Here is a 67891-nt window from a genome sequence, read left to right on the forward strand (position 1 = left end):
GAGAGCTGGCCACACAGCTGTGTGTGTGTGGGAGCCAGCCGCCGGAGGAAGCAGCAGACAGTTTGAGAGTAAGATGCTGATCATGAGAGACCTGCTGAATAAAACCATGTCTTATTTACCTGCTGTCTCTTGAGCGCTCTTCTCGCTCCGTGCCTCACGTCCACCCATTCCTCTCGCACCTCAGCTGGGGCTGGACCCCAACCTTGAGAATGACAGGCCTCCTGCCAACAACCAGCATTAACCTGCTGAGCATACAAGGGAGTTACCTTGGAATCAGATTCTGTAAAACAGTCACGCCTTCAGATAACAGTAGCATTGGCCAACTTTTTTTTTTTTTTTTTTGAGACGAAGTCTCGCTCTGTTGCCCAGGCTGGAGTGCAGTGGCACAATCTTGGCTCACTGCAAGCTCCACCTCCCAGGTTCAAGCAATTGTCCTGCCGCAGCCTCCCGAGTAGCTGGGACTACAGGCGTGTACCACCATGCCTGGCTAATATTTTGTATTTTTAGCAGAGATGGGGTTTCACCGTATTAGCCAGGAATAGTCTTGATCTCCTGACCTTGTGATCCGCCTGCCTCGGCCTCCCAAAGTGCTGGCATTACAGGCGTGAGCCACCGCACCTGGCATGGCCAACATTTTGACTGCACTTCATGAGTGACCCTGAGCCAGAACCCCGTGGCTAAGCTGCTCCCAGATTCCTGACCCAAGGAAACTGTGTGTGAGAATAAGTTTTTTTTTTTTTTTTTTGAGGCAGAGTCTTGCTCTGTCGCCCAGGCTGGAGTGCAGTGGCCGGATCTCAGCTCACTGCAAGCTCTGCCTCCCGGGTTTACGCCATTCTCCTGCCTCAGCCTCCCGAGTAGCTGAGACTACAGGCGCCCGCCACCTCGCCCAGCTAGTTTTTGTATTTTTAGTAGAGACGGGGTTTCACCGTGTTAGCCAGGATGGTCTTGATCTCCTGACCTCGTGATCCGCCCATCTCGGCCTCCCAAAGTGCTGGGATTACAGGTTTGAGCCACCGCGCCCGGCCGAGAATAAGTTTTATTGTTTTTTGTTTGTTTGTTTGTTTTGAGGTCTCACTCTATTGCCCAGGCTGGAGCACAGTGGCACGATCTCGGCTCACCGCAAACTCCACCTCCCGGGGTCATGCCATTCTCCTGCTTCAGCCTCCTGAGTAGCTGGGACTACAGGCGCCCACCACCACGCCCAGCTAAGTTTTTTGTATTTTCAGTAGAGACGGCGTTTCACCGTGTTAGCCAGGATAGTCTCGATCTCCTGACCTCATGATCTGCCCACCTTGGCCTCCCAAAATGCTGGGATTACAAGTGTGAGCCACCACGCCTGGCCAGTGTTTATTGTTTTAAGATATTGGTGGGGCACAGTGGCTCACACCTGTAATCCCAGCACTTTGGAAGGCCGAGGTGGGAGGATCACTTGAGCTCAGGAGTCCAAGTTCAAGAACAGCCTGGGCAACATAGTGAGACCTTGTCTCTATTTAAAAAAAATTTTTTTAAAGATGTTATGTTTGAGCAGAGTATGGTGGCTCATGCCTGTAATCCCAGCACTTTGGGAGGCTGAGGTGGGTGGATCACCTGAGGTCAGGAGATGGAGACCAGCCTGGCCAACATAGTGAAACCCTGTCTCTACTAAAAATACAAAAAATTAGCTGGGCATGGTGGTGGGCACCTGTAATCCCAGCTACTAGGGAGGCTGAGGCAGGAGAATCGCTTGAACCCAGGAGGCAGAAGTTGCAGTGAGCTGAGATCGTGCCATTGCACTCCAGCATGGTGCTATGTTTTGGGGGTAATTTGTTACACAGCAATAAATAATTCATACAGGGCACCAGCCTGGCCAACATGGAGAAACCCTTCTCTACTAAAAATTATCCAGGTGTGGTGGTGCATGCCTGTAATCCCAGCTACTTGGGAGGCTGAAGCAGGAGAATCCTTTGAACCCAGGAGGTGAAGGCTGCAATGAGCCAAGATCGCGCCACTGCACTCCAGCCTTGGTCACAGCACAAGACTCTGTCTCAATTTAAAAATAAAATAATAATAATATAGGGCAGTCAGACTGCCTACCTGGCAGCTCAGGACCGTAGCACATGTGCTCCAGAAAGCCAGGTGGAAGTTACATATTTTTTTTTTATCTAAACTGAGAAATCACATAACATCCCTTCCACTGTAATCACAAGCTTTCCCAGTTCCAAAGGGAAGGAACATAGACTCCCTCACCTCTTGATATAAGAAGTGACAAAGTTATATGGTAAGAAGTTGGCCAGGCCCTGCTTGGCTCCGTTGCTCATGCCTGTAATCCCAGCACTTTGGGAAGACGAGGCGGATAGATACCCTGAGGTCAGGAATCTGAGGCCAGGCTGGCCAACATGGTGAAACCCTATCTCTACAAAAATTAGTCAGGCATGGTGGTATGCACCTGTAATTCCAGCTACTTGGGAGGCTGAGGCACCAGAATTGCTTGAAGCTGGGAGGCAGAGGTTGCAGTGAACCGAGATTGTGCCACTACACTCCAGCCTGGGTTACAGTGCAAGACTCTGTCTCAAAAAAAAAAAAAGAAGTGCCGGGCGCGGTGGCTCACGCCTGTAATCCCAGCACTTTGGGAGGCCGAGGTGGGCGGATCACGAGGTCAGGAGATGGAGACCAACCTGGCTAACACGGTGAAATTCCATCTCTACTAAAAATAGAAAAAATTAGCTGGGCGTGGTGGCAGGTACCTGTAGTCCCAGCTACTTGGGAGGCTGAGGCAGGGGAATGGCGTGTGAACCCTGGAGGCGGAGCTTGCAGTGAGCCCAGATCGCGCCACTGCTCTTCAGCCTGGGCTACGGAGCGAGACTGTGTCAAGAAGAAGAAGAAGAAGAAGGAGGAGGAGGAGGAGGAGGAGGAGGAGGAGGGGGAGGAGGGGGGGGAGGGGGAGGGGGAGGGGGAGGGGGAGGAGGAGAAGAAGAAGGAGAAGAAGAAGGAGAAGAAGAAAGAAAGAAGAAGAAGAAAGAAGAGAAGGTAGTTGTGGCTCACGCCTGTAATCCCAACACTTTGGGAAGCTGAGATGGGAGTATCGCTTGAGGCCAGAAAGTCCATCAATACCAGCCTGAGCAACGTAAGGAGATCCCGTCCCTACAAAAAATTTTTAAAAATCAGCTGGGTGTGGTGGCAGGCACCTGTGGTCACAGCCACTCAGGAGGCTGAGGTAGGAGGATCGCTTGAGTCAGGGATGTTTTGGCTGCCCTAAGCCATGAACATGCCATTGCATTCTACCCTGGGTAACAGAGTGAGACACTGTTTCAGAAAAAAATAAAATAAAATAAAATAATGTTTTAGGCCAGGCGTGGGGCTCATGCCTGTAATTCTAGTGCTTTGGGAGACTGAGGCAGGAGGATTGCTTGAGAACAGGAGTTCGAGGCTGTAGTGAGCTGTGATCGCACCACTGCACTCCAGCCTTGGCGACATGCGCGATATCTTGTCTCGATAAATAAATACATACAGTTCTCTTTTACATCGAGTATATGTATATTTTTAGAAACACATCGAAAGCGCTTAGAAAGCTGCCTGACCTGGATACAGTATTCTGAAAAGGGAGTCGCGGGGTGCATGACCAACCTCCGCCGCCGGGGGCAGCAGCGACTCCGGGCCGAGCAGTGGCCGAGCACGCCGGGTCAAATGGGGTGAAGCCTGTGCCAGACGCCTCCGCCTCGGTGGCAGCCGCAGCCTCCTCCGCCTGCGGCTCCTGTCCACGCCGCGGCCACGTGAGCGCCGGATTCTGGCGCACAGAGCACTGCCAGTCCTTTGCTGCTTTCCGCAGCCCGTCCTCCCCGCCAGGGGCACCATTACTGCTCCCTTCTCCCACGGGCTCCAGCCGTGCCTGCCTCCGGGCTGCCGCCGCCTGGCTGTACTCCAGGACGTTGGGAAATAACGGGTGGGAACGGTGTGGGTGGGGGGCAAAGAGGAAACCCAGAGACACAGGACGCTCCTTTCCTGTGGTCGGCCCCCAGTTGCTCAGGCAGGCCAGCCACGGTGAGGAGTCTTCCCTCCAAGTTTATATTATTATATTATTATTTATTTTTCACCTCCAAGTTTATTATTATTTATTATTATTATCATTATTATTATTATTTTGAGACGGAGTCTCGCTCTGTCGCCCAGGCTGGAGTGCAGTGGCGCCATCTCGGCTCACTGCAAGCTCCGCCTCCCGGGTTCACGCCATTCTCCTGCCTCAGCCTCCCGAGTAGCTGGGACTACAGGCGCCCACCACCACCCCCGGCTAATTTTTTCTATTTTTCAGTGGAGACGGGATTTCACCGTGTTAGCCAGGATGGTCTCGATCTCCTGACCTCGTGATCCACCCGCCTCCGCCTCCCAAAGTGCTGGGATCACAGGCGTGAGCCACCGCGCCCGGCCTATTCATTTATTTTTGAGACAGAGTCTGGCTCTGTCGCCCAGGCTGGAGTGCAGTGGCGCGATCTTGGCTCACTGCAACCTCCGCCTCCCGGGTTCAAGCAATTCTTCTGCCTCAGCCTCCAGAGTAGCAGGGATTACAGGTGCGTGCCACTGCATCTGGCTAATTTTTGTAGTTGTAAAGACAGGGTTTCACCATGTTGGCCAGGCTGGTCTCGAACTCCTGACCTCAGGTGATCCGCCCGCCTCAGCCTCTCAAAGTGCTAGGACTACAAGCGTGAGCCACCGCACCTGTCCGACCTCCAAGTTTAAAGACAGCCTCCAGGCCCAGTGGCTCACTCCTGTAACCCCAACAACTCAGAGGGCTGAGGCCAGGAATTTGAGACCAGCCTGGGCAACATGGTGAGACCCCAGCTCTAACAAAAATAGGCCAGGCACAGTGGGTTACATCTGTAATCCCAGCGCTTTGGAAGGTCGTGGCAAAAGGATTGCTTGAGGGGGGAAAAAATTACCCAGGGGTAGTGTGCACACTTACAGTCTCAGCTACTTGAGGCTGAGGTGGGAGGATCACTTAAGTTGGAGGCTGCAGTGAGCTAGGATGGAGCCACTGTATTCCAGCTTGAGCAACAGAGCAAGACCCCATCTCCAAATAAATAAATTTAAAAAGACAGCCTCCAAAAATGTCACTTGCTTCACTTAGCACTTTTAATTGAACATGTTTAGGAAATATATAGCCATGGTAAAGAAAATTCCAGTTAGTACAGATACACACTACACACCTATGCACGTGCACACACTGAAACGTGTCCCCTCCAGCACCTCCTCCCTGGATAATTTTGTTTTCTTTTTTTTTTTGCGACGGAGTTTTGCTCTTGTTGCCAGGCTGGAGAGCAGTGGTGAGATACCAGCTCACTGCAACCTCCACCTCTGGGGTTTGAGCCACTCTCCTGTCTCAGCCTCCCGAGTAGCTGGGATTACAGGCACCCCCCCCCAAAAAAAACATCCGACTGATTTTTGTATCTTTAGTAGAGATGGGGTTTGTGCCATGTTGGCTAGGCTGAGTCTCGAACATCCTGAGATCCGCCCACCTTGTCTTCCCAACGTGCTGGGATTACAGACCTGAGCCACCGCGCCCAACCTAAAGTAATTGCCTTCTTTCTGGTTTCTCTGCCTTTGTTCTCACCAAATGCCCCACTCTAAATCACTGCAGACAGGGGGCTCTGTCTAAGGAGAGCTCACCAGTTAAAACCCTTCAATGGTTCCTAACTACCTTAGGACAACTGCAGACTTGTCCTTCGTTCTCTGCCGCTGCCCTTCTCCTTCCCAGATCCCATATGGCTCCAGCCATATCCTCAAACCATCTGGGCTGTTGTCTATCCTGCCACACACCCTTCCCACCCTGCTCCCTTGCAAGTCCTACTCAGGCTGCACCTACACAGCTGTCTCAGTTCCTATCTGAGGCTCCCGCAGCCTCCTCTGAGAGTGCTCATCACAGCCAATGATAACTGAAACTGTTTTCTTGTGCAGGGCACGGAAAGATCTATTCAACTCACTGCCCAATCTCCTCTCCTGGTGCAGAAAAGACACCCAGTCAGCGACTTGCATTCTCTGCAGACATGAGTGAATAATAATAATGCCTAACCCTTATATAGTGCTAATTCCACGCCTGGCACTGTTTTAGGCAGTCATATAAATTCATGTAATCCACACAACCTCAAGACTGATGATACTTCTTCATCTTACCAAGCAAGTTAAATAACTTGCTCCAGATATTAAGGAGCTGGGGTTTGAACCAGCCAGCCTGGTTTCCCATAAATGAACCAAGAACTGGAAGGAAGACAACACCTCCGAGAAAGAGTCAGGTAGGACGTGATTTGTGCGCTTACATCTAAGATCTTCCAGCTCCCAGGGAGCCCGTTTCATAGAGCGGAAGATAGAGGCCGGGAGGGACACGGAGAGCCTCGGAAGCCGTGTGGAGGAAGCGGTGCTGTTTGGGGTCAGGGAGCAGGGGCGTGGCCTGGATGCGGGGGCGCCCGGGGCTGCACGTCCTCAGACCAAACTACAACTCCCAGGACGCACCAGGCGCTGCCGCCCACGCGACGTCACGGCGGCAGAGGCGCAGGCGGCTGGGCGCCGGGCGAGTGGACTGTTCAAGCCCTTCCGCTGGGACCCGGGCCCTGGCTCCGGCCCCGCGGTAAGTGGGGCGACTCCGGCTTACCAAGTTCGCGGAGGCCCCGCGGCGTACGTCCGCAGTCTCCATCACAGCGCGGGCGCGCAGACGGGGTGGCATCTACCATATGGGGGGCATCCGGGCCGAACCAAGTGACCCGCGTGGGGGGCCCCGCTGGGGACTCCGGGCCGCACCCTCCCAAGCTGGCCCCGGAGGCCCAGCGCTGGTGTCGCATGTCTGCCGGCCGCGCTCCCGGCGCCCGAGTTTGAAGGCGCTGGGCAGGCAGGGGCAGTCCCGCCCCCTGAGGAGGGTGCCCGGGACCCCGGGGCGCCGCGGCGAGGTTTTCGGCCTGGAAGGGTCTGAGGGGCTCCTCCCCCGTTAGCCCTCCCACCACCAGTAGAGCCTCGGGTTGGGGAATAGAAGCCCCAGGAGGCTAGGTCCTTTGGGCGCAGCCTGTGTGCGTCTGGGGAACCGGTGGGAGGGGTGGGGAGAGGTCACCCGGGTCTGGGTAGACTGATGCACAGGTGGAGATACGGTGCAGGCTGTGTAGATTCAGATCCTTACAACTTCCTCTTCCCTGCCCCGGTAGATGGGAGCGCCCTCCGAGGGCTGAGCCTGTCAGCATCCTCTATGCACCCTGGTCCCTGAAGTCGGAGAAGAGCCCCTACCCACCCACACTCCCTTGCGCCATTTCGGGTCACCTGGGTCCTCAGCCCTAGCGGGTCCTCAGCCCTAGCGGCCACCAGATCTGAAAGGAGCAGGACGATGATCCTGGCGTCGGTACTGGGGAGCGGCCCCCGAGGCAGGCCTCCGCTCCGGCCCCTCCTGGGGCCCGCACTGGCGCTCCGTGCCCGCTCGACGTCAGCCACCGACACACACCACGTGGAGATGGCTCGGGAGCGCTCCAAGACCGTAACCTCCTTTTACAACCAGTCTGCCATCGACGCGGCAGCTGAGAAGGTGCGCAAGGGGGCGGCCAGCCCGGGGTCCGGGATGTGGCTGCGAGGGAGAGTGTTGGGGGTTCTCTGCTCAAGGCCCCTCTCCCTCCCTAGCCCTCAGTCCGCCTCACGCCCACCATGATGCTCTACTCCGGCCGCTCTCAGGACGGCAGCCACCTTCTGGTAAGATTCACGCCCTCTATTTTCCTCGTGGATCCTGGAGCTCTCCGGGACCCTCAGGCTCCAGCCCCGCCTTCCCTTCTCTTTTTCTCCTAGAAAAGTGCTCGGTACCTGCAACAAGAACTTCCAGTGAGGATTGCTCACCGCATCAAGGGCTTCCGCTGCCTTCCTTTCATCATTGGCTGCAACCCCACCATACTGCACGTGGTAAGGTAGAGAGGACCTTCAGTCAGGGGGCCACCCTGCCCAGGGGGCAAGTGGGGAGTCTGGGGCCCAGAGTGGCAGACGATTGCTTGCCTAAAGGTGTCAGGGCCACACAGTATTCAACCCCAGGCCCTCAGAAGTCAAAGGTGTGTATTCATGGAGCCTGGAAGGGTGGCAGTAGGGGTTTGATCACGTGGTCGACCAGTTGGGTGGTGATCCCCATGGGTAGGTGGGGGTGGCCGTTCTCTGCTCAGTGCCCATGCAGCTCTGTGAATTCCCACACCTCTTTGTTGCAGCACGAGCTATACATCCGTGCCTTCCAGAAACTGACAGACTTCCCTCCGGTGAGTGCTGGGCCAGAGCAGGGTGAGGGGCTGAGAGGTTGGTCTTGGACCACCCTTCCTCATGACTCTGTGACCTGCAGATTAAGGACCAGGCAGACGACACCCGGTACTGCCAGCTGGTGCGACAGCTGCTGGATGACCACAAGGATGTGGTGACCCTCTTGGCAGAGGGCCTGCGTGAGAGCCGGAAGCACATAGAGGTTGGGGCAGTGAAGGAGGGGTTGGGCCTGCTGGGGGCTGGGAAGGGCGCGGGATTCTGAGACCTCACTCTTTACAGGATGAAAAGCTCGTCCGCTACTTCTTGGACAAGACGCTGACTTCGAGGCTTGGAATCCGCATGTTGGCCACGCATCACCTGGCGCTGCATGAGGACAAGGTGGGGCTCTGGGACCTGAGACCCGCCTGGGAACGTTAAGTGAGACAGAGGAGACTGGGCTGGGGATCCGTGTCAGGGGCCTGGGGGTTGAGGCTGTGGAGCTGGTGCTTTGGGGCAGTTCCGAAGTTGCCAGCATCTGGGGGTGGGGCTAGGGGTGTGGGTAGTCCTGACCTCCTTTCTCCGGCCAGCCTGACTTTGTTGGCATCATCTGTACTCGTCTCTCACCAAAGAAGATTATTGAGAAGTGGGTGGACTTTGCCAGGTGAGGCAAGAATGGCTCAGTGGGTGGTCAGACGTCTGGGGCAGGGAAGGATTGGGTCTGAGCCCTTGCCCGGGGCATGGTCTGTGGGGAGCAGGGTTTCTCAATGATGGCACTATTGACATTTCCAGCCAGATAATTCTTTGTCATAGGGGCTGCCCTGTGCATGTTAGCAAGCTCAGCAGCATCCCTGGCGCCAGTAGTATTGCCTAGTTGTGACAAACAAAAATGTCTCTGTACATTGCCATATATTACTTGGGGGGGGGGGGCAGAATTGTCTCCAGTTGCAAACCACTGGTGGAGGGGCCCCTGACTGAACCCTCGCTCCTGTCCACAGACGCCTGTGTGAGCACAAGTATGGCAACGCGCCCCGTGTCCGCATCAATGGCCACGTGGCCGCCCGGTTTCCCTTCATCCCTATGCCACTGGACTACATCCTGCCGGAGCTGCTCAAGAATGCTATGAGGTGGGGTGGCTGGATGTGCTGGGTGGGAGGCAGACAGGAACCGGAGTGCTTCTACTTACTGGTCTTTCCCCTCTGCATAGAGCCACAATGGAGAGTCACCTAGACACTCCCTACAATGTCCCAGATGTGGTCATCACCATCGCCAACAATGATGTCGATCTGATCATCAGGTTTGCCCCGAGTGTGGGAGTTCGGCTGAGGTGGATGGGATGGGGGTCCAGGCACTGTTTCTGACTTGATCTAGGACCTTGAGCCCCTTCCTGCCCCATTCTGGGACTTGGTCCCTGACCAGATAAACTATTCTCTGGATCCTGAGATGGCCATGAGCTGCTTATTAATGGATCTGGGGCCAGCTGCAGGTCTAGGTATCCTGTCTCTGTCAGCAGCTGAGGAGCTTGAAATTGAGAAGCAGTCAGGAGTTGGTCTAGGATGCTGGGCCGAGGATAAATGTCACATCCTGTGAGAAGGTATAAGCAGTCAGTGGCCCTGGCAGAGGTGAGGATGATACAAACAAGGCCCAAGGGTCTAGGTGGACCACATTCCAGCTCTGGGTGGAAGGGACAGGAAGGCAAACTTTGCACTGTCTGCTTGCTGGGTGGTGAGTCCCCCGTCAAAGCTGAGCCAAGCCCATTATTGTTGCCATCTTGCTAGGATCTCAGACCGTGGTGGAGGAATCGCTCACAAAGATCTGGACCGGGTCATGGACTACCACTTCACTACCGCTGAGGCCAGCACACAGGACCCCCGGATCAGCCCCCTCTTTGGCCACCTGGACATGCACAGTGGCGCCCAGTCAGGACCCATGCACGGGTGAGACCCTGCCAGGCCAGGATAGAGGGGTGGGGGACCCCAGGAGACTCAAGCCTCTGAAGCCTCCTGTCCTGTCCCCCTGCCCACTACCAGCTTTGGCTTCGGGTTGCCCACGTCACGGGCCTACGCGGAGTACCTCGGTGGGTCTCTGCAGCTGCAGTCCCTGCAGGGCATTGGCACGGATGTCTACCTGCGGCTCCGCCACATCGATGGCCGGGAGGAAAGCTTCCGGATCTGACCCCACAGCCTTTGGCCTGCTCGCCTGACCAGCCTGGGCCGCATTCCCTGCAGGACCTCCCGGGTCAGGCAGGGTGGCCTCCTGCTCCACACGCTGCTGCATCTTGGGTCTCAGGGTCCCAGACAGATGGACTTACATGGAGCTGGGCACCGCCCCGCCTCAATAGGGTCCATTGTCTCCTCACCTCCAGACCTTGGAGAGGGGAAGTGGGCACCCTGAGGCCTCCAGCAACAGCTCCGTCATTCTCGTTCCTGGGGAACCCCCACTCTGACCTGTTGTTTGTTATTAAAGTTCACATTTTGAAAGCCCTCTCGGGCCCTGTGTGTGGGGAGGGCAGGTGAGCTTTTGTTTCTGTCCCCATTCAGGTTCACTGAGCCCTTGGGTTGAACTGGTTCGTGTCCCAGTCTCTTACCTGCCCTGAGAGCCTGGTGGGCCAGGAGTAGAATGGGTCCCAAGTCTGTTGCATGTTTGATTTGGTGGGAGTGGGATGACTGCAGCACCTTACACAAAGAGCTTTCATTCATCTCGTTGAACAAATGTTTCCGGGTCCCAGATAATATCGAAGGCCCAGACTGACCCAGCTTCGGGCCTCAGTTCTAACTCTTCCTTTCCTGGCAGTCACAGTTTCTAGAGGTGAAGGTCGCCAGACTGGGCAACCTCCTGAGCCAACTGATTCCCGAGCCTGAGTAAGGTTAAAAATACTGTGTCTGCTGCTGCCAAGGAAAAGAACATACAAGGTTGTGTCCTGGCAGGCCCCAGCAGGGACTGGGTGCCCCACTGCAAGGAAAGGTGGGGTCCTGATAGGGAGGAGCAAGGATTTGGACAAAGATATCAGGTAGGCTCAAGGTTAGACTTGAATCAGAACTCCAGATGACGTCTTAGGTGGGAAACCCTACCCACCTTGCCAGGGAAGAAGAAAGGCCTAAGGGTGGCCTGGTGGGGCTGGGAGGAGAACTGGAAAGTTCTCTTACCTTCACATCTGAGCTCCCACAGCACACTTCCTAAGGCTGACTCTAGGCCTGTACCATCTCCTAGCCTTCAGGGGGATGGAGGGTAAGTTGTATCTGGAAGTCAAACGGAGGGGGCTAGGAAACCACAGTGACTTGCTGGACTGAAAAATCCTGCCAGCTGCAGGGCAGGACAGTGAGGCTGGAGAAGCAGGCAGCAGTCAGAGGCCAGGGCCCTGAAACATGGGATTTATCTTGAGGCAGTAGGGACCCATGGGTATTTATTTAGAAATGGGGTCTTGCTCTGTTGCCCAGGCTGGAATATAGTGGCTACAGAGTTCCCTGCAGCCTTGAACTCCTGGGCTCAAGAGATTCTCCCACCTCAGCCTTCTGAGTAGCTGGGACCATCATGCCAGGCTAAATTTTAAAATTTTTTGTAGAAACAGGGTTTCTACAAAACCCTATGTTTCCCTGGGCTGGACTTGAACTCTTGGGCTCAAATGATCCTTCCACCCCAGCCTCCCAAAGTGGTGGGATTACAGGCATAAGCCACTGCACCTGGCCCATGGGTGACTTTTGAGCTAGGAAGGGACGGTTCTGGTTAGAGTCCCTGAGAGGATTCGGGTCCACGTGCTTTGTTAAGAAAGTGCTCCCAAAACAGAGCAGGGGAAGCAGGAAGGAGAAGGGGAGGAAGCCAAGCAAGGACGTGACCTCAGGCAAAAGCCCAGAACCAGTCAATTATGCCTTAGGGTGGAAGGTGAGAGAGCTAAACCTCAGAGTCACTGATTAATTTCTTCACTTGGCAGTCACTGGTTAAAATCTGTCAGTAAAGCAAGCAGGTCTGTTAAGGATGGAGTTTTAAGAAGAGTCTCAGGTGCTGGTGTGGGCCTTTGAAAGCACATCAAAGGTAATCTGGGCCACACAGAAACAGCAAGAACTCCCAGAGGATCTGGGTGGAGCACCTACATGGTTTTTTAAATTTGTTTTGGTTTTTGAGACAGAGTCTCAATTTGTTGCCCAGGCTGGAGTGCAGTGGCACGATCGCTCACTGCAATCTCTGCCCCACGCCCCCCAACCCTGGGTTCAAGCGATTCTCCTGCCTCAGACTCCCGAGTAGCTGGGATTTACAGGCACATACCACCACACCCAGCTAATTTTTGTATTTTTCGTAGAGATGGGGTTTCGCCATGTTGGCCAGGCTGGTCTTGAACTCCTGACCTCAGGTGATCTGCCTGCCTCGGCCTCCCAAAGTGCTGGGATTACAGCTGTGGCCACCATGCCAAGCCGTTTTTGTTTTTGTTTTTGAGATCGAGTCTTGCTCTGTCGCCCAGGCTGGAGTGCAGTGGCCGGATCTCAGCTCACTGCAAGCTCCGCCTCCCGGGTTTATGCCATTCTCCTGCCTCAGCCTCCCGAGTAGCTAGGACTAGAGGCGCCCGCCACCTCGTGTGGCTAGTTTTTTGTATTTTTTAGTAGAGACGGGGTTTCACCGTGTTAGCCAGGATGGTCTCGATCTCCTGACCTCGTGATCTGCACGTCTCGGCCTCCCAAAGTGCTGGGATTACAGGCTTGAGCCACTGCGCCCGGCTGCCGTTTTTTTGTTTGTGTTTTGACACAGTCTCACTCTGTTGCCTAGGCTGGAGTGCAGTGGCAAGATCTCAGCTCACTGCATCATCCGCCTCCTGGGTTCAAGCAATTTTTCTGCCTCAGCCACCCGAATAGCTGAGATTACAGGAGCCCGCCATCACGCCCAGCTAATTTTTGTATTTTTAGTAGAGATGGGGTTTCACCATGTTAGCCAGGCTAGTGTCAAACCCCTGACCTCAAGAGATCTGCCGGCCTCAGCCTCCCAAAGTGCTGAGATTACAGGTATGATCCACCGTGCCTGGCCCAGCCTTACTGTTCTCAGAGAAACAGATTTGCAAACATGCAACAAGATTCTTCTAACAAGAATCATTGGTGGCCAGTGGATTGGAGGGAGAAAAGTACGGAGGGTGATGCAGTAGCCCTGATCAGGGATTTCTAAGGCCTAGGCTAATCCTTAACTAGAAAGGACAGTATCAGTAACTGACGATATCAGGTAAAGTAAAAAGTGAGGCGCCAGAACCCTGGGTAGGTGGAATAACAACCTTGAAGACAGAGTGGTTATAGTGGGAGAAGGCATTCGAATTTCAATTCTTTTCTTGCTTGATTTTTTTTTTTTAGAAGCTGGGATTACAAACACCTGCCACCACACCCCGCTAATTTTTGTATTTTTAGTAGAGATGGGGTTTTACCATGTTGGCCACGCTGGTCTCGAACTCCTGACTTCAGGTGATCCGTCCGCCTTGGCCTCTCAAAGTGCTGGGACATATGTGAGCCACCGTGCTTGGCCGCTTGACTTTTATTTCTTATTTCTTATGCTGCCAGGCACCTGGCATTCACTGCCCCTTTCAGTTCTCCAGTGGCAAGTTAACAGCCCCTCCTACTGCCATTCTAACACAAATATTTCTTTTTTTTTTTTGAGATAGAGTCTCATTGTCGCTCAGATTGGAGTGCATTGGCGTGATCTCGGCTCACTGCAACCTCTGCCTCCTGGATTCAAGTAATTCTCCTGCCTTGGCCTCCTGAGTAGCTGAGATTACAGACGTGCGCCACCATGCCCGGCTAATTTTTCTATTTTTTGTAGAGATGGGGCTTCACCATATTGGCCAGGCTGGTCTCGAACTCCAAACCTCGTGATCCACCCACCTCAGCCTCCCAAAGTGCTAGGATTACAGGCATGAGCCACCATGCCTGTCAGATGTTTCTTGATTTGTAACCTCTGAGAGTCCCATCCTCAGGCCCTGAGCATTCCACTCCTCTCAGAATTGTTTCCAAGCCCAATAACCACATTATAAATCAAACAAGATTCAGAGAATGGCCAAAGGGAATGTTTACTGAGTACCTACCCTGTCTGGTACTCTGCAATACACTTGTATATAGATAAGACGGATAGTTCAACCATTACATAGTTATACGATTGATAGTTATACATGGGTTAACTGCTGAGGATTGGTTCCAGGACCACCTGTGAATACCGAAATCTGCAGGTGCTCAAGTCCTACAGTTGGCCCTGCCAAACAGCAGATATGAAATCAGCTCTTCAGATCTGTGGGTTCTGCATCCTTACAATATTTCCTTTCCTTTTCCTCCCTTCCTCTCTTTCCTTTTTTTTGCGGGGGCGAGATGGAGTCTTGCTGTGTCAGCCAGGCTGGAGTGCAGTGGTGTGATCTCAGTTCACTGCAACCTCCACCTCCTGGGTTCAAGCAGTTCTCCTGCCTCAGCCTCCCAAGTAGCTGGGATTACAGGCACACGTTACCACGGCCGGCTGTTTTGTAGTTTTAGTAGAGATCCGGTGTTTCACAACGTGGGCCAAGCTGGTTTTGAACTCCTGACCTCAAGTATCCGCTTGCCTCGGCCTCCCAAAGTGCTGCGATTACAGGCGTGAGCCGCCGCGCCCAGCCTTTTTTTTTTTTTTTTTTGAGGCAAAGTTTCACTCTTGTTGCCCTGGCTGGAGTGCAATGGCACGATCTCGGCTCACCACAACCTCTGCCTCCCAGGTTCAAGCGATTCTCCTGTCTCAGCCTCCTGAGTAGCTGGGATTACAAGCATGCACCACCACGCCTGGATAATTTTGTATTTTTAGTAGAGATGGGGTTTCTCCATGTTGGTCAGGCTGGTCTCAAACTCCCGACTTCAGGTGATCTGCCTGCCTCGGCCTCCCAAAGTGGTGGGATTACAGGAGTAAGCCACTGCGCCCAGCCTCCTTCTTTTCTCCCCCCCCCCCCCCCTCCTTTTTTGAGACAGGGTCTCTGTCACCCAAGCTGGAGTGCAGTAGAGGGATTATAGCTCACTCAGCCTCGACCTCCTGGGTTTAAGCGATCCCTCTGCCTCACCCTCCCGAGTAGGTGGGACTACAGGCGCGGGCCCCCAGGCCCAGCCAATTTTTTTTTCCCCCAAATTTTTAGTAGAAAGGAGGTCTCTATGCTGCCCAGGCTGGTCTTGAACTCCTGGCCAGAGTGATCCTCCTGCTTGGATTCCAAAAGTGCAAGATTACAGGTGTGAGCCACCATGACTAAACACTGTATTTTCAACCTGCTCTTTGTTGAATCTTCAAAGGTGGGACACACAGCTACGGAGGGCCAATTATATATGGTTGGACCATACATATATAAATGGCTTAATTTTTACTGACTCACAGAATCCTCACACTTGTACATCTTACCCAGTGGAAGGTCAGAACTCAAGATTCATTTTTCACTGCCCAAGGTATTCTTCACTGTATCCACCGCCTTTGGTCAGTTTCTGTCCAGGAGACCTGTGGTTTTGGGGCTTGTTCTTTCTCTCTCTTTTCTTTTTTTTTTTTATTTTTGAGTTAGAGTCTTACTCTGTCGCCTAGGCTGGAGGGCAGTGGCGTGATCTCGGCTCACTGAAAGTTCTGCCTCCCGGGTTCACGCCATTCTCTTGCCTCAGCCTCCCCAGTAGCTGGAATTACAGGTGCCCGCCACCACACCCAGCTAATTGTTTTCTATTTTTTTTTTTAGTAGAGATGGGGTTTCACCATGTTAGCCAGGATGGTCTCGATCTCCTGACCTCATGATCCACCCGCCTCAGCCTCCCAAAGTGCTGGGATTACAGGCGTGAACCACTGCGCTCGGCTTTTTTTTTTTTTGAGATGGAGTTTTGCTCTTGGTCCCCAGGCTGGGGTGCAATGGTGGGATCTTGGCTCACTACAACCTCTGCCTCCTGGGTTCAAGCGATTCTCCTGCTTCAGCCTCCTGAGTAGCTGGGACTACAGGTGCGCACCACCACGCTTGGCTAATTTTTGTATTTTTAGTAGAGATGGGGTTTCACCATGTTGGGCAGGTTGGTCTTGAACTCCTGACCTCAGGTGATCTGCCTGCCTCGGCCTCCCAAAGTGCTGGGATTACAGGTGTGAGCCACAGCTCTGGCCAACTTGTCCTTTTTTTTTTTTTTTAAATTGAGACGGAGTCTCGCCTGTCGCCTAGGATGGAGTGCAGTGGCACAATCTCGGCTCACTGCAACCTCCGCCTCCCGGGTTCAAGCGATTCTCCTGCCTCAGCCTCCCGAGTAGCTGGGACTACAGGCGCGTGCCACCACGCCCGGCTAACTTTTTGTAGTTTTAGTAGAGAGGGGGTTTCACTGTGTTAACCAGGATGGTCTTCATCTCCTGACCTGATGATCCGCCCACCTCGGCATCTCAAAGTACTGAGATTCGGCCTCTCAAAGTACTAAGATTACAGGCGTGAGCCACCACGCCCGGCCCAACTCGTCCTTTCTTTAGACTATCCTGTGAGGATGATTTATGGGCTGTTCCTGAACACACCCGTTCTGCTTTCCCCGCCCCAACTGTATCCCAAATAGGGGAAGTAGTTTCTTCAACCTTCGAAAACGAGGCACTGGCTGGGAACGGTGGCTCACGCCTGTACTCCGAGCCCCCTGTAATCCTAGTGCTTTGGGAGGCCGAGGTGGGCGGATCACCTGAGGTCCGGAGTCAGACACCAGCCTGGCCAACAGGGTGAAGCCCTGTCTCTACTAAAAATACAAAAATTAGCCGTGCGTGGTGGGGCGCACTTGTGATCCCAGCTACTCAGGAGGCTGAGGCAGGAGAATTGCTTGAACCCGGGAGGCGGAGGTGGCAGTGAGCCGAGATCACGTCACTGCACTCCAGACTCGGCAACAGAGCGAGACTCCATCTCAAAAAAAAAAAAAAAAAAAAAAAGGTGAGCGACATTAGGCCAGCTCTAGTGTGCGGCTCCAGGCCACCAGGGCGGACGCTCTGACTCCGCCCTGTTAAAACGTTGGCAGCTCCCGCTGAAAATTGGCACATCTTGGCTTCCTCAAGCACCAGGGCCTTTAAAATGGTTCAGCTGGCCGGACGCGGTGGCTCACGCCTGTAAATCCCAGCACTTTGGGAGGTGGAGGCTGGCGGATCACGAGGTCAAGAGATTGGGACCATCCTGGAAAACAAGATGAAACCCCGTCTCTAGTAAAAATATAAAAATTAGGTGGGCGTGGTGGCGCGCCCCTGTAGTCCCAGCTACTCGGGAGGCTGAGGCAGAAGAATCGCTTGAACCCGAAGGCGGAGGTTGCAGTGAGCCGAGATCGCGCCACTGCACTCCAGCCTGGGCGACAGAGCATGACTCCGTCTCTAAATAAATAAATGAATAAATGAATAAATAAATAAATAAATGGTTGAGTTGAGTCATCGCATGAGGTAAGTCTGTCTCCTCTCCTCAACCATAGGCTGCAGCCACAGGTCCGCACGGAAAACCAAGAGCTCCAAGACCGCCGCACACTCAACATCCAGCTCGTCGCGGGGCCGCGAGGGACGGCCGCAGAAGCCAATCGGCTCCTGCTACGTCACAGACCCCACCCTCAAACCTTCAGGACCCCACCCCACGCACTGCTGACCCGGAACCAAAAGAGCTGCGTGGCGTCTGACTCAGGCGTCACTTCCCCTCCCGCGATGGCGGCACAAGGAGCTGCTGCGGCGGTTGCAGCGGCGACTTCAGGGGTCGCGGGGGAGGGCGAGCCAGGGCCCGGGGAGAATGCGGCCGCCGAGGGGACCGCCCCATCTCCGGGCCGCGTCTCTCCGCCGACCCCGGCGCGCGGCGAGCCGGAAGTCACGGTGGAGATCGGAGAAACGTACCTGTGCCGGCGGCCGGATAGCACCTGGCGTGAGGGCGGGGCCCAAGGCCTGGGGGCTGGGCGGAGCTCAGGGCCAGGGGGCGGGGCGGGGCCAGAGGACAGGCTCTCCGGGAGGGCGAGATCCGGGGGCTGGGAGTGGAGAGGAGGAGGGGCGGGGTTTGAGGAAAGAACGCCGCGATCCGGGCGCTGAGAAACCAGCCGGGTTTTGGGAGGCTGTCGACCTTTGATTATGTGGAGCAACGCCCACAAACCCACCACTCAGGCCTTCACCGGGATTGTTCCCATTCCACTTCCTTGCCCAGTCTTAGACTTCATTCCTTTTTCTTGCTAACGCTGCTTCCTCACCCGTCTCTTGTCTCTGCGTCTTCTCTTTCCGTTTGTCCCTGGCAGCCACCTGCAGAGAGAAGATATTCCAGAAACAACAGGCTTCCCTTTCCTAATGTTCTGTTGCCTTCTCTCATTTTCAAAATTAACCCCAAACTCCTTAGAGTGGCATTCATTTTTGTGATCCCTCCAGTTTGTAGCCAACCCTAGCAAAGGGCATTGCCAGGCCAGAACACACTGTGTCCTCTGAAGACCACACGCCCTTTACCACCTGTGCCCTCTGCTTGGAATGCGTTTTCTTCCCTTTCTCCTTGTTCGCCTGCCTAGCTCCTACTCATTCTCTTAACTTCATATCCTTTGTGATGTCATCCTTGATTCCCCTTCAGGCGAAGTGAGTGGTTCCCTTCTCTGTGTTCCTGCAACATTTTTTTCATACCTCAGTCATAGTTTTTGTAACATTATGTTGTAATTTTCTCTCTCTGTCTTCCTCCATCATACTGGGAACTTCTGGAGGGCAGGACTTCTTGTGATTCATCACTGTGTCTTCTGTACCCGGCAACAGCGCAGCATAGGGCCAGACACGTAGTGGGTGCCTTACTCACTTACTGAATGCTCTGCTAATTGTCAGTGCTCTGCTAAAAATTTTGGAGGCATTAACTCACCTTCTAAGGTTGGCACTATTATCCCTTTTTTTTTGAGACAGGATCTTGCTCTGTCACCCAGGTGGGAGTGCCATGGCGCTGTGACAGCTCACTGAAGCCTAGACCTTCTAGGCTCAAGTGATCCTCCCACCTCAACCTCTCAGAGTGTTGGGATTACTGGCATGAGCCACTGTGCCCAGGTGTTATCCCTTTTCACAGATGAAGAGACTGAGGCTCAGAAAGATGGAATAACTGGCTCAGTTACACATAGCTAGGAAGTAGGGAGCTGGAATTTTATATATTTTGTTTGTTTGTTTTGTTTTGTTTGTTTGAGATGGAATCGCACTCTGTTGCCAGGCTGGAGTGCAGTGGCGCCATCTTGGCTCACTGCAATCTCTGCCTCCCGGGTTCAAGCCATTCTCCTGCCTCAGCCTCCTGAGTAGCTGGGACTACAGGTGTGCGGTGCCACAACCAGCTAATTTTTGTATTTTTAGTAGAGACGAAGTTTCACCATGTCGGCCAAGATGGTCTTGACCTCTTGACCTCGTGATCCACCTGCCTCGGCCTCCCAAAGTGATGGGATTACAGGCGTGAGCCATGGTGCCCAGACCTGGAATTATATATGAATGTAGGCTATCTTAATCCAGAGTCAGCACTCATGATCCCTGAACAGATGAGCAACTGAGGGTATATGGTAAAATAAGCATTGAATTTAGAGTCAGACTTAAATTCAGTTAAGTATCAGCTCTTATCACTTTTCAAATCTGTGACCCTGGGTAAGCCTCAGTTTTGTTTTGGTTTGTTTTTTGGGGTTTTTTTTTTTTTTTTTTTTTTGAGACAGAGTCTTGTTCTTGTCACCCAGGCCACAGTGCAGTGGTATAATCTCAGCTCACTGCAACCTGTGCCTCCCAGGTTCGAGCAATTCTCCTGCCTCAGCCTCCCGAGTAGCTGGGACTACAGGTGTGTGCCACCACGCCTGACTCTTTTTTTTTTTTTTTTGTATTTTTAGTAGAGATGGAGTTTTGCCATGTTGACCAGGCTGGTCTCCAACTCCTGGCCTCAAGTGATCTGCCCATCTCGGCCTCTGAAACTACTGGGATTACAGGTGTGAGCCACACACCCAGTCCCCAGTCAGTTAATTTCCCCCCCCTTTTTTTTTTTGTTTTTTGAGGCAGAGTTTCACTCTTGCTGCCCAGGCTGGAGTGCAATGGCGCGATCTCAGGTCACTGCAACCTCCGCCTCCTGGGTTCAAGTGATTGTCCTGCCTCAGCTTCCCCAGTAGCTGGGATTACCGATGTGCGCCACCATGCCTAGTTAATTTTGATGAAGTTTCTCCATGTTGGTCAGGCTGGTCTCGAACTCCTGACCTCAGGTGATCTGCCCGCCTCGGCCTCCCAAAGTGCTGGGATTATAGGTGTGAGCCACCGCACCCAGCCCCAGTTATTTTCTCATTCATAAAATAGTAATAACAGCCCCGACCTGGTCCACCTCACAGTTGTGGCAGTGATTGAGTAGAATGGCAGAGGTGGACTAGTGAGGTTAGCTGATGCGTGGCGCTGGATTCTGGAAACTGCTCCTCAGTGTGCAGGATTCCTTTTGTTCCAGCCTTACCTTCTTGATGACCCTAGCCTTTTTCCATCACAGATTCTGCTGAAGTGATCCAGTCTCGAGTGAACGACCAGGAGGGCCGAGAGGAATTCTATGTACACTATGTGGGCTGTGAGTGGCTTGGTACATCTGGGCCTGGGTGCGGGGAGTTGGGTGCCCTGGTAGCACTCTCATGGCCCATCCTTACAGTTAACCGGCGGCTGGACGAGTGGGTAGACAAGAACCGGCTGGCGCTGACCAAGACAGTGAAGGATGCTGTGCAAAAGAACTCAGAGAAGTACCTGAGCGAGCTCGCAGAGCAGCCTGAGCGCAAGATCACTCGCAACCAAAAGCGCAAGCATGATGAGATCAACCATGTGCAGAAGGTCCGGATCCCTTCCCATCCACAGGCCCGGGAGGCCTAGCTGTCTCTGTCAGCTCCCTTGGGTTTCTCGGGCCCCAGTGCCAAAACCATAGCAAATCCCATTTCTTAAGCTCCTGTAGTGTGTCAGGGACTTTACCTACTTCCTCTTACTTATTTTTCATAGCTAAGGAAACAGGCTTAGAGAGGGTAAGGGCTTTGCTGCAGTCTCACAGCAAGGAAATGACACAGCTGGGACTAGAACTCAGGCCTCCTGCACCAGTAGCCTCTTTTGTCTCCTAGTGGCTGTGTCTTAGTAGAAAAATGACTTGAAGTTCAGTGGGAAAGACGAGAATGTTATTGGGCAGTTGCTATAGCCAGGTACCCTGTCAAGTCCTGTTTGTGTATAAGCTCCTCAAATTCTTCCCAACAGTTCAACACACAGGAATAGTTACTTTTTGGTAGGTGAGGAAGTAGGCTCAGAGAGATTAAGTAACATGCCCAAGGTCACACAGCCAGTAAAACGGTGGGCTGGAATTAGAATAATAATGCCAAACACTTGTTAGCCAGTGAGCCAAAGTATTAAGCTAAATGCTGGCTTTTTATTTTTTATTTTTTTATTTTTTGAGATGGAGTCTTGCTCTGTCACCCAGGCTGGAGTGCAGTGGCACGATCTCGGCTCACTGCAATCTCCGCCACCTGGGTTCAAGGAGTTCTGTCTCAGCGTCCCGAGTAGCTGGGACTACAGGTGCCCGTCACCTCGCCAAGATAATTTTTGTATTTTTAGTAGAGGCGAGGTTTCACCATATTGGTCAGGCTGGTCTCGAACTCCTGACCTCAGGTGATCCGCCCACCTTGGCCTCCCAAAGTGCTGGGATTACATGCGTAAGCTACTGCGCCCAGCCTAAGCTAAGTGTTTTAAGCCTAAGCTACATGACCTTACTGACATTTCACAGCAGGCCTGTGAAGTAAGCATTATTATTCCCAATATATAGAAGAGCTGTAGATAGGTTTAGGGACCCAGACAGGAATTAGATCTACCAGCTAGATTGTGCTACCTCAGAGCCAGAGGCCTTAGCCATGATTCTGGTTTTTTCTTAAGAGATGAGAGTCTTGCTGTGTTGCTCAGGCTGGACTTGAACTCCTGGGCTCAAATGTTCTTCCTGCCTCAGCCTCCTAAGTAGCTGGGACTACAGGTGTCCATCACTGTACCTGCCTTGGTTTTTTCTTGTATTGATATATAATAGTTGTACATATGGTTTTTGTTTTTGTTTTTTTGAGACAGGGTCTTACTCTATCGTCTAGGCTGAGTGCAGTGGCACAGTCATGGCTCACTTCAGCCTCAACCTCCTGGGCTCAAGCAATCGTCCTGCCTCAGCCTCCTGAGTAGCTGGGACCATAGGCAAGTGCCACCATGCCTGGCTAATTTTTTTATTTGTTTGTAGAGACGGAGTCTGCTATGTTGCCCACATTGGTCTCAAACTTCGGGTCTCAAGCGATCCTCCTGCCTTAGTCTCCTAAAGTGCTGGGATTACAGGTGTGAGCCACTGCACCCAACCGAGTCTCAGTTTCTTAATTTATAAAATTAAAATGAGGAGTGCAAACCAGAGCAAGATTGTCAAAGTCTCCAGACACCCAGACGTTTGTTACTTTCAGCCGTTGCAGTTTCATCCTTCTGAGTACATCAGTTCAGTGGGCAAGCCCAGCATTTAAATTTCTTTAAATGGAAGAAATAAAGTGGATAAGATAGACATTTCAGGGTGTTGCACCTTATTAAGGTAAGTATTGTTTTGAGAAGCTTTTATTTCACACCCAATAAAAGTGTGCAGGATTCCTCTTGTTCCAGCCTTCCCAATGATCCTAGCACACACTTGTGTGTATATATGGACATGTCAACAGGTTTACAGTGCCAAGTGTACTTCCTACTGTGGTGTGATTTAAAAAATTGAAATACCCTAAACTGGAAGAGCTCCTCAAGGTCTAAACTGCCCAATTGAACTTCCTATTGTAATGGAAATGTTCTATAGCTGTACTATCCAGTACAGTAGCTACTAGCCACATGTAGCTGTTGAGCACTTGAAATGTGTCTAGTGTGACTAAGAATTAAGAATTTTAGGCCGGGCGCGGTGGCTCAAGCCTGTAATCCCAGCACTTTGGGAGGCCGAGACGGGCGGATCACAAGGTCGGGAGATCGAGACCATCCTGCCTAACACGGTGAAACCCCGTGTCTACTAAAAAATACAAAAAACCTAGCCGGGCGAGGTGGCGGGCGCCTGTAGTCCCAGCTACTCGGGAGGCTGAGGCAGGAGAATGGCGTGAACCCGGGAGGCGGAGCTTGCAGTGAGCCAGGATCCAGCCACTACACTCCAGCCTGGGTGACAGAGCGAGACTCCGTCTCAGAAAAAGGAAAAAAAAAAAAAAAGAATTTTAAAATTATGGTTGGGTGCAGTGGCTCACGCCTGTAATCCCAACATTTTGGGAGGCAGAGGTGGGTGGATCACTTGAGGTCAGGGGATTGAGACCAACATAGCCAAACCCCATCTCTACTAAAAATACAAAAATTAGCTGGGCGTGGTGGTGTACACCTGTAATCCCGGCTATTTAGGAGGCTGAGGCAGAAGAATTGCTTGAACCCAGGAGGTAGAGGTTGCAGTGAACCGAGATCACGCCACTGTACTCCATCCAGCCTGGGTGTCCAAGCAAGACTGTCTCAAAAAAAAAAAATAATAAAAGCATTATAATTTTTTAAAAAAATTATTATTATTATTATTTTTGAGACAGAGTCTCGCTTTGTCAACCAGGCTAGAATGCAGTGGTGTGCGATCTCAGTTCACTGCAACCTCCGCCTCCCCGGTTCAAGCGAGTTTCCTGCCGCAGACTGCCAAGTAGCTGGGACTACAGGCATGCACCACCATGCCCGGCTAATTTTTGTGTTTTTAGTAGAGGTAGAGTTTCACCATGTTTGGCCTCAAACTCCTGACCTCAAGTGATCCACCTGCCTTGGCCTCCCAAAGTGCTGGGATTGCAGGTGTGAGCCATCGTGCCCAGCCAAAATTTTCATTTTTTGAAGAGTCTCACTCTGTCACCTAGGCTGGAGTAGAGTGGAGAGATCTCAGGTTACTGAAACCTCTGCCTTCCCTGCTTAAGCAATTTCATACTTCAGCCTCCCAAGTATCTGAGATTACAGGCATGTGCCACCACATCCAGCTAATTTTTTTTTATTTTTAGTAGAGATGGGGTTTTGCCATGTTGGCCAGAGTTGTCTGGAACTCCTGGCCTCAAGTGATCCTCCCACTTCGGCCTCTCAAAGTGCTGGGATTACAGGCATGAGCCACCATGTTTGGCTGAGTATAATTTTAAATAGCCCTATGTGACGAGTGGCTACTCTATTGGACAGCATAGATCTAAGATTAATTCCTCAACTATTTTGAACTCAACAAAGACGTGCCTCTGAGCTGGCAACCAGCAGGGTGGATAACGGGCCAGTGGTGATTAAATCAAAGAATAGGTAATGAAACAATCATCCAGTTAACAATCAGCAAGGTTCTTCAGAGCCTAATTAATGTTTAATTCTAAATAAATTGCAACAATTAAGAAAAGTAGTGTTTTTGTAGTTCTTTATTGCATTGGCAGAAGAGTACTGTATTTTGTAAGAATTGGGAAATGTGTTTTAAAGAGACGTGTGAGGGGCCGGGCGCGGTGGCTCACGCCTGTAATCCCAGCACTTTGGGAGGCTGAGGCGGGTGGATTGCGAGGTCAAGAGATCGAGGCCAGCCTGGCCAACATGGTGAAACCCCATCTCTACTGAAAATACAAAAATTAGCTGGACTCCCAGCTACTCGGGAGGCTGAGGCAGGAGAATCACTTGAATGTGGGAGGCAGAGGTTGCAGTGAGCGAAGATCACGCCACTGCAGTTCCAGCCTGGCAACAGAGAGACACTCCATCTCAAAAAAAAAAAAAAAAAAAAAACGAGAGACGTGTGAGAAGGAAAATCTTTCTTCCTCATCTTTACAGTGGTTAGATTCAGAATTGGACAGACCACGCGCACATGCCCGACTCTGCTGAGTACCAGTTCTGTGACCTTGGGCAAGTGACCTCACCTCTTTGTGCCTCAGTTTTGTCTCTTATACAACAGGGACAATGAGCACTCTTATTTCAAAGGCTCATTGTGAGGACAAAATGAAATAATGTCGGCTGGGTGCAGTGGCTCATGCCTGTAATCCCAGCACTCTGGGAGGCTTAGGTGATTGGATCATTTGAGGTCAGGAGTTCGAGACCAGCCTGGCCAATATGGTGAAAGCCCGTCTCTACTAAAAATACAAAAAGAGGCCAGGCACAGGCCGGGTGCAGTAGCTCATGCCTGTATTCCCAGCACTTTGGGAGGCCGAGGCAGGCGGATCACGAGGTCAGGAGTTCGAGACCAGCATCACCAACATGGTGAAACGCTTCTCTACTAAAGATACAAAAATTAGCTGGGCGTGATGGCGCACACCTGTAATCCCAGCTACTTGGGAGTATGGGGCAGGAGAATGGCTTGAACCCAGGAGGCGAGGTTGCAGTGACCTGAGATGGTGTCATTGCACTCCAGCCTGGGCGACGGGGCAAGGCTCTGTCTCAAAAAAAAAAAAAAAAAAAAACAAAAGGCAATGGCTCACACCTGTAATCCCAGCACTTTGGGAGGCCAAGGTGGGTGGATCATCTGAAGGTCAGGAGTTCGAGACCAGCCTGGCCAACATGGTGAAACCCCATCTCTACTAAAAATACAAAAAAATTAGCTGGGCATGCTGGTGGGCACCTGTAATCCCAGCTACTTGGGAGACTGAAGTGGGAAGATCGCTTGAACTCAGGAGGTGGAGGTTGTGGTGAGCCATGATTGCGCCATTGCACTCCAGCCTGAGCAATAAGAGCAAAATTTCGTCTCAAAAAGCAAAATAAATTAGCCGGGTGTGGTAGCAGGCACATGTAGTCTCAGCCATTTGGGAGGCTGACGCAGGAGAATCACTTAAGCCCAGGAGGCAGAGGTTGTGGTGAGCTGAGATCTCGCCACTGCACTGCAGCCTGGGTGACAGAGTGAGAAAAAATAAAAATAAAATAATGTCTGCCGTACTTGCCACTTGGAATAAATGGCAGCTCACTAGTCCCTGAGGGCAAGAGACCTCACCTTGCCCTGCCTGTTTACTACTCTGTAAAATTGAAGAAAGAATGCAGCTGGGCACAGTGGCTCAGAGGTCAGGAGTTTGAGACCAGCCTGGCCAACATGGCGAAACCCTGTCGCTACTAAAAATACAAAAATTACCTTGATGTGGTGGCATGTGCCTGTAGTCCCAGCTACTTGGGAGGCTGAGGCAGGAGAATTTCTTGAACCTGGGAGTCGGAGGTTGCAGTGAGCTGAGATGGTGCCACTGTACTCCAGCCTGGGTGACAGAGTGAGACTCTGTCTCAAAAAAAAGGAAATAAGAACATTCTATGTAAGGGTTACTGAAAGGATTAAATGAGGCCATATAAGCACAGTGCTTTGTGGAAGGGGTTCTGGGTAACGTGCTGGCTCCTTCCTCCCTTCTCAGCTACAGGGCAGGGCCTCGTCTGCCCTGGTGTAGGTCATGGGCCGTCTTGGGTCCCTCCTCCATTGTCTGACTATACTGGGTTCCTCCCGCAGGGTCTGGTCTAGGAGCAGGATGTGCTGTGAGTGTGGTGTGACTCTTAGTCTCTGCTTTCTAAGGACTTGAAAAATAGAGGAACCCAGGTGGGCATACTTGGCCGGTGTTGCCCTGTTGACCGCTTCTCACTGAACTTGGGAAGCAGGAAATGTTTTCTGGATGGGAAGAATCCAGTCAGGCCTCCTGGAGGGGGTGGTAAGAATCTCAAGCCTTGAAGGATGGGAAAGAGCACAATAACAACAGTGACACGGGATAGATCACAAAGCATCATGGACTCACCTGACTCATGCTCCGTGCCAGGCTGAGGAAGCGTTTTCTGCTGGCAGTGAGAGAAGGAAGGGCGTTCTCCAGGTGGAAGGAGCTGTTTGTCCTAAAGCATGAAGGCCGCAAAAAGGGGGCTGCTGATAGCAATGAGGAGGCTGGGGCTAGAGGCAGGGAATCTGAGGAGGCCTAGTGAATTGTCCAGACCTGAGATGGGGCCATGACTACCTGGAGCAGGACAGAGAAGAGAATTCCAGAGAGGACCCAATTCCAGAGATGTCAGAAGTAGAGTCGACATCCGCTGTATTAGGACTTGGCCAGGCTGAGGGAGAAGGAGTAGTCTGAGGCAAACCTAGTTATGTGTCTTGGACATTGGGACCAAGGGTGATGTTCCCAGTAAAATGAGCAACCCAGGAGGAGGCAGGCGCAGGTTTGCAGGGAGGAGTGTTGAGGTCCTTTCTGCATATCTTGAGTCTGCTGTCCCTGTGGGAGGGACCTCTGGGGTGGTCCCATGGGCAGGCAGGGTCTGGTGCTCAGGAAAGGGGTCCAGGCACATCGGGGAGATGGTAACAGTTCTTATGGTGGGCCTGGAAGGCAAGATCTGTTATTTCATTTGAGTCTCACAATTTTGGCAGAGCTGGATTGCCCCCCATCGTGCAGCCGAAGCCCCTATTCTGATCCTAACCCTGTTCATCTGGCAAAAGGTCCAAACTTGGACTTCAAGGATGTCTGGGATATCCGGGGGTGGGGCGGGTGGATGCCAGAGGAGCCTGGACCAGCCAGCTTCAGAACTGAGTCAGATAGGTTAGCTATTGGTGTGGTTATTATTGCCATCCAGAAATGAGGTCTGGAAGATAGCAGGGAAGCCTTGTGGGTCCTGGATTCCAGGAGGCCTGGACTCTAGGCCTGGCTTTGCTGTTGCTGGCAGGGGAGGGACAGCCTGGTCACCACTTCTGTTCACCTCTGCTTACTTTTCTTTCCTGGCCCAGACTTATGCAGAGATGGACCCCACCACAGCGGCCTTGGAGAAGGAGCATGAAGCGGTAAGCGGGGCTGGGAAGCTGCCTGCAGGTCCCCTGCCTCCCCTTGCTGAGGAGCCCCTGCTGAGCCATGCACTGTGCCCCGCTCCTACCCTGCCTGCAGATCACCAAGGTGAAGTATGTGGACAAGATCCACATCGGAAACTACGAAATTGATGCCTGGTATTTCTCACCATTCCCCGAAGATTATGGGAAACAGCCCAAGCTCTGGCTCTGCGAGTACTGCCTCAAGTACATGAAATACGAGAAGAGCTACCGCTTCCACTTGGTGAGGCTGGGCTGGCCGGGCCGAGCTGGGCAGGGGCCTGGTGAGAGGCAGAGGCAGGCTGCGGGCGGCTGCGCTGGCAGCTCCAGGGGGGAGACAGGCCCAGAGGGGCGAGTATAGGGAAGAGCTGCTGGGGGTCAGGAGGCCTGGATTCCAGGCCTGGCTTTGCTATTGCTGGAGGGGTGACCTTGCCAACTCCAGACCTCAGCTTCCTCTTCTCTGGAATGGGGGCAGTAACTCGCCCCCTTTGGGTCTTTTGTCAAGGCCAGCCCCATCCCAGGAAGCACACATAGGCCCCGGCAGCGGGTCCTTAAGTGTGGACGAAATTGGGGGCTGTCAGGAAGGGGCGCTGTCGTCACTGACACAGTGGGCTGCTTCCAGAGGTGTGGAATCTGAAGCGAATAGGTGTGGTTTAGGGAAGCCATTGTCATGGACGGGTCCCTCCAGAGCCAGGCCCACAGAGACTCAAAACCCCACCCCGCTGTGTGATGTTTGCGTCTCTCTGCTGAGCCTTGGTCTATATATAAAGCAGGATTGCTTTCCTAAGGCTGCTGGGAGGATTACTCAATGTAAGTGAAGTGTTGTGGGGAGAAACAGAGAGGCAGAGACTTGCTCCAAAGCACGCAGTGGTGGGGTGGGGGCCTCCTAGCAGAGAAGCTATGGGCAGCGAGCCTGTTCTCCTGTCCCCCACCAGGGTCAGTGCCAGTGGCGGCAGCCCCCCGGGAAAGAGATCTACCGCAAGAGCAACATCTCCGTGTACGAAGTTGATGGCAAAGACCATAAGGTGAGTGGGTGGCCAGGGGCTGGGGGAGGCCGGGGAGGCCCTGGGCACCTCCCAGATGATCCTCATTGCCACCGAAGGGGAGGGAGGGAGCGAGCAGCCTTAGCTGAGCCTCTATAGGCAGAATGCCTCTGAGGGGCCGGGCACTGTAGCTCACACCTGTAATCCTAGCACTTTTGGAGGCAGAGGTGGGCAGACTGCCTGAGCTCAGGAGTTCGAGAGCAGCCTGGGCAACATGACGAAACTCCTTCTCTACTAAAAGTACAAAAGAAAATTAGCCGGTGTGGTGGTGCACACCTATAATCCCAGCTACTCGGGAGGCTGAGGCACGAAAATTGCTTGAACCTGGGAGGTAGAGGTTTCAGTGAGCTGAGATTGTGCCACTGCACTCCTGCCTGGGCAACAGAGTGAGAATCTGTCTCAAAAAAAAAAAAAAAAAAGAAGGCCTCTCAGGGCCTCCTAGCCTGACACTAGGCCTATGGTTGGTGCCTAGGAAACACAGGGCCCTGTGGTAGCCCCAGGATTCTTCTGCTGGTGAGGTTAGGTTCAAATTTAAGTTGTTCTGGAACCCAGAGGAGACTGTCTTGCCTGAGGCTACTTTTAGAAGCGCTTTCTCCTTCCGTTGGAAAGAAAGGTGTTTGTTTTTGCCTGGGAGGGGACTGCTTTGTGTGAAATTTCCTGCTGAGAGAGCTCTGTGGTTATCAAGGGCTGAGTTCCTTGTTCCTGGCCCTGAATGACTTCAGCAGGGCAGGTTGGGACCTTTGGGACCTGCTCTGCTGTTGTACAGAACTTGGCCTTTGCCTTGTCAGTCTGTGAGGGTCTCGCCAAGTGTACTGGTTTCCGGCAGATGGGCCATACAACATAGGACGGAGAGGGCAGGCTTCAGAGTGGCTCCGCTCACTGCAAGGTGACTCATGTTGCCCTGTCACTTCCTCACTGACCACAGACAAGTTACTTAACATAGTTCCTGTTTCCTTGTCCATAAGACGGGAGTCATAATATTTACCTAGTTGTGTTGTTAGTGGAATAAATGAGACAGCAAATGTCAAGTGTTCAGTGCAGTGCTTGGCACTAGTAAGTGCTTAATAAACACGGGCCTTGTTTTTATCGGTGACCTCTTGGGGCTTGATTAGCCTTGGACTCGGAGAATATGCAGGTTGAGCCCAGCCCTTGCCCCTGCTCTGCCTTCCTGAGCAAGGCTGGGGGGAATGGCAGAAGGGCCTCCGCTGGAGATGTGGGGATGCTTTCCAACTCTGCACTCTGCCAGCTTTGAGGCCCTGGGCAAGCACTTCCACTCTGGGAACTTCAGCTTCCTCCTGAATGAGATGGGCCTGGCAGTGCTGGGCTCGCACAGCTGCCGGGTTGGATGAGAGAGTGGTTGTGGTGTCATAAACCAGGGAACCCTTTAGTCTGTGCCGTGAAGCCAAACTCAGTCCCATTGTCCCCCTCCTGGAGTGTGGCCAAGTGGACAGACAGGGCTCGAGGCTCCTCCATTCAGCAGACATTTACCAGGCACCCAGCTTCATACTTAGCCTCGTGCTAGGTGCTGGGGACACAGCCATGAACAGGACAGTCTGAATTCCTGCCTCGCAGCCTCAGTGTCCTGAGCTGAAACAGAGTTAATGTCTGTGAAGACTGAAGCGGATCCTGCATGGAAGGCACCCAGCCCGTATTTGGCACTCAGAAGGGGTAGCCGGGCTTCATCCAGCTCTGCTGGCACCTCTGAAGTGCTGTTGCTCTCTGATTTCCAGTTCCCTGTCCGTCAGAGGCTGACTGAAGACTCCTTCCAGCGTGAAATCTGTCTGGCCTTGCGAGGCGCCCGCTTCCTGCAGGCTGGTGCTGGCCGCTGGAACCAGCTGGGTAGGACCTGTGCCTGCCCCCTGAGCCTGTCTTCCCCTCCTCACCCCCAGATTTACTGTCAGAACCTGTGTCTGCTGGCCAAGCTTTTCCTGGACCATAAGACACTGTACTTTGACGTGGAGCCGTTCGTTTTTTACATCCTGACTGAGGTGGACCGGCAGGGGGCCCACATTGTCGGCTACTTCTCCAAGGTACTGGGTCTGGAAGCTCAGGGTGGGGAGGGCGAAGGTGGGCATAAACAGAGAGGGGGCAGAGCCTCCCCAATGGCCCTGAACACCCACCTCCTGCAGGAGAAGGAGTCCCCGGATGGAAACAACGTGGCCTGCATCCTGACCCTGCCCCCCTACCAACGCCGTGGCTATGGGAAGTTCCTCATCGCTTTCAGTGAGTGGTTCCTGGCCTGTCTGGGAGTGGGAGACCTGTGGGGCAGGGGTGCCAGGGCAGGCTGGATCCTAAGTTCCTCTTTCTACTGCTGCCAGGTTATGAGCTCTCCAAGCTGGAAAGCACGGTCGGCTCCCCGGAGAAGCCGCTGTCTGACCTGGGCAAGCTCAGCTACCGCAGCTACTGGTCCTGGGTGCTGCTGGAGATCCTGCGGGACTTCCGGGGCACACTGTCCATCAAGGACCTCAGGTGAGGGGGCCTCCTGGACCACGGGGGCAGGACTTGTCCTGAGGTGGGCCATGATCCTGCCTCCTCATACCCTGTCGCCATCCTGGCCAGATCCCACAAGGGCACCATGTCTGGCATTTGCTCTCATCCCTTTTTGCAGCCAGATGACCAGCATCACCCAGAATGACATCATCAGTACCCTGCAGTCCCTCAATATGGTCAAGTACTGGAAGGGCCAGCACGTGATCTGTGTCACACCCAAGCTGGTGGAGGAGCACCTCAAAAGTGCCCAGTATAAGAAACCACCCATCACAGGTGGGTGGGGGGCTGCCGTGTATCGGGGGCGGGGAGGGGGTGTGTGGGCAGTGGGGATGGGGGAGTGTTGGTATATGGACTGCTAGGAGTCAAGGCCTTCTTATTACTGTCACATGATCCCAAACCAGTCGGACCAGCTCCCAGGATGGAGCCTGGGGCAGGCCTCTCATTCCTGGGCGTCTCTGCCCCTCCCCAGCACAGCCTGCCCTTTTGTTCTCACCTGGAGGAGGTGAAACTGGCCTGAGCCCAGAGCAGGGCAGCCAGGTGTGAGCTGGCCTGGCCCAGTCCCAGACCTGCCTCCCGCCCCTTCTCCCCACAGTGGACTCCGTCTGCCTCAAGTGGGCACCCCCCAAGCACAAGCAAGTCAAGCTCTCCAAGAAGTGAGCGGCCTGGCCCCCAGCTTGTAAATATGTATAGACCTGTTTTGTCATTTTTTTAATAAAGTCAGTTCTGCTGGTGGCCCTGGACTGTGGAAGGGAAGGGGAGGCCAAGAGCCGATGTTCTTCATTTCACTTCACACACGCATGGCGAGTTGTGCTCAAACATTTTAATCCTTTCTGCCCTGTTACCCCCACCCCAGATCCAAGCATCAGCCCAGTTCCGGTGGGGGCTCAGTCCTCCGGAGTCCAGGAGTCAGGGCTCGGGGGCACTCAGCGGCCAGTGGGCAAGATTGGGGCCTTTCCTGTCCTTGAAGCTGCACAAAGGCAGCCCCAGCCCAGAACACAGGGAGAGGGCAGGGGCTGGGCAGGCGGGCTGGGAGCAGTCTTCCAGCAACAGGTGGGAGCCAGGGCTCATTTTCATAGCCAAGGGTCCCAGGAGCTTGGCCAATGGGCTGGTCCACAGTGGATGAGGGGCCAGAGGCTCTGGCCATTGCTACGGGCAGTGAAACTCCTGACTCTCAGTTATGGTCCCAAAGGGCACACCCAGAAGAATGGGCTCAAAGATCAAGGTGGGGCCCCAGCCTCCCGCAGAGTCCTGGAGGAAGGAGTGGCTCAAGCCAGGCCCTGGGTCCAAAAGCCATCAGGGAAACACCAGGCTCATGTCCTTGAGTGTGATGCATCCATCCTGGAAGGAGGCCAGCTCAGTGCCCGCTGAGCCATGGGGAGAGGAGGCCCAGAGCCAGGCCCAGAGGCAGGGAAAGGATTGGCCTCAGCAAGCCCTGGGCTGGGGCAGAGCTGCTACAGAGGTTGCTGTCGGGCTGGGACTCCTGGGTTTGGGGCACCACACGAGGCTGGAGTTCTGTCGCCTCGCTTTGGATCCAGGAGGCATAGCTGGAGACCAGAGTGTACACACCAGGCCTGTTGCGGGCCCCACAGGCATCGCCCCAGCTCACAATGCCCGTCAGGTACCAGAGACCCTCCACAGGGCAGGAGAGTGGGCCCCCAGAGTCACCCTGAGGAGAGAAGCCACACAGCAGCCATCAGGACCTGGCCAGGCCTCCTTTCCCAAGTTGCACTGGTTATCTGCCCCCCGGGCCTGTGCTTACCTGGCAGGCGTCCTTGCCCCCCTCCACGTAGCCGGCACACACCATGTCCTCCTGGACAACGTGCGGCTCCTCAGGCTGGGCGTTGATGTTGTACAGACAGTTACACGTCTCACGGCTGATCAGAGGCACCTCAAGTTGCTGCAGTGGCTTGGGTGTCAGGAGGCTTACTGTGGGGGGCAAAAGAGGCTTACTCCGGGCCCCTCCCCAAGTCAGCTGCCCCTCCACGCTTCTAGGCACCCAGCGTCCCACCTCACCTGAGGGGGCCACATGGCCCCAGCCAGTGACAGTGCAGTGGAGGCCATTTGGGAAGGAGGCGTTTGCTGCAGGGAGGCAGATGGGCCGGATGTAGCGGGAGAAGGTGACGGGGCTGCTGAGTTGGAGGAGTGCAATGTCACCCTGGGAGCCCTCCTGGAGGTAGCTGGGGTGGGTGATGATGCACTTCACGGTGCTGACCCTGGCGTCCTCGGAGTAGGAGTCCAGCTGATGGGCTCCCAGCTTGACCTCATAGTTTTCCTCGCGGTGCTCGCTGCAGGCAGGCGGCAAAGGCTGAGACCCAGGAGACCTCTCCTTGTTCCCCAACCCCTGCTGCGGACCCCCGATTCTGATCAGCCCCTTTTAGGTCTCAAATTGCACCTTAGTTTTATCCTGTAACCTCTGACCCCGCACCTTCACTCCTAACTGGTCCTTCCAAACTTAACTGACACTCTCAGACCCAACCCAAGAACCCCAACCTCTGACCTGGATTGACCCATGAACTTTGACCTCCAACCCACTTTTGACTTTCACCATTTGGTACCTGGGGAAGCAGTGAGCAGCTGACAGCACCCACTGCTCAGACACGAGAGAGCCACCACACACATGGACGCCGTCATAGGTGATGCTGACCTGCCAGGGCCACTGACCGGGGTCTGCATTGCTGCCACCTGTGATACGTGCTTGGGGGGCCACACCACAGGGGGCTGCCCAGGGAGGAAGGGAAGGGGTCAGGTTGTTAGCCTGGCCACTCCTACGCAGCCCAGGAGCTCTGATGCAGAGCTTGGGAAGTGGGTTCACAGGAGTCAGCACCCCTGTGTCCCCTCCCAGGCGTGTGCAGTTCTGCCCCTTCTATTCACTACCCATTACCTAATTCAGGTCTCAGGGCAGCCTCCCTCCTTGCAAGCCTTCTGTCCATCCCGCCCCTTACAAGTCTGAAAATTTTCATAAATCCCCCATCTGACCAGGCCGCAGCCCTGCTTAAACCCTTCCCTGGCTCCACGCGGCCCTTAAGATAACATTCCAGATAACCATGTCACTGCCATCAGACCCGGCCGTCCCCTCTGGACCCTTCAGTCATGTACATCAGGCCACACACTTGTTTACCTGGGACCTTGGCTGATCCAGGTCACTCTACCTGGAATGCCCTTCCCCATCCTTACTGTCTGGCAAACTTCCCTTTGCCTGTGGATGCTTGACTGGAACAGCAGCCCCTCCGTAGACAGGTGCGCTCCTGCTGGCTGAGTTGGGCATTGCCTCCGAGTCCAGTACCCCCCCACCTCCACCGTGCTCCCCGAAGCTACCCAATCTCACAATTGTTCCGGAGTCCACAACTGTGTCTGTTTCCACCACACCAATCTGGGTGTTCCCTAGGGGCAGATTCCCATGTCCGCAGTGCCCGTGGCACTGCGGACATGTTTGAAGTGGAACCCAACTGCTCCTCACAAAGTCTTCTAGGAGTAGAGAAAACTGCAGACCGGATCCTCCTCTCCCCTATCATCATGACAATAGCCACTATTTAGAGAGCCTAGTGGCTGTGCCAGGCCTGGGAAGGGCTTTCGTTTCCTCATTTCCCTGCATCCTCTCCACAGCCCCAGGAGACGGACACGACCAGCTTCATTTTAGAGGTGCGGAGTCTAAGGCTTAGAAAAGTGGGGGGACTTGGTCAATGACACACAGCCAGTGCATGGGGAAGCCAGGATTGAAAGCTGGTCTGACTCAGAACCGGGTTGGGTGCCTTCCAAGAAAGGAGACCCTTGGTTTGATTCCCACAAAACCACCTCGAGGATGGGAACGGTGGCTCACACCTATAATCCCAGCACTTTGGGAGGTTGAGGCAGGAGGATCGCTTGAGCCCAGGAGTTCAAGACCTGCCTGGCCAACATAGTGAGACCCCCATCTCTACCAAAAACAAAAACAAAAACAAAAACAAAAAAAAACACAATTAGCTGGGTGTGGTGGCATGCACCTGTAGTCCCAGCCACTAGGAAGGCTGAGGTGGGAGGATCACGTGAGCCCGGGAGGCTGGATCACTGAGCGGGCAGTGAGCTGTGACGGTGCCACTGCACTCCAGCCTGGGCGACGACAGACCCAGACCCTGTTTCAAAAGACAAAACCAAACCGAAAAAATCACTTCAATTGCCCCACTTTGGGTGTCAGATGTGGATCTAAATCCCAGCTGCACCCTCACTGGCAGTGTGCCCTGGGCAAGTCCCTGCTTCTCTGCCCGTAAGGTGAGGGCTACAACCCCCCACTCTGGGAGCCCTAAGAGAATCTAGTTGGAAGGCAGCCCAGCCGAAGGCCAGACACTGGTTAAACCCCAGGGGAATCCGATCCAAGTCACCTCCCCCTCCCCTCCTCCCTCTCTGAGGAAAGTCTCACCTTCTGCCCCTTCCGCTCCTAGAAAGAAAGAAAGAGGAGGGGTGAGTAGGGAAGACTCGGGTTCCCTGACCCCTTAGCACCCACCACTGCTCCAGAGGGCTGGCCCCTTCCCTGGCAGAGCCGAGGTGGGAAAGGGAGGCCAAGAGCTAGGGAGGCCGTGGGTTTTCTTGGGCCCTAGACAAGGGCGCACCCCAGAAAATGATCACGCTGACTCCCTCCAGTGCATTGTCCCCACCCCACCCCCACGTCTTCACTTACCTGTCCCCGACTGGAATAATCCAAGATAGAGCAGAATGGCTACAGCCCCCGGCTGCCCAGGCCCCAGGACCCCATTCTGGACCATGGCCCAGGACAAGGGCCCCTGGGGCAGACTCCAGGCGCACAAGGTAGGAAGCCTAGGGGTGGTGTCGAAGGCAGGACCCAGATGTTGGCTCAGAGGGAAGGATCCCAGAATCCGGGCTGGAAAGGGGCAGCAAGTGTCCAAGGCTGGCCTCAAAGGCAGGGAGCAGCCGCAACGGGAGACGCCTGGAGTATCCGCAGCGAGCAGTGTGGACAAGTCACCAGCACGGTCTGGCCACGCAAGGTCCTCCCAGGAGTGGCTGCACCTACCTGCCCGCCCCTCCCCTGGCCCCGCCCACTGGCTGGGCCCCGCCAGCTCCTCCTGCCACCAAAGTCAGGAGTCCTTTCAGAGCTGCAGGCCCGCGTGTGTACATGTATGTGTCTGTGTGTATGTATGTGTGTGCGTGTGCATAGTCCGTTTGTCCCGGTGTGTAGTGTGTATATGGTGTGGGTGTATGCGTGTGTAGGCTGTGTGTATCCCCTTAAGTGGTGTGGTGTGCGTGTGCATGCCCATGCTGTGTGTGTGCACGTATGTAGGCTGTGTCCCTGTGTGTAGCGTGTGTCTGAGTGTGTACGCACGTGCATGTGGTTTGTGTGTGTGCCCGCAGTCTCCTGGAACGTGATGGACTCTCCTCCGCCTCAGGTCTTTCAGGTTATCTCAGGCCAGTTATGCCCCCCAGGGCCTGGCCCCAGCCCTTATTATCTGGAGCCGCAGCCACTCCTCCCTCCTTTCCTCCCTCCTTAGGCTGGGTATGGGAGCTGCAGACACTAGGGTCAGCTCCTCGCCAGGCCCTTTCTGCGAAGCCTGCACCTGACGGTGGTGGTGAGCTTGTGGAGCAGCAGCAATCATCCCACAGATATTTCCTGAGTGCCTATGATGTTCCCAGGTGCCCAGGACAAAACAGTCACCAGCCCCGTTCCCCTTGAGCCGTGAGCTCGTGGTGAAGTAGGGGTGACACACTTCAATCAAATAATCACCAACAGGCTGGCAAGGTGACTAGTCGGCTTTGGGAGGCTGAGGCTGGAGCATCGCTTGAGGCCAGGAGTTCCAGACCAGCCTGGGGAATATAGCAAGGCCTCATCTCCAAAAGAAACATAAAAATTAGGCAGGCATTGTGGTGCACGCCTATGGTCCCAGCTACTTGGGAGGCTGAGGCGGGAGGATTGCTTGAGCCCAGGAGTTCAATGAAGCATTGAGCGTGGTCACACCACTGCACTCCAGCCTGGGCAACAGAGGGAGACCCTGTCTAAAAAAAAAAAAAAAAAAAAAAATTGCAATTACACAATAATTTCAAGCTAGCAATAGCGATGAAAAAGAATGGCATTGTGAAAGGGTCCTGGAGGAACTGCCTTGGAAACTGAGACCGAAACGGTTTATAAAAGGTGGTAAGGTGAAGACGTGGGGGATGGATTGCAGAGGGCAGAGGCTCAGGGAAACAAAGCCTGCCGTGTGGCTGCAGTGGGGGTGAGGCATGTCCTCTTTGAAGGCCAGAGTGGCCTGTTGAGGCTGGGTGTGGTGGCTCATGCCTGTAATCCTAGCATTTTGGGAGGCCAAGGCAGGAGGATCGCCTGAGGTCAGGAGTTGGAGACCAACCTGGCTAACGTGGCAAAGCCCCGTCTCTACTAAAAATACAAAAAAATCAGCTGGGTGTGGTGGTGCATGCCTGTAATCCTAGCTACTCAAGAGGCTGAGGCAGGAGAATCACTTGAACCCAGAAGGCAGAGATTGCAGCGAGCCGAGATGGCACCACTGCCCTCCAGCTTGGGCGACACAGCGAGACCCTGTCTCAAACAAAAAACAAAAGACAAAAAACAAAAAACACCTGTTGGGTCTGAGCTTCAGGGAAAGCAGAGCCTAGAGTCCTCACCTGCTTTCTGGAGACCAGATGTCTGGGGTCCAGGCTAGAGGTCAGGTTATTCCTGGGGTGGGTGAGTGGGAGGGGCCTGACTGGAAGGAGTGTCTTAGCTGGGAGGAGGGGGCAAGACATGGGGCCCGGTGGGTGGGTTTCAGTAGAGGACGGGGTAAGTGTAGTGTTTGTGGAGATGGCATGGGATGACTGACTGGGTATGGGAGCAGGTGGGGATGTACGCACTGTGAAGATCCTGGGGAGTATTACAGCTGGCATGTAGCTGCTAAGGCTAAGCCTGGCTTTGTAAGAACCTCTGCCCTTCTCCTAAGCCTCCCAGTGAGAACTTCCAGCTTCCCTTTAGGCCCTTTACCCCCTTCCTCTTCCTTCTCAAGCCAGCGATTGTGCCCAGCCCGAGAGGCGACCCCTCTGCCACCCTCATGAGCTGGCTTTCACCCCCAAACCTATCCTTCCCCAGGTCCCCATTTGTCCTTTTTCTTTCTCTTTTTGAGACAGGATCTCACTCTGTTGCCTAGGCTGGAGTTCAGTGGTAAAATCATGGCTCACTGCAGCCTTGAACCCCTGGGCTCAAGTGCTTCTCCCTCCTCAGCCTCCTAAGTAGTTGGGATTACAGGTGCATGCCACCATGCCCAGCTAATTAAAAAAAAAAAAAATTGGCCGGGCACGATGGCTCACGCCTGTAATCTCAGTAATTTGGGAGGCTGAGGCAGGCGAATCACGAGGTCAGGAGTTCGAGACCATCCTGACCAACATGGTGAAACCCCATTTCTACTAAAAATACAAAAATTAGCCGGGCGTGATGGCACACACCTGTAATCCCAGCTACTCAGGAGGCTGAGGCAGGAGAATCGCTTGAACCCGGGAGGCGGAGGTTGCAGTGAGCCGAGATTGCGCCATTGCACTCCAGCCTGGGCAACAGAGCAAGACTCCGTCTCAAAAAAAAAAAAAAAAAAATTGTGGAGCTTCGATGTGGTGGTTCACACCTGTAATCCCAGCACTTTGTGAGGCCAAGGTGGGAGGATCATTCTTCGATATCAGGAGTTTGAGACCAGCTTGGCCAACATGGTAAAACCCTGTCCCTCCTAAAAAATACAAAGAAAATTAGCCAGGCGTGGTGGTGCATACCTGTAATCCTAGCTACTCGGGAGGCTGAGGCAGGAGAATCACCTGGGAGGCCAAGATTGTGCCACTGCACTCCAGCCTGAGCAACAGAGGGAACTCCATCTCAAAATAAATAAATAAATAGGCCAGATGCGGTGGCTCATGCCTATAATCTCAGCACTTTGGGAGGCTGAGGCGGGTGGATCATCTGAGGTCAGGAGTTCAAGACCAGCCTGGCCAACATGGAGAAACCCAATCTCTACTAAAAATACAAAACTTAGCTGGGCATGGTGGTGGGCATCTGTAATCCCAGCTACTCAGGAGGCTGAGGCAGGAGAATTGCTTGAACCTGGGAGGTGAAGGTTGCAGTGAGCTGAGATTGCGCCATTGCACTCCAGTGTGGGCGACAATAGCAAAACTGTTTCAAAAATTTAAAATAAATAAAATAAATAAAAATACAAAAATTAGTCGGGCGTGGTGTCTTGGGTCTGCAATCCTAGCTACTTGAGGCTGAGGCAGGAGGATCGCTTGAACCCAGGAGAGGCGGAAGTTGCAGTGAGCCGAGATTGCACCACTGCACTCCAGCCTGAGCATCAGTATGAGACTCTGTCTCAAAAAAAAAAAAAAAAGGTGGAGATGGGGGTCTTGCTTTGTTGCCCAGGCTGGTCTGGAATGCCTGGCCTCAAGTGATCCTCCCAAAGTGCTGGGATTACAGGCATGAGCTACTGCACCCTGTCTCTGGTTTTGCTTTACTTTTTAATTGTAGATTCATTGGCTGGAAACCACCTTCCCTTTTCCTGTGCTCAAACATCACTGGTATGATCTCTTCCCGATCCCAGCCAGGGGTGTCCACATGTGTCCCCACTAGATTGGGAGGGCTTTGTGGGCTTATATATCAGACCCCAATTGTGCCACGACTTAGTAGCCACCAGGGAACAGGGGTTGAATGAATGCAGGAAGGTGCAGGTAAGCAGTGGGTGAAGGAGTGGGGTTCACATACAAGGGACCCAAGTTCTGGGCAGAATGTGAAAGCAGCGGACCCTTGAAGGGCCCATGTGTTGTGTGTGTGTGGGGGACACATCGGAGCATCATGCATTGAGATGTGTCTATGGCAGGCAGCGAGGGCAGCAGGTCTGAGCTGGGGTTGAGATGTCCGGCACGTGCCGAGGGTGCTGACTCCACTGGACAGGTGACACACAGCCAGCTGGCCACCCGACCTCCCTGCCCTGGGGCAGGAATGAAGGAATCGCTGCCAGGTTACCAAGGTGCATTTCCTGAGAGCCCAAGACCTGACTCAGAGGCCGGAGGAGGGAGGAGGGAGGGGACCTCCCCCTTGGGCTTCCCGCATAGCCTCTGATGCCCAGCCCCTCAGCCTGCCCGCAGCAATGCCACAAGGCCACACAGGTGCCTGTGTTTACACCTTTACTGTCCCGCTCCTCCCGCCACCCCCAAGGATTCCTGGGTTCAAAATAGCCCGGGCACTGAGGCCCAATTAGCCCGAGCCGCTGCAATCTAGGTGGGTGGGGCCCTTGAGGTTCCAGCCGGCTGGGCCACATTCCAGCCACACTGGGCGGGAAGTAGAGGGTGGGAAGTAGAAGGGGGAAGTGGCGCCGGGACCCTAGCCCCTCAGCTCTGGATCAGGAGAGTCAGCAGGAGCAGGAAGTGGACTGCACGCGGGGATCCTGAGGCCTTGGCCAGTTCTGGAGGACAGAGGTTGCTGCCTCCAGTAGGCCAGTGTGGGGAGCCACTGGAAGGCAGGAAGTGGGCCTCTCCCACTGTCTGGGAGATCCAGGCCTCTTCAGGACCAATGGCGGCAAACAGCTCCCGGCTCCCTGGAACAGCCATGCCCACGAGGACCCAGGAGCCTTCCGCTGTCTGGCATAGGAGGGGCGGTGCTGAGGTCATCTGCAGAGTCGGAGCGAGGCCACGTGGGTCTGCTGCCCTTCCTCTTGGTCCCCTGCCCCTTCCCCCAGGGTCTGGCCACGAAGCACTCTGGTCTGCATCCCTAGACATCCAGGTCCCCAGTTTCTCTCCGGGGTCCAGCTAGGGTCCCATTTGGGGCCAAACACCCAATAATTCCAGTCCTGGCCAGGTGCGGTGGCTCATGCCTGTAATCCCAGCACTTTGGGAGGCCAAGGTGGGCGGATCATTTGAGCCAGGAGTTTGAGTCCAGCCTGGCTAACACGGTGAAACCCCGTCTCTACTAAAAATACAAAAATCAACCAGGCGTGGTGGTGCATGCTTGCAATCCCAGCTACTAGGGAGGCTGAAGCAGGAGAACTGCTCGAACCTGGGAGGTAGAGGCTGCAGTGAGCCAAGATCGTGCCACTGCACTCCAGCCTGGGCGACACAGAGACTCAGTGTCACAAGTATGTCTCAACAACCAAGCCACTCTTCCAATCCTGCTCTCTCTCTAGGGTACCACAGTCCAACACTGCCTCTCTCCTGCCTACTCCGGGATGCCCAGGCCCCTTTACCTCACACCTGTTCTCCTGCCCCTCTGCATACAGGACACAGAGGGTTCCAGGGGGCAGGATTCCCTGATAGAGGCAGTGGCAGATTCGTGGTGTCAAGATGGAGACAGCAGCAGCCACAGGGACTGGGGAGAGGAGACAGACTTGTTCCAGGGCTCTGGCCTCCAGCCACTCCTTGTTCCCGCAACCCAGGAGTCTCACCTCGGTCCTGGGGTTCTTTCCAGCCCAACACCCAGCAGCTGGACCCCGGAGGGATACCCGCCGGGTGGAGACAGATGGGTAGGGCTGATGGGGAGGGCTCCACCCGGGAGCTCAGCTCCAGGAGGGCCAAGGGGGGCCTGAGTCCCAGGTGCCGGGGCAGCCGGATGCTGATGACCAAGCGGGATACCTGGTGGCCCTGTGGGAGGGGGCTGGCCCCTGCCCGGCCCAGATACACTTCAATGTAAGGCACTGTTGTAGAGCCTGGCCTGTTGGAACAAGGCCCAATGTAACCTTCTGCTCCTCCCATTGCAGGCAAAGTCCTTTCCAGCCCAGGGGAAGGGTGACTCTCTGGGGTCATGCCACTCACTCCTTCATCATCTCTCCTTCCAAATCTCCCTTCCAGGTCAAAACATCTCCCAGTGCTGTAAGATTCTTCCCTCACGCCCCACCCCGGACAGAGTCTTGCTCTGTCGCCCAGGCTGCAGTGCAGTGGTGCAGTCTTGGGTCACTGAAACCTCTGCCTCCCGGGTTTGAGTGATTCTCCTGCCTCAGCCTCCCAAGTAGCTGGGTAACGTTACAGGTGCCTGCCACCACCCCTGGCTAACTTTTGTATTTTTAGTAGAGGGGTTTCACCATATTGGCCAGGCTGGTCTTGAACTCCTGACTTTGTGATCCGCCCGCCTCGGCCTCCCAATGTGCTAAGATTACAGACATGAGCCATTGCGCCTGGCTGTAAGATGCTTAAAAGGAGACTATCCCACTATTTTAAGAGTCCTCTGGGCCAGGCACGGTGGCTCATGCCTATAATCCTAGCACATTGGCCAAGGCAGGAGGATTGCTTGAGGCCGGCCTGGGCAACACAGCAAGATCCCATTGTTAATTTTTTTCAAACAAACAAACAAACAAACAACAAAAACAAGTCTTTGGCTCTGTTCCATTCTCCCATCCCGCCTCTCGCCTAGGAGATGAGTAAGACCCACCTGAGGACACAGTGAGTGGCTGCCAGGACCCAGCCTGGGGCCAGAAGGATCCCAGTGCAGACTCGATCACCAGCCACATGCACCTCTGCCAGCCAGGGCCAAAGGACCCCCACTGGAGCAGCCTCCGGCCGCAGGCCACAGGCTAGGGAGAGGAGGTGGCTACCTTAGTTGGGGCCCCATGGCTGACCCCTGAGCCCCTGCCATGGGTCTATGCACCCCCAGGAGCCCCTAGAGCCCAAAGGCGTCCTGCTCACCACCATGCTGTGTGTGTGGGGGACAAGTCTGTGTCTCAGTCTCCTCCCCATCAGGGCCCCAATCCCAGGCTAGCTGGTCCTCCAGGTAGGCTCCCTGAGTCACATGGCTGATCCATGGGCCATGGGTCTGCACAGGGAAGAAGGCTCGGGGACGTAGACAGCCACTGGGGAAGTCTCTGATTCCAGCCAGAAACCAGGTCCCCTCTTCCTGGCACAAAAGGCTCCAACGCGAGTCATTCTGCAGCAACAAAGTGCATGTGTTACTTTCCTCTGCGTGTGTGCAGAGAATATCAGAACTCCTGGGGCTTTCCAGGACTCCAGATTTTCCCATTTGCAGAAATATCAAGTTCCACATTCTCCAAATCAGACTCCAAATACTAATTTGTGTAAGAATTCAGCCCTCACTTTAGGATTCTCCTTAAATCCAGGGACAGAGAGACACCATAGCACCAGCTCAGGGCCCGCTTCAGCCCCCTCCCAGAAGTTCTCCAGGGCCAGGCCCCGCCCCCAGTTCGTTCTGGCCCCGCCTCCACTCTGGCTCCGCCCCATTCCCAGTTCCGCAAGTCCCGCCCCTCCCTAGAGCCCACTCAGACCCGCCTTCCCCAGGCCCCGCTCCCTCCCTAGAGCCCACTTGGACTCGCCTTCCACAGGCCCCGCCCTCTTCCCAGAGCCCTCTCGGACCCGCGTTCCGCAGGCCCCGCCCCCGCCGCTTACCCAGCAGTGGCCCGCCTCCGCCTCCTCCTGGTAGGCAGGGCAGAGCGCGTGCGGCGGGTCTCCCGGCGGCGGCACTGCCGCCCCCTGGCGGCCATACAGGCAGTGGCACCACCAGCCGCCTAACAGCTCTGCCTCCAGCAGCGCGCCTGGGCCAAGCGCGGGTTCTGGAAGGGAAAAGGCAGGGAGCTCGCGCTGCGGCGCAGACGGCCCCTGCACCACCCGGTGCCGCCCCGGCCAGCGCCGGGCCCCGGCTCACCCCCGCGGCCCCAGCGGGCCAGGCGGCAGCGGCTTCCGGGCAGGAAGTAGTGTTCCGGGTGGGGTAGGCACACGGGCCTCGGAGCCGCGCTCAGGTTCACAGGCGTGCGCAGCTGCAGCAGCGCCAGGTCCGAGGAGTCGTCCCACGAGGCGTTCTCGTGCTGCACCAGGCTTGCCACCCGCTCCGCGCGTGGGCGTGAGGGTAGCAGCACGCGCCAGGCGTCGAGGTCGCGGGGCGGCCTGTCGGAGGTGCTCGGGCTGCGGAATAGGGGGCGAGGGACGTGGGCCGGATCCCGCACACGTGGCTAGAAACCTCGCACCCCTGGCTTAGACTCGCCTGGCGAGGATCCTGCATCCTGGCGGGATCCCCACGCTACCCCCATTCCAGCGGCTCACTTACACCCCCGCCTCCGGGATTGAACTTCTACCATGCTTCTATCCACCCCTGCCAGGCCAGGACCCCTCTTTTTGTGCTGGATCCTACACCTCCGAATGGGATCCCGCACGCCCCACACCCCCCAGGGGAGGGGCTGGGGCCAAATAAATGGTGTCTCAGGCTGATGTAGGGAGGGGCAAGGATCGGCTTGAAACGTAGATTTTCACTCACTACAGAAAGCAGCTGGCAGGTGCCAAGACCCAGCTTTCAGACACCAGTGCCCCATGGCAGGGTCTGGATCCTGGTACCATCACCTGGGCCTCCCAGGGCCAGGCCCCTGGCCGCGGGGCCTTCCCACACTCTGAGAGGCGAGAGACCTGGGTCAGTGGGCCTCCTGCACCCCAATCACTCCCAGCAGTCTCCATCCCAACTCACTCTCCCGCGTCCCACTCACATCCAGGGGTGCCACCCACTCACCAGGCAGGGCAATGGTACAGTTCTCCCTGGGCTCCTGGGGATCTGACTGGGGCTTCTGAGGCTGGATTGGAAAGGCAGGGCCAGGCTCTGAACCCATCACCTGTTCTCGTATCCATGCCTCATAGTTAGCCACGGCAGTGAAAACTCCAGGGCGGTTTCTCCGTCCACAGCCGAAGCCAAAGCTGGTGATTCCTGCCTGGAACCAGCGGCCACCTTCCTCACAGACCAGGGGCCCCCCAGAGTCACCCTAGTGACAGATGACTGCATGTCAAGGGGTCAGCCCAGGGACCCACCGTTTATACTGGCCTCCTCGAAAAGGTCCTGCACCTTCTTTTGGCCCAAGATACACCACCTTCTCCCTTCTCCTAGAAACCCTCCTTGGCTAGGCCTTGTCCTCTGCATTCCCTGGGGCTCTAAACAGAAGAAAACCCTGTAAGCAGAAGGCCGATGGCAGCCAGAGCCAAGAGCACTGGGGGAGTGTGTTCAAGACCACGAAAGAGAATCCTGCAGGTGTCATCAGAGCCAAGTGATTCTTGTCCAGTTACTAGCTCAAATAATTCCCCTCCCTCCCTTCCTTCCTTCTTTCCTTTCCTTTCCTTTTCTTTCTTTCTTTTCTTTTTTGAGACAGCCTGGGAGTGCAGTGGTGCAATCTCGGCTCACTGCAACCTCTGCCTCCCGGGTTCAAGTGATTCTCCTGCCTCAGCCTCCCGAGTAGCTGGGACTACAGGTGTACACCACCATAGCCGGCTAATTTTTGTCTTTTTAGTAGAGATGGATTTTCTCCATGTTGGCCAGGCTGGTCTCAAACTCCCGAGCTCAAGTGATACGCCTGCCTCGGCCTCCCAAAGTGCTGGGTTACAGGCGTGAGCCACTGTGCCCAGGCAGTTCCTCTCCTTTTTTGAGACGAGGTAGCACTATGTTGCTCAGTCTGGTCTCAGACTTCTGGGCTCAAGTGATCCTCCTGCCTCAATTTTCTGACTAGCTGGGATTACAGGCATGAGTCACTGCTCCTGGCAATGCTGTCTTTGGTTTTTAAATTCACTCGGCGTCGGCTGGACATGGTAGCTCATGCCTGTAATCCCAGCTACTTGGGAGGGTGAGCCAGGAGAATGGCTTGAACTTGGGAGGTGGAGTTTGTAGTGAGCCAAGATCGCGCCATTGCACTCCAGCATGGGCAACAAAAGCAAAACTCTGTCTCAATAAATAAATAAATAGCCGGGTGCGGTGGCTCATGCCTGTAATCCCAGCACTTTGGAAGGCTGAGGCAGGCAGATCACCTGAGGCTGGGAGTTCGAGACCAGTCTGACCAACATAGAGAAACACCATCTCTACTAAAAATTAGCTGGGCGTGATGGCACATGCCTGTAATCCCAGCTACTTGGGAGGCTGAAGCAGGAGAAATCGCTTGAACCTGGGAGGCGGAGGTTGTGGTGAGCTGAGATCATGCCATTGTACTCTGCCCTGGGCAACAAGAGCAAAACTCCGTCTCAATAAATAAATAAATAAATAAATAAATAAATAAGTTCACTTGGCCAGGCGCAAGTGAATACAAAATTAGCAGGCTGTGGTGGTGCATGCCTGTAATCTCAGCTACTTGGGAGGCTGAAGCACGAGAGTCGCTTGAGTGGTGGAGGGGGTGGGGAGCTTGCAGTAAGCCGAGATTGCGCCACTGCAGTCCAGCCTGGGTGACAAAGTGAGGCTCTGTCTCAAAATACACAAGCAAAAAAATTCACATCAACTCCATCGCTTGGCAATCTTGTCCTTTTGCAGATGAGGCTAGGAGAGATGTCATTTATCTGTTTGTCACCGGTTAGGACTCTGGCCCTGCCAGGCAGTTGCAGGGGCCTTCCCTCACCTGGCAGGTGTCCCTGCGGCCCTCTGGGTAGCCAGCACACAGCATCCCTGGCAATATCTGGAGAGTGAGGTTGAAAGGACCGGGCTGGCTGTAGAGACACTGACAGGTGGCCTCACCCAGCAGCCTTAGCTCCACTTCCTGTAGCACCCAGGGGAGAGGCAGAGGATCTGGGGGCAGAACCAGAGAGCAGGTGCTGTGAGGCAGGTATGGTGTCCCCAGTTCCCAGGATTCAGGTTTGCCCCCTGTGGCTGCTTCTTGGACATCAGCTAGATCCCCCATGGCCTCTCAGCCCATCACATTCACCACATCTCCTGCTGCTTCTCTCTATTCTTTCTACTTCTTCATCTCAGAAATGGTCCCATCAAGCTCCTAGTGAGAGCTGCCATGCATGGTTGTGCAGGTTGTGCACTGCAACAAAGGATGCAATTTAGGGACTGTAATCATTAAGTCTGAGCTCTCATGTGGAGTTGTGTTGGTCCAGAGACATCTTTTCGCAAAGATGCCATACGGACTTGACATGATCCTGTCTGGAGTTGCCAAGCATGGAATCTGGGTGTCATCCCTGTCTCCTCTCTCAACTCCCCACCCCCAGTCAGTTCCCAGTTCATGAAAACCTCTCATTTGTGACTTCTTGGCATTCTCACCAACTACCCTAATTGAGGATGCATAGCTTTGGGCCTGGATAACTGACTCAGTCTTCTGATCCACTCTTCACTTCAGCAGTGAAGAGGAATGTTACTCAAGTTCAGTTCTGATCTCACCAAGAAAAATAAATGGATCCCACTGTCCAAACCTAGTGCTGCAGCCCCATCCTGCTTTTGATGGAAACAGCTTTAGGATCCAGAAAGGTGGGGGGAAGTACAGACAGAACTCCTTCCCCATCACACTCAGAATCTGAGGTCAAAGGCATGGTGGCTCACGCCTGTAATCCCAGCATTTTGGGAGGCTGAGGCGGGTGGATCACCTGAAGTCAGGAGTTCAAAACCAGCCTGGTCAACATGGTAAAACCCTATTTCTACTAAAAATACAAAATATTAGCCGGGCATGGTGGTGGGTGCCTGTAATCCCAGCTACTTTGGAGACTGAAGCAGGAGAATGTGCTTGAAGCTGGGAGGTGGAGGTTGCAGTGAGCCTAGATCGTGCCATTGCACTCCAGCCTGGGCAACGAGAGCGAAACTCCGTCTAAAAAAATAAAAAAATAAGTAAAATAGCCGGGCGTGGTGGCTCAAGCCTGTAATCCCAGCACTTTGGGAGGCCGAGACGGGCGGATCACGAGGTCAGGAGATCGAGACCATCCTGGCTAACATGGTGAAACCCCGTCTCTACTAAAAAATACAAAAAACTAGCTGGGCGAGGTGGCGGGCGCCTGTAGTCCCAGCTACTCGGGAGGCTGAGGCAGGAGAATGGCGTAAACCCGGGAGGCGGAGCTTGCAGTGAGCTGAGATCCGGCCACTGCCCTCTAGCCCGGACGACAGAGCGAGACTCCGTCTCCAAAATAAATAAATAAATAAATAAATAAATAAATAAAATAAAATAAAAATAAATAAAAAAGAATCTGAGGTCAGGTGATGGCTGAAGCTGTACTTGGGGCTCACCAGGGAAGTTGGGGATTGTCCTGGGCGTCCCTGGAGCTGGTGGAGTGCTCTGGCCCTTAGTCTGATCTTAAGGCCTTCATGGTCAGCCCTCAGCAGCCTTTGCAACCCAGGTGCCTGTCCCCTTCTCACTCCAGCCTGGCATCCTGGGTCTTCTTCATCTAACATGCCTTATCTGGGTCCACAGGGTGGCCTTCATCTCCCCCCGTCTTCCTGCACCCTGTCTTCAAAAGCCTCTGCAGAAATCTACTTCTCTGGGTGCCCATTGTCAGGACGGCCTGGCCCCATTCACACAAATTTCCTGGGGCTCACATTGATGCTTCCTTGTCACCTCCCGCCCTCATGAGACCTCCACAAGCAGAGGCTGTGGCATCTCCCCCTGCAGCACCTTCCCAAAGCCCCCAGGATGGGCACAGGTCTGACCACGGCCGATGGGGATATTTGTGGGGACCCTGGGAGCATGGAAAGCTTGGGTGATGGGGATGAGGGGGATGGAGATTCGGTCTATTCCCCCCCACCTTCTAACATAATGTGTGCTTATTTATTGAACTTGTTGTTTGTCTATCTGCTAGGATGTAAACTCTGAAAAGGCAGGATTTTGGCTTTTTATGTTCACTGGTGTCTCTCTAATGCCTAACACAGTGCCTGGCACGTAGAAGGTGCTCAAGAAATATCTTGAGTGAAAGAATGACTGAGTGAATGATGGTGGGTAGGGAGAAGAGAGGAGGTAGGGAGTACAGAGATGAGTGGGGGTGGATGGGATGGGAGGAAGGCGGATGGGAGGGAGGCACAGACTGGCATTCACTGAACATCTATTATAGGCCAGCCTTGTGTTTTACTGCTTTGCTATAGGTTACCTGAGGTGAAGTATCTAAAGTGCATTGGTTATTGCTATGCCAGGCGCTGTCCTATGAACTTTATATGGACTTTCTCATTTAATCCACCCAACCACCTCTTGAAGTGGGCATGGCTATTTTCCTCGTGTTACAGAGGAGGAAATGTACTGGGTGAAGCACTTTGTCTGACATGGTAGAGCTGGGATGGGAACCCTAGTCGGAGCCTAAATCCAGGAAAGAAAATACTGGAAAGAAAGGTGAGGAGGGAATGGGGTGCCTGTGGGTGATTCCGTGGTCTTAGTTTGAGAATCCTTGTGGGGAGAAGGTTCCATGGTGATTGGTGTGGGATTCATCTACCAACTCGCGGAAACCTACCCTCCAAGACGCCCCACCAGACTCCTCTCTGTTCCGAGGCCCCGCCCTAGGAACCTCACCTCCCGAAACCCCGCCCCAAGAACGTCACCTCGAGGACCCGCCCTAAGAACCTCACCTCCAGAAGCCCCGCCCTAGAAACGTCACCTCCCGAGGCCCCGCCCTAGGAACCTCACCTTCCGAAGCCCCACCTCCCCGAGGCCCCCCTTCTTGTTCTGTCCCATTCACCTGCCTCCTGGACGTCTCACCTGCCTCCTGGACGTCTCCCCAGCCGGTGGCCCAGCAGGTGGTGCCGTGCGCGAAGCGGTGTGAGGCGCGGGGCAGGCAGACGGGCCGCACGGCGGGGCCCAGGCTGGCGGGTGAGGCCAGGTGCAGCAGGGCCAGGTCGGCGCCCAGCTCCACTTGGCTGTAGTTGACCGGCACCACGATGGCGGCCACTGCGCGGGTGTGCGCCCCGTACAGGGGCCCGTGCTGGGAGTGCACGCCCAGCAGTACCGACCACTCGGCCGCGGGCTCCAGCGTCCCGTTCCTGCGCTCGGCCGGGGCAGTAGGAGGTTAGGTTGACCCTATGGAGGGGGCAGACCCTCGTGGGGGGAAGGGGCTCAGAGCCAGAGGGGCAGGTGCTATCCGATCCAGATTTGGTGCTGATACTCCTCAAGGGTTAAGGGCAAATCCGATCTTGAGGTGGTGGTGGGGGGTCATTGGAAAGCTGGGATTCAGACTCGGATATTCAGTGGAGTGGTGGGACCAGTACGGCAGCCTTGCCCCACTCGGAACCATGATGCCTCGAAGAGCACCTCGCTTTGGGGACAGCTCGGCTCCAAATTATCCTTGAGGACGGAAGTGGGGCGGGAGGAGGGGATCAACTGCGGGGGCGCGGCTGGCCTTTGGCGGAGAGGGGCTGGGTCCAGGGCGAATACTCACGTCATGAAACAGTGAGCAGCAGAGAGGACCCAGGAGGGGGCGATAAGGGAGCCCCCGCAGATGTGGCCACCCCCATGGTGTAGGCTCACCTGCCAAGGCCAGGTGCCCGGCTGCGCGTCTGAGCCCCCCACGATGCGGGCCGAGGGCTCAGAGAGCCCGCAGTCTGCAACGGGGAGCCGTGGAAGTCAAAGCCCACCTCAGGTTCCCCACTCCAGAAGCCCAGGTAACTCAGCATGACGCCCCGTCCTCCACCCATTTCAGTTTGCCCCTCTGAACAAAGAACATAGAGGATCCAGGTTTGTCTACATTTCTGGTCTTTTCCACCTCCCTCATGGCCTGACCAGCCTTAGCCTCCTTTAAGGTCTGAGGGTTCCAAGGCCTCTTCCTTACCCAGATCTTCAGGTTCTTCCTGGGTGGGACTGAGAGCTGGGAGCCAGAGGGTAAAGAGAAGAGGACACTTGTGACTTCCAGACCTCCACCGTCCAGCCCCACTTCCTGCTCTCCAACCCCCGACCCTATCTTCCCAATTCCCTGTCTATTCAGCAACCCCTGCCAGCACCCATGCCAGGCCTCTGGTCTTTCTGCCTCTGCACATGGCTTTCCCCCAGTCCGGCTGCCTTACCTGAGTCCTGGAAGGCTCCTGGGATGGGACTGATGACTGGAAAGACAGAGGCAGGCAGGAAGAGGCTGGTGACTCGCACTCAGTAGATGCCCTCCCTGACTCCCTCCCCTAGCCTCCGTCTCCCCAGGGCACCCAGGCCTCCCTCTCCTTCCTCTGATACACCCTCGCCTTCTGCTGCCTCACTTCCTTCCTTCTGATGTCCTCCTCCCCACACGGAACCCTGCTCCGTGGAATCCTGCTCTCCAGTCCCTCAGATGCTAGGACCCAGGCCCTTTGCAGCCACTTCTGTCCCCTGAGGTTACCAAGCATCACAACGGGGAGGAACAGGTGCCCGGCCATGGCGTTAGAGTCAGAGGAGGCAGAGCCAAGTGAAGGTCTGCTCCTTGCAGGGCTCTGTCACTGCCCAGGCAGCCCGTGACTCCTGATGGTCCCAGGGGCAGCCCCACCCTCCCTGGCTGGAGCCCATCTCTGGAAATCTGAGAGGATCTGGGGCTGGAAGGGGGAAGTTGGGGAGCCTGAAGGCCCCACCCAGAGCCCTGAGCACATCTCACATCTCTGGAGGCCCAGGGTGGGGGTGGGGGACAGGTGTCCTAGCTCCAGGACACCTGTTGGGTGGGAGAGGGAGGGATGAAAAACACTGTAGGCAAAGGTCAAAGAGGAGGACAGTGTTCTGGGTCCTTGATGAGCAGTGGCCCTTAGGACAGGGGAAGTGGCCCCTCACGGGCATGACTCATCGGAGACCTCACCTCTGTTTGGGGTGCGGCTGCCCCAGTGGCTTGGCCTTTTCTTCTCACACAGCTCTGGTTACTGGAGCTGCTGGCCAGGTCCAGGACAGGAGCCCTAGGGAATTCAATCCCATTCCAACAGAAGGATCACAGATTCCAGCAGGTTGGGCAGGGCATAGGGACCCTGGGAGGGGGCTGGGCAGGCTGGTGAGGTTGAAAAAGCCTCCACCCTGCTCTGTGTTCCAGTGACAATGCTCTCAGCTGCCCTGTCACTTACTCTGTGTGACTTTGGGAAAGTCACCCAGCCTCTTGGTGTGTATCAGTAAGAGCCCATTTAAGGGACATACGACTTGGCCAAGCACGGTGGCTCACTCCTGTGATCCTAACACTCTGGGAGACTGAGGTGGGAGGATTACTTGAGGCTAAGAGTTCAAGACCAGCGTGGGCAACATAGCAAGATCCCATCTCTACAAAAAACTAAAAAATACAAAAATTATGAACGGCAAGGCTTGGTGGTGCACACCTGTATCCCAGCTACTTGGAAGATGAGGTGGGAGGATTGCCTGAGCCTGGGAGGTCGAGGTTGCAGTGAGCTATGATTGTGCCACTGCACTCTAGCCTGGGTGACAAAGCGTGACCCTGTCTGAACAACAACAACAACAACCACAAAAATAAGAAAAAGAAGAAGAAAAGGAGGAAAGAAACATATGACTCTTCAAAGAGGAGTTGAAAAAAGTTTAAGGAAGAAAGTATAGAGGTGTAGGCAGGGTCAAAGTAAACCAAAGAGGCCAGGTGGCTCATGGCTGTAATCCCAGCACTGTGGGAGGCTGAGGTGGGCAGAGGACCTGAGGTCAGGAGTTCAAGACCAGCCTGGCTAACTTGGCGAAGCCCCATCTATACTAAAAACACAAAAATTAGCCAGGTGTGGTGGAACTCACCTGTAATCCCAGCTATTAGGGAGGCTGAGGCAGGAGAATCTTGAACCCAGGGGGCGGAGGTTGCAGTGAGCCAAGATCGCGCTGTTGCACTCTAGCCTGGGTGACAAGAGCAAAATTCCATCTCAACAACAAAAAGAAGGAAACCAAAGAGGGATGGTAACGCACCCTGGGGCCAGCAATAATGGAGAGCCCTTGCTACCTGCTGGCCTGAAGAGGCAGAGAGAGGGCAGTTACTGGAATCCAGCAAGAGCTGCAGCTGTGGGACAGACAGCTGTTAGGAGCCATGGCCTTTAGTAGAGAAATGCAGCCTTTACCAGCAGAGAGGGAGCTGGGAAAGAAAAATCCCTATCTCACTCTCCTCTCATCCTCTCTATGTTTAATCAAACCAATTAAAAAATTTTTAGAGACACGGTCTCACTCTGTCACCCACGCTGGAGTGCAGTGCTGTGATTATAGATCACTGTAACCTCGAATTCCTGGGCTTAAGCGATCCTCTGGCCTCAGCCGCCTGGGAAGCTGGGACTACAGGCATGCACCACCATGCCCAGCTAATGTTTTTTTTTTTTTTTTTTTTGAGACGGAGTCTTGCTCTGCCGCCCAGGCTGGAGTGCAGTGGCCGGATCTCAGCTCACTGCAAGCTCCGCCTCCCGGGTTCACGCCATTCTCCTGCCTCAGCCTCCCGAGTAGCTGGGACTACAAGCGCCCGCCTCGTCCCCTGGCTAGTTTTTTGTATTTTCTATCAGAGACGGGGTTTCACCGTATTAGCCAGGATGGTCTCGATCTCCTGACCTCGTGATCCGCCCGTCTCGGCCTCCCAAAGTGCTGGGATTACAGGCTTGAGCCACCGCGCCCGGCCTCCAGCTAATGTTTTTTATTTTTGTAGAGATGGGGTCTTGTTATGTTGCCCAGGCTGGTCTCAAAGTCCTGTCTCAAGCGATCTTGCTGCCTCAGCCTTCCAAAAGTGCTGGGATCCTCCCATCCTCTGATCACCCACTGGCTCCTCTCATTGTCTGAAACCTCCCAGAGGCCAGAGTGCAAGGGAGCCCATTATATGGTCCATAAAGGTCACTCTTGGGGAACAAATCAGGGTGGACAGCAGAAATGTAGGGTCAACCCGGGAATATCCACACATGTATATCTATCTTCTTACCGATAATACCAGCTAATAATAATATTGGTCTATGAGTCCAGTTGCCCTAGAAAACAGGCCTAGGCAAAGCCTGCATGCTTATGCTTAATTGGGAGGTGCAATCCCAGGGTGGCAAGAGTGAGGGAAAAGGAGAAGTGAGCAGGAAGAGGGAAAATGCAAATTCAGCCACCCAACAACGGACTGGACTCAATCGATAAACCTGCTAGCCTTAACCCGTCCACAGGAAACGATGGAGGTAAACTGAGTCTTCACTTCAGACTTCTTAACAATCAGAGCCTCCTCAGCCATTTGTTTAACTTGCTGCTTGGGTAGCTATTTGCCTTTCAAAGGATAAAGAACTAATCATTTGACAAAAACTCAGAAAAATGAGGTAATGGGCAAAGGTAGGAAAGAAGAGAGTGCAGGTGTCATTAACACAAAACATGCATGCCCTGGAGACCCTCAGTGATACATTGCTTGCTCCAGTTTAGTGGTTAATAAACATTTTGGAGGGCCGGGCGCGGTGGCTCAAGCCTGTAATCCCAGCACTTTGGGAGGCTGAGACGGGCGAATCACGAGGTCAGGAGATCGAGACCATCCTGGCTCACACGGTGAAACCACCATCTCTCAAAAAAAAAAAAAAAAAAAAAAAGTTTACACCTGTAATCCCAGCACTTTGGGAGGCCAAGGTAGGTATATCACCTGAGGTCGGGAGTTCAAGACCAGCCTGACCAACACAGTGAAATCCTGTCGTTACTAAAAAAAATACAAAATTAGCTGTGCATGACTATAATCCCAGCTACCTGGGAGGCTGAGACAGGAGAATCACTTGAACCCGGGAGGCAGAGGTTGCAGTGAGCTGAGATCGTGCCATTACACTCCAGCCTGGAAAACAAGAGTGAAACTCCGTCCCTAAAATAAAATAAAATGAAATAAAAAATAGCCAGGCATGGTGGCATGCACCTGTAGTCCCAGCTACTTGGGAGGCTGAGGTAGAAGGCTCACTTAAGCCCAGGAGGTTGAGGCGGCAATGAGCTATGATTGCACCACTGCACTCCAGCCTGGGTGACAGAGCAAGACTCTGTCTCCAAGAAAAAATAAAAGAAGAAGAAAGAAAGATAAAAAGAACTATATGGCTATTCCACATGAGTAAAAAGAAATAAAAAGAGACAAAACACACTTTGCAAATAAATGAATTCCATGGATTCCAGGGTCAATTAAGAAATAAAACAAATGAACTAGCTCCAAAAATGCTTTCCTGGACCAAAAACGTTGGGAAAAGGTGCAGCTTTACATTAGATAACACCAGGGCATGTGTGTAATGTTGTTTTTGAAAGCTTAGCTAAAATAATGAAACCCTTCAGCATTTGGAAAAACAAGAAAAGCATGCTTAACCAAAGATGTTGATATTACATTTCCTGATAAAAGATATCATGTCTTTTAAATTATTTTGGCATCAGGTTACTTTTTTTCTGAATTGGCTTTGTCACTAAAATGGCTGGTTATCACTGACATAGAAAAAAAGGCATTCTTCAGATAATCCTTGATAGTATTGTTGTTCTCGCCAAACTTTCCAAAGGTGCTGACCAGAGGGAGCAGAAGACTGTTTGCCAGCTCAAGCACACAGCCACATGCGCTCCACACCAGGGAAGCCCAGCAGTATGGCATCTCATTGTGAAAAGAGGAAGCCAGAAGCTGGGAGTCACTCCACTTCTGGTCAGGGCTGTTCTGTGGAAGATATTGTGGGCAGGGCCACATGTCTCCTCGAAAAATAATCTGGGCTGTCTGTCCTCATGCACACCAGAATGGGTGCCATGACAGAGAAAGCTGAATTTTATTTTCATTTTTTATTTGAGACAGGGTCTCACTCTGTTGCTCAGGCTGGAGTGCAGTGGTACAGTCTCCGCTCACTGCAGCCTCTGCCTCCTGGGTTCAAGTGATTCTCCTGTCTCAGCCTCCCAAGTAGCGGGAATTACAGGCACCCACCATCATGCCCAGCTAATTTTTGTATTTTTAGTAGACACAGGGTTTCATCACATTGGCCAGGCTGGTCTTGAACTCCTGACCTCAAGAGATCCACCCGTCTCAGTCTCTTAAAGTGTTGGGATTACAGGTGTGAGTGCAGCCACTGCAAACATTTAGGTTTGTAAAACTCTTTTTTTTTTTTTTTTGAGACGGAGTCTCGCTCTGTTGCCCAGGCTGGAATGCAGTGGCTGGATCTCAGCTCACTGCAAGCTCCGCCTCCTGGGTTTACGCCATTCTCCTGCCTCAGCCTCCCGAGTAGCTGGGACTACAGGCGCCCGCCACCTCGCCCGGCTACTTTTTTGTATTTTTTTAGTAGAGACGGGGTTTCACCATGTTAGCCAGGATGGTCTCGATCGCCTGACCTTGTGATCCGCCCGTCTCGGCCTCCCAAAGTGCTGGGATTACAGGCTTGAGCCACCGCGCCCGGCCCTCTTTTTTTTTTTTTTTTTTTTTTTTTTGAGACGGAGTTTCACTTTTGTCTCCCAGGCTGGAGTGCAGTGTCGTGATCTTGGCTTACTGCAACCTCTGCCTCCTGGGTTCAAGTGATTCTCCTGCCTCAGCCTCCCAAGTAGCCAGGATTACAGGTGCCTGCCACCATGCCCAGTTAATGTTTTTGTATTTTTAGTAGAGATGGGGTTTCGCCATGTTGGGCAGGCTGGTCTCCAACTCCTGACCTTGGGTGATCTGTCCACCTCGGCCTCCCAAAGTGCTGGGATTACAGGCGTGAGCCACCACGTCCGGCTGGTGTCTAAAACTCTTAAAGCATGTGTCACTCCTTTCGGAGTGCCTGATAAAATAGAAAATACTTAGCTCAGTCTGAATTTGAGATAAACAATGTTTTTTTTTTTTTTTTTTTTTTTCACTATAACTAGGTCTCAGGAAATATTTGAGTTATATTGAAAATTATTTGTAGGGCCAAGTGCAGTGGCTCGCACCTGTAATCCCAGAACTTTGGGAAGTTGAGGCAGGTAGACTGCTTGAGCTCAGGAGTTTGAGACCAGCCTGGGCAATATAGTGAGACCCCATCTCTACAAAAAGTTTTTTTAAAAATTAGCTGGATGTGGTGGTGTGCACGTGGGAACTACTTGGGAGGCTGAGGTGGGAGGATGGCTTGAGCCCAGGAGGCAGAGGTTGCAGTGAGCTGTGCCGTTGCACTCCTGCATGGGTGACAGTACCAGACCCTATCTCAAAAAAAAAAAATTATTTGTGTTTCAGATAGGCGCAGGGCTCACGTCTGTAATCCCAGCAGTCTGGGAGGCTGAGGCAGGAGGATCACTTGAGATCAGGAGTTCGACAGTGCAGTGAGCTATGATTGCACCATTGCATTCCAGCCTGGGTAACAGAGCAAGACCCTGTCTTTAAAAAAATTTTTTTGTGTTCATCTGAAATTCAGATTTAATTGGGCACTTGTTTTATTCGCTAAATCTGGTTGGGAGTGGTGGCTCATGCCCTTAATCCCAGCACTTCAGGAGGCTGAGATGGGAGGCTTACTTGAGTCTAGGAGTTCGAGACCAGCCTGGGCAACATAACATAGACCCTGTTTGTACAAAAAAAAAAAAAAAAAAAAAAAGGAGTAAAATAAAATTTTTTGCTAAACTTGGCAACCCTATTCCCTATTCCATAACATTGTCTTGCTAAGTCACTATGTTGTTGCATATCTGCTTGGAAGAAATAACTTTTTTTTTTCTCTTTTTTGAGACGGAGTTTGGCTCTTGTTGCCCAGGCTAGAGTGCAACGGCATGATCTTGGCTCACTGCAACCTCCACCTCCCAGGTTCAAGTTATTTTCCTGCCTCAGCCTCCCCAGTAGCCAGGATTACAGGCATGCACCACCACACCCGGCTAATTTTGTATTTTTAGTAGAGACAGGGTTTGGCCCTGTTGGCCAGGCTGATCTCGAACTCCTGACCTCAGGTGATCCTCCCGCCTTGGCCTCCCCAAATGTTCGGATTACAGGCATGAGCCACCTCGTCTGGCCAGAAATAACCTGTTGTCAGAAAACACTTGGAGTTAAAATGCTATTCTATCAGGGACCCTCTGAGTGGGAATATTTGAGAGACTTGATAAAATTGGGAAGGGGTTGTGTGTTGACTCCATGCTTGACTGATACGATTACGACATCTCCTTGGTGCTCCCTCTCCTGGCAAGAAGAGTAACTGCTCCTTCAATTTCACCCTGCCAGACTCTGCCCCCACCTTCCCACCCACCTCTTGGTCTCCAGGGACCATGCTGGTACCCTGAGCCTATCAGAGCCAGAGATTGCCCCAGGATTCAGAGTTTTAGACTCAAAGGAGTTGCCCTGCTTCAAGGATACCTCACTCTGTGAGATGCACTGTATGGATTTTTTTTTTTTTTTTTTTTTTTTTTAAGAGTCTCGCTGTGTCGCCCAGGCTGGAATGCAAATTGTGCAATCTCAGCTCACCGCAACCTCTGCTTTCCGGGTTCCAGTGGTTCTCCTGCCCCAGCCTCCTGAGTGGCTGGGATTATAGGCATGTGCCACCACGCCCAGCTAATTTTGTTTTTTTAGTAGAGACAGGGTTTCTCCATGTTGGTCAGGTTGGTCTCGAACTCCCAACCTCAGGTGATCCACCCGCATCGGCCTCCCAAAGCGCTGGGATTACAGGTGTGAGCCACTGTGCCTGGTCCTAATTTTTGTATTTTTAGTAGAGACGCGTTTTACTATGTTGGCCAGGCTGGTCTCGAACTACTGACTTCAGGTGTTCCACCTGCCTCAGTCTCCCAAAGTGCTGGGATTACAGGCATGAGCCACCGTGCCCAGCCATTGTATGCGATTTGGAGGGTGGTTCCTGAGACACAGAGAGAATAATCGAGTTGGAGTCTGAGGAGGTGGTAGCTCATTGCTGGGAGAGAGACAACCCCCTGCTTCTAGGGGAGCAGTTTTGAGGTACTCCTGCATAAACTGTATGGGGTCTGGGGCAATTTTGGGGGGCAAGAGAGGAGGTCAGGACACGATGGGAGTGAGGGCAAGGTTTTGAGTCATGGCTGGAGGCAACAAGGCTTATGGCCCTGACTTGGAGGCCTGAGCACAGTGAGCTTTCTGAACCCCTCTGGAAAACAAAGGAGATAGGGCGTTGCGGGACCTCAGGTACTCAAGCTGAGCAGCCATTTCTCCTGCGGGTTGTTTGTGTTTTCTGAATTCTAAACGTCTGAAACAAGAGTGTGTATGAGAGGGGACGCTGTTTAGATAATGAAAACCCATCGAGATTAGTTTAATCAAACACACAGGGACAGGGCCGGGCGTGGTGGCTCACACCTGTAATCCCAACAGTTTGGGAGGCCGAGGTGGGTGGATCATCTGAGGTCTGGAGTTCAAGAGCAGCCTAGCCAACATAGTGAAACCCCATCTCTTCTAAAAATACAAAAAATTAGCTGGGAGTGGTGGCAGGTACCTGTAATCCCAGCTACTAAGGAGGCTGAGACAGGAGAATTGCTGTACTTGAACCCGGGAGGCAGAAGTTGCAGTGAGCCGAGATCGTGCCATTGCACTCCAGCCTGGACAACAAGAGCGAAACTCCCGGCTGGATGAGGTGGCTCACGCCTGTAATCCTAGAACTTTGGGAGGCCGAGGTGGGCGAATCATGAGGTCAGCAGGTTGAGACCAGCCTGGCTAACATGGTGAAACCCACTTTCTACTAAAAATACCAAAAATTAGCTGGGTGTAGTGGCAGGCACCTGTAATCCCAGGCTGAAGCAGGAGAATCGCTTGAACCTGGGAGGTGGAGGTTGCAGTGAGCCAAGATCACACCACTGCACTCCAGTCCCAGCGACAGAGTAAGACTCTGTTTCAGAAAAAAAAAAAAAGCGAAACTCCATCTCAAAAAAAAAAAAAAAAAAAAAATTGGCTGGGCATGGTGGCAGGCACCTGTAATCACAGCTACTCGGGAGGCTGAGGCAGGAAAATTGCTTGAACCCGGGAGGTGGAGGTTTCAGTGAGCCGAGATTGTGCCACTGCTCTCCAGCTGAGCAACAAGAGCGAGACTCAATCTCAAACAAACAAACAAAAAAAAAGGTGTTTTTCCCTGCTTAAAAGTCTCTGTGGCCGCTCAAGGCTCTTATAGTAAATTCAAGCTCTCCTTGGTCGCCGCTCACTGTCCCAGTCCCTGCCTGCTCCCTGCATGCCTTGTTGCCATTAAGGGAGGAGACCACCCCTCATATTGTCTTATGCCCAATTTCTGCCTTCACAGAAAGAAGTAAAAACCAAAAGGCAGAAATGAAATTCACAAGCAGACAGCCCGGTGCCACACCCTGGGCCTGGTAGTTAAAGATCGATCCCTGACCTAATTGGTTATGTTATCTATAGATTACAGACATTGTATAGAAAAGCACTGTGAAAATCCCTGTCCTGTTCTGTTCTGATCTAATTACCGGTGCATGCAGCCCCGTCACGTACCTCCTGCTTGCTCAATCGATCACGATCACGACGCTCTCAAGTGGACCCCCTTAGAGTTGTGAGCCCTTAAAAGGGAGAGGAATTGCTCACTCAGAGAGCTCAGCTCTTGAGACAGGAGTCTCCCGGCTGAATAAACCGCTTCCTTCTTTAACTCGATGTCTGAGGGGTTTTGTCTGTGGCTTGTCCTGCTACATTTCTTGGTTCCCTGACCGGGAAGCGAGGTGATTAATGGACGGTCGAGGCAGTCCCTTAGGCGGCTTAGAGTTGCCCTGTGGAACATCTCTGCAGGGGACTCCAGCCAGCTTGAGCGACTTGGGTCCTGAGAGTGCTCCCAGGTAGGCAATTGCCTTGGTGGAACACCTTGCCAGAGCAGTGCGTGGCAGGCCCCCATGGAGGATCAACGCAGTGACTGAACACTGGGAAGGAACTGGCACTTGAGGAGTCCGGAAATCTGAAACTTGGTAAGACTAGTCTTTGGAACTTGCCCACTCCATTTGAGTGGAAGTGTGGCCTGATCACCCACGGCGTGCCTGTACCGGCACTTTGGTTTTTGTTTTTGACTTGACTTGGATTGCTTGATACTTTGGTTTTGGTTTTGACCTGGCTTGGATTTCTTGATACTCTGATTTTGGTTTTGATTCTGGTTTGGTGTAAACTGTAAAAGTGTGTGTGTGCCCTTTTTACCCGTTCTTTGTTTTGTGGTGTGCATGTGGTGTGAGCGTGGTGTTTTGTCTTGAGGAAGCATGGGTCAGGCACAAAGTAAGCCCACCCCACTAGGAACTACGTTGAAAAATTTCAAAAAGGGATTTAAGGGAGACTATGGAGTCACCATGACATCAGGAAAACTTAGAACTTTGTATGAGACAGACTGGCCAGCATTAGAGGTGGGTTGGCCATCAGAAGGAAACCTGGACAGGTCCCTTGTCTTGAAAGTAGGCACAGGGTATCCTGCAAGCCAGGGCACCCAGATCACTTCCCATATACAGACTCCTGGTTACAGCTAGTTTTGGACCCCCCACAGTGGTTAAGAGGACAGGCAGCAGCATTATTAGTAGCAAAGGGACATTAGTTAAGGAAGGTTCTTGCTCCACCCGCCGAGGGAAGTCGGCACCAAAAGTCCTGTCTGACCCAACACCGGAAGAATCACGGTAGGAATTGGTACCAGCAGTACCCCTTCCTTATCGAGAGGAAGGGCTCCCCACTCCTGAGCACACAGCACCTACACCTTCACCAGATAAGCACACCCCAAACCACCCAGAGTAGACAAAAGAGGAAGTGAAGCCACGGGAGAAACTCCTCCCTTGGCAGCTCGCTGATGGCCCAAGACTGGAATCCAAATGCCCCTGAGAGAACAGTGATATACTGAGATAGATGAGGATGGACACATGGTGAAAAGGCGTGCCTTTGTATATCAACCTTTCACCCCTGCTGACCTCCTTAATTGGAAAAATAATACTCCATCTTACACTGAAAAGCGTGAAGCTTAAATGGACTTGCTCCAAACTATTATACAGACTCATAATCCTACTTGGGCTGATTGCCACCAGCTGCTCATGTACCTCTTTAATACAGATGAATGGTGAAGGGTGTTCCAGGTGGCAACTAAGTGGCTAGAGCAGCAAATCCCAGCCGATTACCAAAACCCCCAAGAATACATAAGAATTCAGCTGCTGGGAACAGACCCCCAGTGAGACCCAAACGAGGGACCGGACATGGAGAGGCTAAGACGGTACCATGAGGCATTAATAGAAGGTCTAAAGAAAGGGGCTCAAAAGGCTACAAATGTAAATAAGGTCTCTGAGGTCATCCAAGGAAAAGAGGAAAGTCCAGTGCAATTCTATGAAACACTGTATGAGGCTTACTGTATGTAGACTCCTTTTGATCCAGATAGACCTGAAAATCTGCGCATGACTAACATGGCCTTAGTTAGTCAAAGTGCAGAAGATAATCAGGAGAAAATTGCAGAAACAGGCTGGGTTTGCCGGTGTGAATACCTCAGTTACTGGAAATAGCCAATCAAGTGTTTGTGAATAGAGATGCAACACACCGCAGAGAAAGCCCTAAGGAAGGTGAATGCCAGGCTAGGCGAAACGCTGACTTACTTGCCGCAGCCATTAGGGGAGTTCCCCCAAAAGGAGAGGGAAAGGGGGGTCCGGAAAGAATACCCAGTCTAATCACCCATGCTTGCAACATAACCAATGCGCCTATTGTAAGGAAATAGGACATTGGAAAGATAAGTGTCCCCAACAGGAGGAAAAGCAAGGTGACTCAGAACAAAAGACCTCAGATAAAGATGAGGGAGCTTTGTTCAATCCGGCTGAAGGGCTATTGGACTGAAGGTGACTGGGCTCAAGCGCCCCCAAGGAGCCCACAGTCAGGATTACAATTGGCGGCTAGGACATTAAGTTTTTGGTCTATACTGGTGCTGAACATTCAGTAGTGTCCACCCCGGTCACCTTCTTATCCAAGGAAACCATTGATATACTCGGAGCAATAGGAGTTTTCACTAAGCAGGCTTTCTGTCTACCACGGACCTGCTCGGTGGGGGACATGAGATAGTTCACCAGTTCTTATACATGCCTGACTGGCCGGGCGCGGTGGCTCAAGCCTGTAATCCCAGCACTTTGGGAGGCCGAGATGGGCGGATCACAAGGTCAGGAGATCGAGACCATCCTGGCTAATACGGTGAAACCCCATCTCTACTAAAGAATACAAAAAACTAGCCGGGCGACGAGGCTGGTGCCTGTAGTCCCAGCTACTTGGGAGGCGGAGGCAGGAGAATGGCGGGAACCCGGGAGGCGGAGCTTGCAGTGAGCTGAGATCTGGCCACTGCACTCCAGCCTGGGCGACAGAGGGAGACTCCGTCTCAAAAAAAAAAAAAAAAAATACATGCCTGACTGTCCTTGCCCTTGCTGGGAAGAGACTTGCTTAGCAAGCTGAGAGCCGCCATCTGCTTTACAAAACAGGGCTCTTTACGGCTAAAGTTACCAGGAACAGGAGTTATCATGGCCCTTACAGTCCCCTAGGAAGAATGGAGACTTTTTCTAACGGAGCCAGACCAAGAGATAAAACCAGCTCTAGCTAAGCGATGGCCCCGAGTATGGGCAGAGGACAATCCTCGGGGACTGGCGGCCAACCAAGCGCCTGTACTCATAGAAGTTAAGCCTGGGGCCCAACCAATTAGACAAAAGCAGTGTCCGGTTCCCAGAGAAGCTCTGGAAGGAATCCAGGTTCATCTCAGGCGCTTGAAAGCCTATGGAATTATAGTTCCTTGCCAGTCTCCATGGAACACCCTCCTCCTGCCTGTCCCTAAGCAAGGACCACCGGCCAGTATAGGACTTGTGCTTGGTCAACCAAGCTACAGTGACTCTGCACCCAACAGTTCCTAACCCTTACACATTGTTAGGGCTGCTGCCGGCTGAGGACTTAAAAGATGCCTTCTTTAGCATCAGAATAGCTCCTGAGAGCCAGAAGCTGTTTGCCTTTCAGTGGGAAGATCCGGAGTCAGGTGTCACTACTCAGTACACTTGAACCCAGCTTCCCCAAGGGTTCAAGAACTTCCCTACTATCTTCGGGGAGGCCCTGGCTCCAGACCTGCAAAAGTTTCCTGCTAAAGACCTAGGCTGCGTCCTGCTCCTGTACGTGGACAACATTCTACTGGGACACTCCATGGCAGTCAGGTGTGCAAAAGGGATGGATGCCCTGCTTTGGCACCTGGAGGACTGTGGGTATAAGGTGTCCAAGAAGAAAGCTCAGATCTGCAGACAGCAGGCATGCTACCTGGGATTCACTATTCAGAAAAGGGAGCACAGCCTGGGGTCAGAAAGAAAGCAGGTCATCTGCAGCCTACCAGAACCTAGAACCAGAAGGCAAGTAAGGGAATTCCTAGGAGCTGTGGGGTTTTACAGATTATGGATTCCAAACTTTGCAGTACTAGCCAAACCTTTGTACGGGGTTACAAAGGGTGGCGACCAGGAGCCTTTTGAATGGGGGCCTCTACAACAGCAAGCCTTTTGTAAGTTAAAGGAAAAACTTATGTCAGCCCCAGCTGACTACCAGATTTGACAAAGTCCTTTACACTCTATGTGTCAGAAAGAGAAAAAATAGCAGTTGGAGTTTTAACCCAGACTGTGCGGCTCTGGCCAAGGCCAGTGGCCTATCTCTCAAAACAACTAGATGGAGTTTCCAAAGGGTGGCCCCCATGTCTAAAGGCCTTGGCAGCAACGACCCTGTTAGCACAAGAAGCAGATAAACTAACCCTTGGGCAAAACCTGAATATAAGGCCCCCCTTGCTGTGGTAACTTTGATGAATGTCAAAGGACATCATTGGTTAACAAATACTAGATTAACCAAGTACCAAAGCTTGCTATTTGAAAATCCCCGCATAACTATTGAAGTCTATAACACCCTAAATCCCGCCATCCCGCTCCCAGTGTCGGAGAGCCCGGCCAAGCATAACTGTGTAGAGGTGTTGGACTCAGTCTATTCTAGCAGACCTGACCTTCGAGACCAGCCATGGGCATCAGTAGACTGGGAGTGACAAGTGGACTGCAGCAGCTTCATCAACCCACAAGGAGAAAGATGTGCAGGATATGTGGTGGTAACTTTGGATGCTGTCATTGAAGCCAAACCGTTGTCACAGGGCACTTTAGCCCAGAAGGCTGAGCCCATTGCTTTAACTCGGGCTCTAGAACTCAGGGAAGGTAAGACTATAAACATCTACGCTGACTCTCGATATGCCTTTCTAACCCTCCAAGTGCATAGAGCATTATATAAAGAAAAGGGCCTGTTAAACTCTGGGGGAAAGGACATAAAATATCAGCAAGAAATTCTACAATTATTAGAGGCAGTGTGGAAACTTCAGAAGGTGGCAGTCATGCACTGCAGGGGACACCAGCGAGCCTCCACCTCAGTGGCCTTAGGAAACTCTCGAGCTGAATCAGAAGCTTGAAAAGCAGCATCTACCCCTTACCGGGCATCGGTAGCAGCTCCCTTACTCCCTCGAACACCTGACCTGGTACCTACCTATTCCAAGGAAGAAAAAGACTTCTTCCACGCTGTAGGGGGGCAAGTAATAAAAGGAGGATGGATCAGACTGCCTGATGGGAGGGTAGCTGTGCCGCATTTGCTGGTAGCCACTATGGTATTGGCCATGCACGAAACCACTCATTTAGGACAAGAGTCACTTGAAAAATTATTAGGCTGGTTCTTCTACGTCTCATACTTGCCAGCCCTTGACAAAGCAGTAGTACAGCGGTGCGTTACTTGCCAACAACACAATGCGAGGCAGGGCCCCACTGTTCCGCTCGGCATACAAGCTTATGGAGCCGCTCCTTTTGAGGATCTTCAGGTGGATTTCACAGAAATGCCAAAATGTGGAGGTAACAAGTATTTGCTGGTTCTTGTGTATACTTACTCTGGGTGGGTGGAGATTTATCCAACACGAACCGAAAAGGCCTACAAGGTAACCCATGTGCTTCTTCGAGATCTTATTCCTAGGTGTGGACTGCCTTTACGAATCGGCTCAGATAATAGGCTGGCATTTGTGGCTGACTTGGTACAGAAGACAGCAAAGGCATTAGGAATCACTTGGAAGCTACATGCTGCCTACCGACCTCAGAGTTCCGGAAAGGTGGAGCGAATGAATCACACTGTCAAAAATAGTTTAGGGAAAGTATGTCAGGAAACAGGATTAAAGTGGATACAGGCCCTTCCTATGGTATTGTTTAAAATTAGATGCACTCCTTCTAAGAAAACAGGATGCTCCTCTTATGAAATACTGTATCATAGGCCTCCTCCTATACTACGGGAGCTTCCAGGCACTCCCTGAGAGTTAGGTGAAATTGAATTACAGCGACAGCTACAGGCTTTAGGAAAAATTACACAAACAATCTCAACTTGGGTAAATGACAGGTGTCCCATCAGCTTATTCTCCCCAGTTCACCCTTTCTCTCCAGGTGATCGCGTGTGGATCAAGGACTGGAATGTAGCCCCTTTGCAGCCACAGTGGAAAGGACCTCAGACCGTCATCCTGACCACCCCCACGGCTGTAAAGGTAGAAGGAATCCCAGCCTGGATCCACTACATCCATGTGAAACCTGCAGCCGCTGAAACCTGGGAGGCAAAACCGAGCCTGGACAACCCCTGCAAAGTGACTCTGAGGAGGACAACAAGCCCTGCTCCAGTCACACTCGGAAGCTGACTAGTCTATGCATGGCCGAAGCATGAGGAGAATCATCATGGGACTCATTTTCTTTATAATTTAGACTTGCATAGTAAAAACTTCCACTGATTTTCCCCGCACGGAGGACTGTTCCCAGTGTATACATCAAGTCACTGAGGTAGGACAAAAAGTTGCTCCAGTCCTATTATTTTATGGTTATTATAAGTGCACCAGAACTCTAAAAAGAACTTGTTTGTATAATGCTATTCTATGCAAGGTATGTAGCCCAGGAAATGACCAACCTGATGTGTGTTATGACCCATCTGAGCCTCCATGACCACAGTTTCTACAATAAGATTAAGGACTGAGAACTGGTGGGGACTCATAAATGATACGAGTAAAGTTTCAGCCAAAGCAAAAGAAAAAGGGGTGCCCAAACAAGTCACCTTGAAGTTTGATGCCTGTGCTGTCATTAATAGCAATAAGTTAGGAATGGGATGTGGCTCTTTTAGTTGGGAAAAAGGCTATATGCTGAAAATGAGTACATTTGTCATAAATTAAGACTGTATGAAAATGAATATAGATACTGGTTTTGTGTTATTTAGACCACTTGGGTAAAAAATGAAAAGGATCCAGTCCACCTTCAGAAAGGAAAAAATGGCCCTACCTCGCCTCCCGAGTAGCTGGGATTACAAGATCCTGCCACCACACATGGCTAATTTTTTTGTATTTTTAGTAGAGATGGGGTTTCACTATGTTGGCCAGGCTGGTCTCAAACTCCTGACCTCAGGTGATCTGCCCACCTCGGCCTCCCAAAGTGCTGAGATTACAGGCGTGAGCCAACGCGCCTGGCCTAACTTTTGTATTTTTATTTTTTGTTTTTTTTCCTTGTTTTTTTTTTTTTTTTTTTTTTGAGACAGAGTCTCACTGTGTCCCCCAGGCTGCAGTGCAGTGGTGTGATCTCGGCTCACTGCAAGCTCTGCCTCCAGGGCTCACGCCATTCTCCCGCCTCAACCTCCCGAGTAGCTGGCATTACAGGCGCCCGCCACCAAGCTGGGCTCATTTTTTGTATTTTTAGTAGAGACGGGGTTTCACCGTCTTTGCCAGGATGGTCTCGATCTCCTGACCTTGTGATCCGCCCACCTCGGCCTCCCAAAGTGCTGGGATTACAGGCGTGAGCCACCGCGCCCAGCCATTTCTGTATTTTTAATGGAGACGGGGTTTCACCATGTTGGCCAGGCTGGTCTCACACTTCTGACCTCAGGTGATCCGCCTGCCTCAGCCCGCCAAAGTGTTGGGATTACAGGCGTGAGCCACTGCGCCCGGCTTCCTTTTTAATTTTGTAGGCAAAATTTTCCAAAATAATTTCTTATAAAGTTTCCACTAAAGAAAGAAAACAGTTACTAAATTCTCTGGTTT

The 67891-nt window shown here is 53.1% G+C and overlaps 4 protein-coding genes across 10 annotated transcripts; 2 read left to right on the forward strand and 2 right to left on the reverse strand.

The window, feature by feature from the left end:
- Positions 1–6412: 6412 nt before the first annotated feature.
- BCKDK (branched chain keto acid dehydrogenase kinase) lies at positions 6413–10692 on the forward strand. Its single transcript, XM_023191173.1, has 12 exons — positions 6413–6592; positions 7158–7528; positions 7621–7689; positions 7783–7893; positions 8187–8234; positions 8315–8434; positions 8512–8610; positions 8799–8872; positions 9207–9335; positions 9416–9505; positions 9987–10145; positions 10239–10692. Exons 2-12 carry the CDS (start codon positions 7334–7336, stop codon positions 10381–10383), a joined length of 1239 nt encoding a protein of 412 aa, XP_023046941.1. The 5' UTR covers positions 6413–6592; positions 7158–7333; the 3' UTR covers positions 10384–10692.
- A 7109-nt stretch (positions 10693–17801) lies between these two features.
- Positions 17802–32215, forward strand: KAT8 (lysine acetyltransferase 8). Of its 2 annotated transcripts, XM_023191121.3 has the most exons (11): positions 17802–18049; positions 20630–20704; positions 20783–20958; positions 27842–27895; positions 27996–28160; positions 28852–28941; positions 30849–30989; positions 31089–31182; positions 31278–31428; positions 31568–31722; positions 32042–32215. In XM_023191121.3, exons 1-11 carry the CDS (start codon positions 17839–17841, stop codon positions 32104–32106), a joined length of 1377 nt encoding a protein of 458 aa, XP_023046889.1. In that variant the 5' UTR covers positions 17802–17838; the 3' UTR covers positions 32107–32215. The 2 variants fall into 2 exon arrangements, with proteins under 2 accessions (XP_023046889.1, XP_023046888.1); XM_023191120.2 differs by lacking the exon at positions 32042–32215 and having other exon boundaries at positions 31568–32035.
- A 39-nt stretch (positions 32216–32254) lies between these two features.
- On the reverse strand, positions 32255–37306 carry PRSS8 (serine protease 8). Its single transcript, XM_023191123.1, has 6 exons — positions 36101–37306; positions 35843–35860; positions 34005–34167; positions 33463–33734; positions 33209–33375; positions 32255–33115 (listed from the first exon to the last, which is right to left on the reverse strand). The coding sequence occupies exons 1-6, from the start codon at positions 36183–36185 to the stop codon at positions 32804–32806; spliced, it is 1017 nt and encodes a 338-aa protein (XP_023046891.1). The 5' UTR covers positions 36186–37306; the 3' UTR covers positions 32255–32803.
- Positions 37307–40559: 3253 nt separating this feature from the next.
- PRSS36 (serine protease 36) lies at positions 40560–51225 on the reverse strand. Of its 6 annotated transcripts, none has more exons than XM_023191117.1 (13): positions 51083–51225; positions 50851–50886; positions 49785–50366; positions 46737–46903; positions 44882–45128; positions 44636–44765; positions 44030–44286; positions 43774–43937; positions 43060–43297; positions 42806–42947; positions 41826–42091; positions 41628–41749; positions 40560–41055 (listed from the first exon to the last, which is right to left on the reverse strand). In XM_023191117.1, exons 4-13 carry the CDS (start codon positions 46779–46781, stop codon positions 40777–40779), a joined length of 1890 nt encoding a protein of 629 aa, XP_023046885.1. In that variant the 5' UTR covers positions 46782–46903; positions 49785–50366; positions 50851–50886; positions 51083–51225; the 3' UTR covers positions 40560–40776. The 6 variants fall into 6 exon arrangements, with proteins under 6 accessions (XP_023046885.1, XP_023046883.1, XP_023046884.1 ...); XM_023191115.1 differs by having other exon boundaries at positions 49785–50623; XM_023191116.1 differs by having other exon boundaries at positions 49785–50730.
- Positions 51226–67891: the final 16666 nt, after the last annotated feature.

Source organism: Piliocolobus tephrosceles, chromosome 17, assembly GCF_002776525.5.
Source record: "Piliocolobus tephrosceles isolate RC106 chromosome 17, ASM277652v3, whole genome shotgun sequence".
NCBI classification, from domain to species: Eukaryota; Metazoa; Chordata; class Mammalia; order Primates; family Cercopithecidae; genus Piliocolobus; species Piliocolobus tephrosceles.

What these genes read in the sequence shown, in the direction of transcription:
- BCKDK (XM_023191173.1), top strand. Translation starts at nt 7,334, where the DNA reads ATGATCCTGGCGTCGGTACTGGGGAGCGGCCCCCGAGGCAGGCCTCCG. An exon ending in CTGCTCAAGAATGCTATGAG is followed by an intron (nt 9,336 to 9,415) that starts GTGGGGTGGCTG and finishes CCCTCTGCATAG; the next exon opens with AGCCACAATGGAGAGTCACC. An exon ending in CAGTCAGGACCCATGCACGG is followed by an intron (nt 10,146 to 10,238) that starts GTGAGACCCTGC and finishes GCCCACTACCAG; the next exon opens with CTTTGGCTTCGGGTTGCCCA.
- KAT8 (XM_023191120.2), top strand. Translation starts at nt 17,839, where the DNA reads ATGGCGGCACAAGGAGCTGCTGCGGCGGTTGCAGCGGCGACTTCAGGG. An exon ending in TTGTCGGCTACTTCTCCAAG is followed by an intron (nt 30,990 to 31,088) that starts GTACTGGGTCTG and finishes CACCTCCTGCAG; the next exon opens with GAGAAGGAGTCCCCGGATGG. An exon ending in CTGTCCATCAAGGACCTCAG is followed by an intron (nt 31,429 to 31,567) that starts GTGAGGGGGCCT and finishes CCCTTTTTGCAG; the next exon opens with CCAGATGACCAGCATCACCC.
- PRSS8 (XM_023191123.1), bottom strand. Translation starts at nt 36,185, where the DNA reads ATGGTCCAGAATGGGGTCCTGGGGCCTGGGCAGCCGGGGGCTGTAGCC. An exon ending in GCTGCTCACTGCTTCCCCAG is followed by an intron (nt 33,735 to 34,004) that starts GTACCAAATGGT and finishes GCCTGCCTGCAG; the next exon opens with CGAGCACCGCGAGGAAAACT. An exon ending in GGGCCATGTGGCCCCCTCAG is followed by an intron (nt 33,376 to 33,462) that starts GTGAGGTGGGAC and finishes TGCCCCCCACAG; the next exon opens with TAAGCCTCCTGACACCCAAG.
- PRSS36 (XM_023191114.1), bottom strand. Translation starts at nt 45,283, where the DNA reads ATGCAGAGGACAAGGCCTAGCCAAGGAGGGTTTCTAGGAGAAGGGAGA. An exon ending in CGGAGGCGGGCCACTGCTGG is followed by an intron (nt 43,298 to 43,773) that starts GTAAGCGGCGGG and finishes TTGTTGCTGCAG; the next exon opens with AATGACTCGCGTTGGAGCCT. An exon ending in GGCAGGAGAACAGGTGTGAG is followed by an intron (nt 41,056 to 41,627) that starts GTAAAGGGGCCT and finishes CCGACTCTGCAG; the next exon opens with ATGACCTCAGCACCGCCCCT.